Source organism: Arvicanthis niloticus, chromosome 2 (assembly GCF_011762505.2).
Source record: "Arvicanthis niloticus isolate mArvNil1 chromosome 2, mArvNil1.pat.X, whole genome shotgun sequence".
Taxonomy (NCBI): Eukaryota; Metazoa; Chordata; class Mammalia; order Rodentia; family Muridae; genus Arvicanthis; species Arvicanthis niloticus.
Window position 1 is genome coordinate 87,517,802 of NC_047659.1, and position 72,089 is coordinate 87,589,890.

The 72,089-nt window shown below is 38.9% G+C and overlaps 1 long non-coding RNA gene across 1 annotated transcript in view; it reads left to right on the forward strand.

Annotated features, from left to right (window-relative positions):
* The window catches only part of LOC143441399 (uncharacterized), a 30,041-nt gene extending 28,219 nt beyond the window's left edge, over positions 1-1,822 (forward strand). Inside the window, exon 3 of the long non-coding RNA XR_013108753.1 lies at positions 1-1,822. This exon is cut by the window's left edge and continues 8,148 nt beyond it. This is a non-coding gene — a long non-coding RNA (uncharacterized LOC143441399).
* Positions 1,823-72,089: the final 70,267 nt, after the last annotated feature.

Below are 72,089 nucleotides of genomic sequence, written 5' to 3' on the forward strand. Positions count from 1 at the left end.
CAAAGAAATGCATCTTTAAATCAATAGAAATTTGATTGTGTATGTACTTGTAAATTGTGGCTACAATGTTTGTGACATGGGAGAAAAAAATACTGTGTATCTCTGATGAAGGGGGAGGACACATAAATATTCCCTCTGTATATTATATTTTTGCAATTCATCATGTGCCTGGAGCCAAGCCAGGTAGAAAGTGGTTGGACATTGTACTTTCTGCCCAAGAAAGAGTTTCCTTGTGCAGAAATCAAGTTTCAGGCCTCTGCCTGGAGAGTCTTCATTTGCTCTGCTAAAAAGACTTAACTGTACAACCATTTGTTCAGTTGAATCCTTAGGCAGAGGTACCATACCTAGCATCGGAGAATGACAGCTTTAAATCCTTCATGAGAAAAAGCTCCCACCAGAGAGCACCTATCTTAGAGAATACATTACTACTCAGAAGGGCAAAGAAGAAATACAAGCACTGAGAACAGTTTGTAAGAATCTCTTGATAACAAAGCAAGAGCATTGGATAACAATGACAAAAAATATGTTGAAATAATCGGAATTGCAAAATGTAGGCAACTCAGCAGTTCAAATGGAAATGTTTTTGTTTTGCTCAGCAGTGACTACTCACTTGCAGGACCTTGATAGAGGATAGAGAACATTTAGCCTGTGATTGGAGTGATATTTGAGACAGTATGACTTAGAAACCAAAGCCATATTTAGAGACTGTATTAAAGCAGGGACACTTCTCAGTTAAGTAATTTCTCTTAGAACCTTAACTTGGATGATCTGTAAGATGTGGAGAATTTCTCTCCTCAGTAAATGTCTTTTTCATGGTCTGTCTCGTTTTCTTGGATGATGGGTAAAGTGGGTGACACACATGAGAATCACGGTGCACATTGTATTAATTTGGAAAAGGCTGCTGAATGTGGCCAGCTTAGAAAATTCACCTCTATACCTTTGCTAGGCCATCCTTTAAGGCAGATGTTTAAATTCAGGAGGTACAATCCAGCTGAGACAGAACTTGAGAGAGAGATACTCAGCATTGTCTCCAGTTTGCTGCCTTGTAGGGAAGGAAGCTAACATGGCTTGCACGGTAGCCATAATCAAGGACGGCCACGAGTTCTGAAACCAATAAAAACAATCATCTCTGGAGAGAAGATTCAGTGGGTAATAGTGCTTGTATGGAACCATGAAAACTTGAATTTAAATCTCTAGCACCATGTGAGAAGTTAGGAATGGCTGTGTAACCTATAATGATTGTAACCATTGTAATCATGGCCTGTAACCTCAGCATTGGGAGACAGAGGTAGATGGAGCTCAAATCCCAGGAAGTTCTCTGGGTAGCTACTCTAGCCAAAATGGTCACTTTCTGGTTCATCGAGAGACCCTTAAAGGAATAAGGCAGAGAGCAATAGAGGAAGACACTTAATGTCCTTCTTTGAATGTCTTCCTCTGGCCTCCATATGCTTGCCTGTAGATTCACCTGTCTGTACCATTTACATACACAACATACACATAAGTATACCCGTCAAAATAGAAATTAAATAAAAGGTTAACAATTAATGAAATAGCTTTCAAAAGGTCACTATATAGCCAAGGATGGCCTTCCACAAGTGCCTTTCTTCTCTACCTATCAAGTGCTAGGATTATAGGTCAGCCCTACATAGCCAGTACATGCAGTGCTGGAGACTGAACTTTGGACGTCCCACATACTGAGCAAGCACTATACGGTTGAGCTACATCTCCAACCCCTTTAATATCTTTATTGAAGTCTGAAATTATAATGTCCTAGCACCAACTCAGATATGTTTATATTGTCTTTGTAGGTCATTACATGTCAGATTTGTTATATGACAAGAAGTCTCTTATCTTTTCAAATATATTAACTCATTAACTTTGGAAAAGAAAATGCCTTTGATACCTTCTTCATAAAATGTTTTGTCCTAATATTGGTACCTATCAACATAAATAACAGACTATCTTTAACTTTGGTTAGCCTCAATATTTGACCTAAGAGTTTTCAGCATCAGGAGCAAATATCTTGTACTTGTCCCTTCTAACAGCCTTTATTTTCATTAAGTCATAGGCCCCAACTTTTTTGGTAAGGGTGATTTTTAATTCTAGATCTCTTTTAAATCTCTTTATGCCTAAACTAACACATATCATTTTGTGTTGGTCAGAGAGTGAAGATATTGTCTTCCTCACAGGGTTTTAGAGGAGGGGAAGTTTATTTTCATTTTTTCTGCCTTTGATTAGCTATTGCTTGTTTCTGCTGTGTTGTGGATTGAGCCCATGGTCTTGGGCATGTTAAGCAAGTTCTCCAGCAATGAGATGCACCCTTAGCTCTCAGTTGCTTTTATAGTGAGACTGTTTCTGACCTTGTAGCTTAGCCTGGCCAGAAACACCTTCTGCCTCTCCTCACAGGCAACCACAACATCTAAGATTTTCTTTTTAAGCTGGGAGAGACTATCCCTTGGACTTTGATCTCTACAGCCTGTGTGTCTGGTCAGTTGATGCTAGCTCTGAGAAGGTGCACTGAGAAGGTGCACCCCCTCCTAACTCCCTTGTCAGAAGCAAGAAGTTAGAAGATCCAAGAGCTGTCATTTCTGGTAATTCAAGATCAAAATGAATAAAAGTTAGAATAGAATAAAATACTTAGCATTGATTCTGAATTATTTAACAATAAATTACTGAATTCTATTAAAGTCTTTTCTTATCATAAGAAAAGAAACAGTCTCTTTCCTAAATGTCACCTTGGGGGACCCTTGGACCTCATGTTCATTTTGCTATGCAAATAGAATTAAGTTTATCTTGAAAGAACAGGGGAGTGACAGTTAAGGCTCTTTCATTTCCTATTCTGCCACCAACTCCTGTGATAAACTTTGCAGAAGGAACTTCAAATTCTTTGGATCTTTATTTTTCCCAACTATGAAAGAGAAGGTTGGTTTACAGACGAAGGTTTTTGAAGTGTGGCTCAGCCCGTGGGGATGAGAGGAAGCAGCAGGCTAGTATATGTAAAAGTTTCTAACAGTTTGTCAATTCTGATCTGTGTATCTGCTTTGTCCCATAATTATTCTACTGGATAGTGAAGCAACGGTCATGCTCTTGGCTCCTCCTTACAGGTTGAGGCTGTAAAAAGAATCCCTAAAACCTTATTTAAAAAAGGGTCAAGAAACGAGAATATAAAAATTAAGTAAGTAAGGTAGTTAAGTCCTTAAGAGTGTTTGCCACGTTTGCAGAAGACAGAAGTTGCTTTTACTGCAATCCTATCTGGAGACTCACTACTTACTACCTGTAACTCTAGCTCCAGCGTTCTTATGCCCTCTTCTGACCTCCTTAGGCACTGCACCCAGGAGCACATACTTCCCCTTCCCCATAAACATACAAATAAAAATAAAATAAATCTGACCCCTCCCCCCAAACTGGGAATATTTTGAGATACATGAAATGAAAGGTATATAAGTGATAATATGACAGATATTTTATTCAATGTCTCTATATGCTAATATTAATTTTGATTTTTTTTGAAAATTATGTAGAATATTGAACACTAATCCCAATCTCTTGTCACACTTATTGCACATGGCATTTGGTGATCTGTCTATCAACGGTCTCATTCACAATCTTACAATTGCTGTCTTAAGTACCCCACTTTCCTGTTTTGGGGTTCAAGATTAGAATTTTTTTTCAGTAACTTTGAAGAAATGTTTTGTTTACTTTTAAAAATTGTGTACTTGTATGTGTATGTATGGGTGTGGGTATGTGCTTCTGGGTATAAGTATACGAGGCAAGCAGGAGAGGTCACTGGAGGCTCTGGAGCTGGAGTTACAGGTTGCTGTGATCCACCTGATGTGGCAGATGGGAGCTCTGGTCCTCTGGAAGAGTAGTGTGTGCTCTTAATTGCCAAGCCATCTCTCTAGCCCCTTCTTAGCAACTTTAAACCACATTTTAAAACTAATATTAATAGCAAGTATGAATTTAGGAGAGTCTAACTATAGTATGGAACTGAGTTTTAGCTAAAGGCCACTCCTGGGCCTGGTTGGTGAAGTTTCACAGAGACATTTGTCCATGTTAAATGACCGCCCACGTCCTGAGTTACAGAAAATCACCTCCAGGCCAAGATGCAAAGACTGAATGTGTCCATGTATCATAGAAAGAACTTCTGAAAGAAAAACAAACCAGAAGTGTGTGTATTCTTATGGTAACTTGGCTACTGAGTAACCTCAAAACTGTCCTCCTGGGTTTTGGGTGGTGACTGGTCTGTAACCCCTACTGACAAGAGGTAAGTGAGGGTTTGGGACATCAGGATGCCACTGGGAGCCTCTGCTTTCATTCTCATTTCCCAGACCATCTTGACAGAGGACCATAGGTCATATGCTCCCTTCCCTTCTGGGGTGTGCTCATCTTCAGATCTCTGAGAGAGGGCCAGTAAACTGCAGAATCTTACCCTTAATAATGTACCTAGAAATTTACTAATCAATTATCTGGATCCTGACCTTAACTTTGGGACCATATAAGCTTTACAGATTAAAACCAAAACCTTTCAGAAAAGAAATATAACACCCATCCTTAGAAATACTTTCTGGAGCCAGGGATGCTAGCCGTACTGTAATCCCAGCACTTTGGAGGCTGAGGCAGGACGGCTGCTGTGAGTTCATGGACAGCCTGGGTTCCGGAGTGAGATGCTGTCTAATGACAGCAGGTGGGAGGGGGAGACAGGGAGGAGGAAGACGATAAGGACAAAGAGGAGTACTTCTCAGAATCCTACACTTGTATGCTGTACAAACCCACCATCTTTCTGAAGTACTAGAATGTGCAGAGTACCATGTAGAATCTGACAGATCCCTACAGGTGACAGAATTCTCACTTTCCATGAGCTTTTGATACATCTGTTAATTGGATTGTAGAAATGATAATACAGTCTTTTAACCAATCAAAATTACTTGAGTGTTTTAATTTTTAAAAAAAGTTGTATTACATTTTCCTTAACAAATGGTCCATATTCAAACCTCCCAGGTGGAGACACAGTTCTTCGTCGGTACGAGACATGATGAATACTCATCTTGATATATTTTGTAACTACTGTCACTATATCTATGCCACAGATTTTACTCTGCAGTCATCTTATATGTAATAAAACAATTTAAAGGAAAGAATTACAATACATACAGCAACCATGGTAATGAAATCATGAAGTCAAAAGAAGCAGATCTGTGGAATGAAGCAACTGACAGTTTTCCACTATGTATTGGGATTTCTGTTCTAAACTATTAAATAGAATAGTGCAGGAAATGAAAATTAGTAAAATAAACAAATTACCACCACCACCACCACCAACACTAACACTAGCACTAACACTAACAATAACAAAAAGAAATGAAGGAAGGAAAGAAGAAGAAGAGAGGAGAGGAGAGGAGAGGAGAGGAGAGGAGAGGAGAGGAGAGGAGAGGAGAGGAGAGGAGAGGAGAGGAGAGGAGAGGAGAGGAGAGGAGAGGAGAGGAGAGGAGGACAAAGAAAGGCCAAAGTCAGAAGCCCAATCCTGGGGAATTGCAGCCCCACTGGCTTCGGGCCTGAGTGGCCACTAACAGGCCGGCTGGTGCCTGCTTTGCATAGGAGGAGTCCGCAGCCTGAGGCCTGGTGCACATAGCATGGCTCTGTTTAGGGTTCAAATCAAAATAAAGAATCTCAGTCTTCTGATACTAAGCAGTTGACTTCAATTTCACGACAGATTTTGTGACATTTTTTCCTTTCATAAAAGCAACAGATCAATATTTACTTGAAGATAAAGTTGAGTACAAGCTCAGGTGTGGGATGTGGGATCAGATCTCTCCTCTCAGATTTAGGTGATGTAAGTCCTGGTTCAACACTGTCAATCCTGGCTTTTCTTTTGGCAACTCCCTTTCCTTAGAATGGTTGAAAACAAAACCCTGGGCTTTTTCCTGAAGTGGGTCTCTAACTCTGAATTAAAAGCAAACCAGGTGTCCTGATCCACTAAAGGAAGGAGCCTAAAGGTGACGCCTCCATTACTTCAACCCTGAAGTCCCTTTGTTTTAGTCCGGTATACACAGGAATGGTAGCAGAGCTGCCCAGTTAACATGTCAAGAAATCTCTACCTCAGATAAGAATCTCGTCAGGTCTGCTCTGTGCCAAACTATTTAAAACCCAAAGCAACCATTTAAATGTTGTTTATTTTGATGGGCCAGGTAGATTTCTTTGTTTTGTAAAATGCTGCATGCCCGGTTTTCCCTTCAATGGGTGATTTTTTTTTTTTTTTTGTTTCCGTATCCTATCATTATTTGCTCCAAAAACTTTATATCTTTTATTTAAACCATCTAAAAATAAAAGTAGTTGTTTAATTTTCTCATGAGCCTAATTTGTCAATTATCAGATCACATGTAGCAATACGAACGACTGAATCAAATGTGACCCAGACGGGAGCACTTTAGAAAAGCTTCTGTGGCCTTTTTAAAATTATTTCATTGTACAATATTTACAAGCAAAAGCCTTGATCAGATCAATAAAAGACAAAAATGCACTGTTCCCTGTCATTTCAAAGTCATCCATTACAACAACTCAAATATAAAACCCGACTGCACTGGAATACAAATAGAGCTGCATAATGAGGCGTATGTTTAGGAACGAAAAAAGCGCTTTTGAAAGTATTTTAGGAAGTATTAGTCTAATTCCAGCTATTAATTTTTGATTTTCATTCTTGAACGTGTGGATGCTACAAAAATAATATTAAACTGTATAATGCTTTTCTTCCCTCCCTCTTTCCCTCCCTCCTTCATCTCCTTTTCCCTCTCCTCCGTCCTCCTTTCTTTCCTTCCCTCTCTCTTTTCGTTTTGATGCAGACTTCCCTTGCTACAGAGTAGACCACCTCAGAGAACTAGATTTCTCCTCTTCCTACTTCAGGCAAGGGAAGCTGACATGGAATTTGAAATCATATAGATGACTCAGGAAGACAAACATCAAAAGAGTCTTAGTCGAGTAAATCTTACTTTTCAGTAGATTCTTTAGATTCTTAGCACGGAGCGCATTATTAATGATAGCTTCTTCTCTTGAAAACAGTATTAATTTTTTTTTTACCAATTCATTTTATGCTGTGGCTTAGAATAATGCTAAAAACAACAACAAACAAGCAAGCACATACACAAAAAACCCCACAGAGCAGGCACTAGTAGTGTTGTATTACATGATATACCTAATGACCTATGCTACTTAAAGATGTGGAAGACAGAAAACTAACTGAACTTTGCTTTAACTATTCCTTAAGGTTCCAAACACAAGAAAAGGCCATCGAAAGCTTAGCAGTGGTTGCATATGTCTGGAACCAATGCTAATTTTTGCCACCACAAGGAACTCTTCTAAAGCTTGGTATCATATCCCATGTACAGAAAGTGACATCTACTGGAGAAAGCAGAACTGAATATTTACTTTCCAAATCTTTTTTTTTTTTTTCCTGCCAAACTTCCAGACAAGTTGCAATATCCTCAGGCTTATTCAAAGTTTGTAAAACAAAGAATTTTATTTGGCTTAATGTGGTAAAGCCTGCTTGTCCGTGTCATTCATTGTCTTCTTAGGGATGTCCATTGAGAAACAATGGTTATTGGGCTCCCACAATTGTGTCCTGAGAAGTCCTACTAAAGTCAAGGAAAACATAGCTCTCAAACAGCCCCTTCAGGGGACACCGAGGTTTTAAATAACCCATTGAGTACTAGAGTTGAGTGAGCCTTTTCTAACGATCTCAAAACATGTTTAGAAAATGCCTAACTTCTCTAAGTAGTCTGAAAATTGTAAAACCAAGTTTGGGATTTAACTATATAATTATTTTCTGTGATGGACATCTCCTTTTATACTAATTAGATTTGTGTCTAACCCTGGTCCTACTTTCACATCTTGTCCCTGAGAGCTGGAGGATACTACCCAGGTGTTTTTCCTTTTTGTCAGGTCTACAGAGAGACTTAGACAATGAGAGACATAGATTATGTCACATTCACTACTCCATTTTAGTAATTCCTTCTCTTACTGTGGCCCAAAGTCCTTCTGATCTTAATAGAAGTCGTTGGTACAGTTATCCTCCAGGCTCAGAGATGTCAAGCCAGCTGCATCCTGAAGTCAAAGAGTGTGGTAGACTTTAGCAGTGACCTGCAGTGCCCTTTCCTCTGCTGTGGCCTTGTATCTGAAGTATGTTTTTAAGGATGCCCCTATCCTGAGGTTACACCTCTGCAGTTCAACACCAGATTTCCTAACTCTACTTGGTATTGAGTTTTAAAAACTTGATTTTCATTTGTTGTTGTTTGTTTGTTTTTGTAACAGGGCTCTCACACTCCCTCTGCTGGTCTTGTTAATTAACAGAATCAGTCTTTAAGAAATGTAGTGAAAGAGTGAAGCTGGAGGACACCTGAAGAGGACTTCCAAGGAGGACTATCAAAGAGAACTCCCAAGGAGGATCCCTGAGGAGGTTGACTACTGAGGAGGAGGACTGAAAGATGTCCAGTGCTCTGTCAGAAATTCATGTATTTGTCCTCCAGATGGAGCAAAGTCAGCCAAACAAAATTTGTTTCTAGGTGGTAAAAACAAATACAGTCCATGATTATTTTTATATCTGGAAGAAAGAACATCACAAAATGGTCAGTTTCATACTTCTTAAAAAAATACACCCCCTCCCCACAACAGTAGAGCTGGTTACTTATGTTCCATTCAAATGTGTATATAATTAATAAGAGGCATAAATATATGGTGCACCACATTTTGTATCTGAGTGTTTACACCCTGGGAGCTTAGATGGTGTAAGTTGTTTGGCTTTAATGGTGGAATTCTAAACTCTGGTTAGAGACACAGCTGCCCAGTGGCTAAACTCCTACATCTTAGACCTCCCTTCTGGAGTTGCAAAAGAGTGACAGCTCTTGGCAAAGCCCAGGCCTAATCATAGCGCAGAGAAATGACTTTTGGAAGGTACATTACCAAGCAATTAGGAGCCATTTAATAAATTACCCCTTAGGAAACACTTTGAACCCTAGTGGTCTGAAGAGGTTAATGCACCTCTCACAACTGAGCGTTACAGCTCGCTTTCCCGGGGGTAACACCAAGGCCACAGCTCAAGCAACCCCCTTCTCCTCAATGGCCTCTTAATCTTGAACCACTTCCCTAGTTGGTATCCAAAGCCCACGCACTTGCCCTCCCCCTCTGCAGGTCATATGCGACATTTTCTTACTGCGGCGGCATCCATTGGTCTCGCGGCTCATGGGGACAGAAGACTTTGCGCTGTGGTTAACACAGCTCTGCGGCCTTCCATCTGCTTATTTGTAAAGAGGCCTATTTTTCACATTTACAGGGAATTTGACTTCTGAGTTCCCTGTAAGTATTACATCTGATGCAATTTCCTCTCCTCTGAAATCGTTGAGTAGCAACTACACTTTACACTATTTTTTTTTTTTCTGATCCAGTATTCAGAATTAATTTTTAGGATATTAAATTTGGAAAACATCCATGGTAGGTATATACTTATAAGCTAAAAATTTACTATGGATGGACACACACACACACGCACACACACACACTCCAAAAAGGAGGTGTGGAAGGAAATTCTACTGGATACTAAAACAAAATTTGAATAGTGATAGGTTTTTGATTTAATTTAAATCCAAAGTGAGAATTTTGGAACAGAAATGTTTATGGAATATCAATCTTCTTTATTTTAAAAGATATTCAAAGAATGGAATTAAAAGAGAGAGAAATTCCAGAATACCCGCATGCCTTCATGAAGATGACGCTGTGCTAGCCCCCTGGGTGTCCTGGGGAAGGATGGTTCTATAACTGTGATCTGCATTGTCACGAGGCATTGAATGTTTATTCTTTTCAAAGCTCTGCCAAGAGCGACAGGAGATGAGTAAGACATGGTCTAGGCTTTGAGAAGCTTATGGTTGTGTTGGAGAGTTAGGATTTATGTGTGTGGGAAAATAGGAGCAATGAGTGGAAACAGCTGAAGGCAGAGGAAGGCTTGGTGGAGACATGGCATTTCCTCAAGCCCTAGCTTAGGATCTGATAAGAAAGCAGGAAAAAAAATCAAAAAAAAAATCCAAAAAAAAAAAAAGCTAAGTGGAATATTACAACACTGACGGAATCAATGTTACGTTTCTCTTAAAGAAAAATCTGAAACAACATCTCATTCTATATCCCAGACTGGCCTCAAACGCTTGACCCTTCTACTTCAGTCTCCATGCCCTGCAGAGTACTAGGATTACAGGTGTGCATCCTCCTGCTCCAGGACTTCCAGTTGTTTCTTTTTAGGGAAGGGGACTCAAGCTAGCCAAGTGCCTGCCTCTGAGCTCCGATCTTGCCAATGGTATCTTTTTTCCCCTTTTGAGAGTTTTGCATTTTATGCGATGTGTTTTGATCACTGTGTCCTATCATTGTGCTGTGTCCAAGAGCTACTTCCTCCTAGTGATTTACTTCCTCTGCCCTTATGCTCTTTCTGCTCATTCTCATGCCACGAACAATCCCTGAGGCTTTGGAGGTGGGACGGAGTATGTATGTGTGTGTGTGTATATTAGGACTGAATATTCTTTCTTTCTTTCTTTCTTTCTTTCTTTCTTTCTTTCTTTCTTTCTTTCTTTTTTTTTCTTGAAAGTAGATTCTTCTCTCATACAAAATAACCCAACCACAGTTTCTTCTCCCTCCACTTCTCCCAGGTCCCCCCATCTGACCTCTCCTGACCCCTGGATCCACTCCCCCTCCATCTCCCTTCAGAAAAGAGCAGGACCCCAAGAGACAACAACCAAACACAACAACAACAACAACAATAACAACAATAACAAAAATGCAGCAAGGCAAAGCAAAAGCTCTCACACAGAGGCTGGATAAGGCCATTTAAAAGGAGGAAAAGAGTTCCAAGAGCAGACAAAAAAGTCAAAGACACATTTGCTCCCACATTCCGGAGCCCCACAACACCACCAAGCTAACAACCACAATATACACGCAGAGGACCTCGTGCAGACCTTCACAGGCTCTGAACATCAGTCTTCCTGAGTCCATATGCACCCTGCTTCGTTGGTTCATGTTCTTCTGAGTCCTCTATACCCGCTGACTCCTAGAATCCTTCAGCCCCTTGTTCCTGGGACCAGGTGGGAACTTCTAATTTACATTTTTTCCCACATAGTGTCTGGTTGTAGGTCTCTGCATCTGTTCCCATTTACTTCAGGAGGAAGCCTCTCTGAGGACAGCTGGACAACACACAGATCTAAGAGTATAGCAAAATATCATTAAGAGGTTTTTTGTTTTTTGTTTTTTTTTTCCAGTCATATTTGGTTTTACCCTAGGTCTCTGAGCTATCCAGTCTCTGGTTTCCTGGACATCCAAACAGTATCATGCATGGGCTCCCTCTTGTGGAGTGGACCTCGGGTTAAATCTGGTTTTGGTTTGCCCCTCCCATGAGTTCTATGTCACCATTGCCCTAGTGTATCTTGTAGGCAAGACAGATTGTTGGTTGAGGGTTTTTTGGCTGGGTTGATATTCATGTTTCTCTTTCAATAGCCCGCAGAGTATCTTCCCTCACCAAAGAGACTAGAACTCAGTGTGAGGGCTCTGCGCAGGCATTGGCTGGACCTCTCCACATTCAGTGAGCTGTGTGGATGTTGTCCTGGGCAATGGGGCCCTGCTGTCCTTTTGTGGAGAACAATTCTCTGTTCTAGAATCAGCCTGTGATGTGTGAGGATTTCCAATGAACATTCTTTTATTCTTTCTACACTTGAGCCAGTGTGGGTCTTCATGTTAATAACTGTATGTGCAAGTAGAACTTTCTCAGAAGTGGGAAAGGTACACTGACCTAAGAAGGTCACTGTTTTCTTTTGTTGTGACTGTGGACATTATGTGAGCTATGTTTGGAAGGCAAGTTTTCTTTCTTTTTCCCTCCTTTTTTCTTTTCTTTTCTTAGAAAGGGTGAACTCACTCTATAGATCAGGCTAGTCTCAAACTCAAAGACCTGTCTGCCTCTTTTCTCCCAAGTGCTGGGATTAAAGATATATGCCAGCCACCACCATTGGGCTGGAGGTAGATTTTCTTATTTATGTATTTCATTATTTATGTGTGTGCACACATGTATAAGTGTATGTAAACACAGGTGCCAACAGAACCAAAAGAAGGCATGAGATCTCATAGAGCTGGAGGTACAGATCGTTATGAGCTGTTTGATGTAGGTGCCAGAAATTGACCTTCAGTTTTCTACAAGAGCAGTATATGCTCTTAACCAGTCCCAGGAGATGGTGTTTCAATACTGAACTGACATTTCTGGATTTTGAAGAACTCTGCTTTGTCTTTGATACACACAGGAAAAGATGTAAAGGCCAAAGATACTTTTGGTCAAATGTAACAAAATATAGGAAGATTTCTTGTTGTCAAGTTTATGATCAGGATGCATTGATAAGTTTCTTTTGAAAAGCAAGTATAACCATCAAATGTTAAGATACCCCATTTTCCCCAAGAAAAGTTAGTGCTTCTCCAGATGAGTCCCACCTTGTTATTTCAACTTCTTTCAGGTTTCTTGAGCAAGGAAACCCCTATTTGGAACCTAAGTTGTACCAGAATCTCCAGGCCTGACTTCTGTGTGCACTGTGAAGTCTGGGTCTTTTACATCGGTGTTGTGTGGCTTGACAATTCTTACCTAGAAATTAAAAAAAAACATTCAGGTTAGAAATGTGATATTTTTCTTTTACCAAGTTGCATTTTTGAAGGTTCAGGAAAAACCTTGAGTATTTTCTAGTACCTGGGCATGGTAGGTGGTTGTGTGTGGCACCCTTTGTTGTGAATTAAAAGGAACCTCTACTTCCACAGCAGTTGCAAGTCAAAAGTATTTCATGCGAGGCATAATGGTGCTTCTCTTTAATCCTGGCATTGAAAAGGCAGAGGCAAGAGGATCTCTGTGAGTTCCTGGCCAACCTGGTCTATATAGCAGGTCCCAGGCCAGCTACAGTGAGAAGCTGTCTCAGGAAAAAAACAAATAAAAAAATATTCTAGCTTTGAGCCAGAGAGATGGCTCAGTGGTTAAAGGCATGTGCTAGTCTTGTTGAAGATCCAAGTTCAATTCCCAGCACCTACAACTGGGAGCCCACATCTGCCTGTAATCTTAGCTCCAGAGGGATCTGAAATCTCTGGCCTCTTTATACCTATATCAACACATATACACCCATGCATACACATAAACATCAGTAAAAAATAAAATAAAGATAGTTTATATATATATACATATATACATATATATGTGTGTATACACACATATATACACACATATATATACACACATATATGTATATATACACACATATATATGTAGACATATATATGTGTGTATATATATCTATATATCTATATCTATATCTATATCTATCTATATATATACATATATATGATTGTGAGCCTAGTCTTTAATAACTGAGTCATCTCTCCAGCCCATGGATCTTTTTTAAGTGTCTCATTAATTTTTGAGTACTGCTATGTAAATGTTTTAAAAATTGAATCTGTACTTTGAGGTATGGTGCTGAGGTTGCATTACTGTCCACCTTACTTGGAAGTCCTTTAGTCTCTTCTCCTTTCCCTTTCACTTCCTCTCCCCATCTCTTATTTTTGCCACTTGTGTCACTCATACATTTGCCAGAGCGGAATTACTAATGCTAGCCACACTTGGCATTATTCCACATGCTCTGCGAGTTTACATCCTGGAATAAACAACACTCTCTGAGGGATGAGTGTGGTGCAACCAGAAGCCACACGGTTGTGAGCGTGTTTTCTATCTAGGATTACTAAGTACACTGAAATCATCCGCCAGGAAATGTTTACCGAGATGAGATACAGCATCTCAGAGATACAGAACTCTTCTTTAGAGAGCTTAGAGACTAGCTATGGGAGGTCTGCAGTTCAGGAAAAATAAGTAAATGTAATTGCATTCTATTTTTATGCTGAGTAGCATGGCACAAATTATTCATGCCATTGAAGATACGTTCAGGGAAACATGGGGCCTCCTACACATGTGGCTACTGAACATGTGGAAGCCTATTACTGTGAACTGGAAGTCTTGCATGTGTAAAATATACACAGGAGTCTGAAAACAACATGACAAAGAAAATGCAAAATATGGTATTAATGGTTAAAAATACTGGTCCAAGTGTGAAGCTTAGTGATAATGTCTGTGCTTAGCATGCTCAAGATTCCCAGATCAATCTTCAAATTACATAAGGCCCTAAATAAAAATATTGGTTACATGATGCAACTATATTTTAGATGCAGAGGGTTAAGTTTTTAGTTTCTACCTACCTTTATTCGATTTAAAGGGCAAGGATGGTGCATATAGTTTCTTTGGTCAGTGCTGCTACAGATGGAGCCAGTGAGTAAAGTAACAGTCAGGAAGAGAAAAAGAACAGGGCAGGTGCAGCTCAGCCCAGAAAAATATACTGCCTAGAAGGAAACTACAAGACTGCCTGTTCTCTCAAACAGGAGATAAGGGTAAAGGAACATGCACCAGAAACTCATTGTTTTTTGTTTTTTTGTTTTAGATTATAATGCAGGCATTTGGGTCTTAAAAAAATCTAAATATTTAATCCAAATTTAATCCTGTAAACATTGTTACCAATTGTTGAGCGCTCAGTATCTAAATTTTATGTGCATAAAATTCCAATTAGACTCAATACACAAGGCAAGTTTCATCGTATCTGTTTTATAGGTGTGGTTTGCCTTGATTCAGACAGTATAATATAACTAGGAAGGGCTTGGATTCGTCATGTCGTCATGTTCCTGACCCCAGAGTTGGTGTCTTACAGCTGCACCATGGACTAAATGCTGTTGCCCTACCAGGGCCCATGCCTGAGTGTGTGTTTTCTATAGACAGCCCTCCCTTATTCACATGGTGAGTTAAATGTTTGTCAAATTAAACCCTTTAAGACTATTCTGATTCCATTCTGATTTCTCTCTAACAGTAGGCAATATTGGACAGGCTTTTTTTTTTTTCCTTGCTAGAGGGAATGTTCTTATGGCTACAAACTTATTTTGTATTTAGTGACTTATATTTGTGTTTGGTTACTGAGGGTATTACTGGGATCTGTCAGGAAATCCTGCTGTTTAGGTTGAAGTCTGACATTACTGGACAGTGTAGAATGGCAGACTCCCTTTGCAGTGGGGCTTTCTCTTCTCGGGGGGAATTCCAGACTTCACACATAAGAAATGTCCCGTTGTAGTAATAGTCCTGCACCTGAGAGTCCTGGAATGCTTCTCCATGCGAATGAGGCATCTCAGTACCTTAAGCCTTCAATGATCTTTGCCCATCCTGGATATTCTCATCCCTTTCCCCAAAACTATATAACCCTTGGTTCACCACAAATAAAGTGTATGCATTCAAGCCCAGCCTGAATAAAGGAATGTGCACAAGCTAAGATCCTCTCAGAGAGCTGTTTCATTGAAGATTGTTGGAGAAGGCCTTTGCCTCAAAGCTGTAACACTAAGATCCCTGGAGAAGGCCTTCTCCCCTCGCATCCTGGTATTCGCTCCCAGTGGACTGGGATTCTGCCCATTCTGAACACTGCTTTATCCTTCCAGCCTAGTGTCCCTCTGAGAGGGAGAAAGCAGTGGACGAGGAACCACAATAATCCACCCCAACAGCTCACGTGGGACCTTATACAATTACAAAGAAAAATATTTTGGTTTTTTTTTTCCTTTTGATATGATTCATGTAGAAGGTAAGAACTTCCAAATACAAACCTACAACAGGACCAGAGGAACATGGTATGACCATATAGAGTCATCTCTTCCTTTATGTTACTTTTAGTTTGCTTGCTTAGATTTTTTTAAATGTGTCTGAGCATTGATGTGTACATATGTGGTGTGTACATGTGTGCATGTGTGTGGTGGGAATTTACACATGGGGGCCCAAAGTCTATCAGGTGCCTTTCTTGATATCTCTCTGTCTTTATTTTGAGATGAGGATGTCTCACCAGACCTGAAGATCATTTAATTGGCTAGGTTGGCTGGACAATAAGATTCAGGAACCTGCTTGTCTTAGCCTTGCTAACCTGAGTTTCTAGGGAGGTGCTGGGATGCCTGGCATTTTATTTGGGTTCTGGGGATCTGAATTTAGGTTCTTACTCATTGTGGAAGGCAATTAACCTACTGAACCATTTCCCCAGTCCCCTAAAGTCTTTTTTTTTTTTGACTAATAATATAAGGTTTCTGTTTTAACCACCAAACACCTCATCCTGATAAAGTTCATTGGTATAACATCAGACTCACCATTGAGTAACATCAGAATCACCATTGAGCAAGAAACATGAGAAGAAACTTACTCAAGTTATAAATATTAATAGTAAAACATAATTTTAATCTGAACATCTGACTACCTTTTGATGCAAGTACGTCACTTCTGGATATATGGAAATCAAAGGCAGCATATAATTAAGACAGCAGCATGTTCATATACATGTATATACATCATAGCATATTCACAATAGGTGTGATGTCCTGTCAGCCTAGGTGCCCATCAACTGATGAATGAGTAAAGAAAACACAGTATATATACACAATGGGATTTTATTCACTTAGAAAGAAAAACAAACTCCTGTCATTTGTAGGGGAATGGATGTAACTGGACATCATCATGTTAAGTAAAATAAGCCAGATCCAGACAAGTGTTTGCTGTTTTCTTTCATATGTGGAATCTAGTTTAAAAAAAAGGACAAGAAAATAAAGGGGACTCTTTGAAAAGAGAAAGGAAGACAGTGAGGTTAGGGCTTTGGGAAGGGGAACAGGAGAAGGTACTAGTGGATAAATATGACACATACATGTATGATGTTATGACACTCATTATTTTATACAATGAATACATGCTAGTTTCCAAAATACAAGTAACTTTCATTAAACATGTTACACAAAAGAATTAGGTCTCTTTCTCTATTATGATAAAATTATTTTTGTATAAGGGAGTATGCAGTAAGATGTATTTTAGAGGGGTATCAAATAATGAATTGAAACATTATTTTTCTACATTTTGAGTTATTTGTGGCACTTACAGTCTCTTAACCCTCATTATTGTTAAGAATTATTTCTTATTCTAAAGAAATAATATAGGCTTAATTTTAAAAAAATATTTATTTTTATTCCATTGTATTCATATTTTGCTTGTAAGTAAGTATGTCTGCCACATGAGTGTCTTGTTCCTATGGAGCCAGAAAAGGGCTTCATATGCACTGGGACTGAAATAAGGAACAGTTGTGAGCAGTTATATGGGTGCCGGGAACCAGACTATGGCCCTCTGGAATAGCAGTGAATGCTCTTAACCACTGATTCATCCCTCAAGCCACCCCCAGAAAATCCCCTTCTCATTTTTAGTAAACAGCTTTCAAATCGTATAGGCCACAGACCTTATAATCTCTGTATTCAAAGTTTACGCCATAACTTCCTAGTATCTATGGTGGGTGATGGGAAGTCAAATGAGCTATTGTTGAAAAGGCCAAAAAAGCCAGAAAAAGATGTTATGAGCTGCCTGGTGTTGGTGATGGGAACTAAGTCCCATTACTGTTTTTTAAAGAAGAAAGTAATTTTGTCGTGTTGTGGTTTAGAGCCTTCGCTCCTGGAACTTCCTGTGCAGACTGTCCTTAACCATGAAGGGATCCATTGACTCCCGACTTCCAAATGAAGACAGAGGCACCACACCTCATTTTTAAAGACCTATTTTGCAAGAGTATTTTCTTCAAGTTAACTTTTGTAAAAATTTTAGGGCTGCCTACATACAGTACCAATGGATTTAATCAACGATAAGTTTTCTAGGTAAAAAAGTTTAAATGTTTGAAAGCTTGGACATGCAAGAGCATTGCTTAGGAATGATTATCAAGAAACTTCAGGTACCTACAACTTGCCTGAACTTGACCAGCTGAAGCTTTCTGGTAGATGCTTCACTGTAGTGGATGGAAGTCTCCCAAAATAATGTTATGTCTGCCCCAAGTTCACCATCATGAAATTAAAGTTATTTATTGCCAGGGAAAACCAGAGAGATTAGATGATACAGTTTTTTTTTTTTTTTTTTTTTTTTCACTACCATACAAGGGGAGCTAAATTTGGGTTTACAAAATTATTTTCTACAGTTTTTCATAAGAATTTCTTTCTTCAACTCAATTTTCTTTGGTAAATAGTTATTTGTCATTAACTTAGATATAAGCAAATTATATAGGATATATACATATCCTATATAATATATATGTATATCTATACTATATATGTGTGTGTGTATCCACATAAATATATAGAATAAATATTTTGTATTTTTCATTTTTGTGTATATGCACTTTGTGCATTTGTAGCATATGAACATGTTCATTTGGGTATGTGTTCATATGTGTTCCAATGCACCTGTGTCCATGTATGTGGAGGGCAGAGGTCAGCATCAGGTGTCTTCTTCTACCCTTCTTTACCTTACTTTTGGAGATAAGGTCTCTTTCTGAACCTGGAGCTTGCTCACCAGTTAAACTTGACTATAGGAATTCACTTCTCTCCTCTCCAGTTCTGGGTTTATATATGCCTGGATCTAATGTGGGTCCTGAGGATATAAACTCTGGATTTTATGTTTGCCTAGCAAGTACATTACTGACTAAGCCATCTCCCAAACCCTTGAATTTTTCTTTATGTCAGTTTTGTATCAACTTTATACAAATGCAGTTAGAAATGATTCTACCATTTTTAGACAGCATGTGGATTATTTCAGGCTTTCTGACTGGTGGTACCTGCTCCCTCTTCTGTATGTCTACTGCAGTCCCAACTCAGTGACATGGCTTTTCTCCATCCTTGCGAGTTTATAGTTAGCCACAACCTTGGCAGTTCTTACTAAATCTTTATGCAATTCATTGAAAGGAGAAAAAAATCTAAAAAAAAATGATGGAAATAAACCTCTTGCCATACATGGTTATAAGACCCTCTAGACCAACTGAGTAACAAAATAGCCTAAATAGAGCAAATATATTATTATTATTATTAACTATATACTAACACTTTATAAATTCACTGCTGGTTTTAGGTCCTATTAAATTTGCAGAATATTCTTAAGTTTGTAATAACTTCATTTATTGCTGGTTCATTTTTTAAAAAAAAGATATATATATATATATATATATATATATATATATATATATATATATGAATACACTATAGCTGTCCTAGACACACCAGAAGAGGGCATTCAATCCCATTACAGATGGTTGTGAACCACCATGTGGTTGCTGGGAATTGAACTCAGGACAGCAGAAAGAGCCAGTTGGTGTTCTTAACCACTGAGCCATCTCCTCCACCCTCATTGCTGTTTTTTAGGTAATGTTCTATTTTATAGCTTGTTTTTATTCTAAGTAAAAATTAGGCCATACTTACATGGTAATAAGTAAATAGATATACCTATCTATCTATCTATCTATCTATCTATCTAAATGGGGTTTTTGGCATGTGTTGTCATTGCATGCTATTCAAAGTTCACCTTCACCTTTTATCAAAATTGCTAAATTATCAGAGTATGTGATCTCAGTGTCAAGCAGTTATTGAGTATTATTTGTGACCTGTACCTATTGGATGCTTTCAAAATAGAACTAAGTAATATCATCTATTTCCACCTTTACAGTCTTGCCTCTGCTGTTTACTTGAGAATGGCACTGCCAGAGCCAAATGCAGATTCTAGTTTATTGCTCCTTGTTGCCCATTTGAAGAGGAGAGGCTTGTTTGGATTTGAGAGAGAGTTGCGGTCATCAACCTCCGTAGCCGAAGCCCAGGCATCACATGACTCAAGGCAGAAACACTGCTCAGGTGATCACAGGTCACCCTGCAGACACCAGGTAGATATTTGTTTTTAGCACGCTGGTGACTATGAGACAATAGAAACTCAAAAAAAAAAAAAAAAAAATCTCCCTATCGATTTGTGCATCTGTGCTCAGCAGGCATCAGCTACTGTCCTCAATCCTGGTTCAGCTTTGCTATTACTTGACTGGTATTGTTTTCTCATGAGGAAATGATCATAGATTTATCTAAATTAAATCTCCTTCTGTGATGCTCCAACGTTCGGTAGTATAGGGGCTTTTCAGGTGTTCAGAGGTCTCTATAAATTGGCTAAGTTTTAGAAGCTATGCTTTGTGCTTCCCACAATTATAGTTAACTCAGTCATTCTGGATTTCTGACGGGGTTGAAAACTTATAGCTATTTACCGTAAGAGAAAAGATTTGAGTGGATGGTCGTCAGCTGACATTCATCCTAAAGCCAGGTTCAGAACTAAATGTTTTAGTTAGGATAGATGACAGAGGTGCTGGTTAGTCAACAAAATGATGGACTGGGTATTAGGACTATCTTGTACCTCACTGGTACAAATTGGCATAATTATGCTCTAATTGTATTTTGAGAGAAAAGTTTCATTTTAACAGGAAGGGTGATGTGTAGGAGGAGCTAAGGTAGGAGGAGTACTGAGAGGAAGAAAAGGAGTAAGAAGAGGAGGAGAAGAAGGATAGGAGAAGGTAGGTGATGAAAGAGAGAAAGAGGGGGGAGACAGGGAGGCAGATATTCATGTATCTCCACCAGTCAAAGACAGTTGTTATATCTAGGTTGGTCAGTGGGTTACACCTCTGATTGAACAATTCCAAACTTATAACGCTTATGATTAACATTATTTAAAAAAAAAGTATAAATGCAAAAAGGAAAAGGGGGCATGGGATAGGGGTTTTCTAAGGGGGGGGAATGGGGAAAGGGGATGCCATCTGAAGTGTAAATAAAATATCTAATAAAAAAATAAAAAGAAAAAAAAAAGAAAAAAAATCTCCTTCTGTTTGAATTTCCCACCTATGATCTTTGATTGTGTTGACTTCTTGCTCATCTAGAAGGCTGACAGCTACTTATGTTCTCTATTAGGGCATGAGTTTGGGTGTTTTCATTTTGCCCTATTCCTAGTCCGTAGTCTATAGACCCTTACTGTCTCCAATTTAACAATGCATTAGTAATAGATGCTAATTTTTTCTAGTCCACCAGTCAACATGACTATAGCACCTTATGTGACATAATCTTACCAATGTCTCTTTTTTTATTTGCCTGCAACAGTAATCCTAGGAACTGGAGGGAGTTGCTTGTAACAATTTTTATTAAACAGTTTTTATGGTATATTTGTAAAAAGATGGCACACTCTGTGCTATTGTACTTTATTGAGGGTAAAGTTATGATGCTTATAGTGTAATCCTTAATATAAAACAAAAACAAGGACAAAGAATAAACACTAAGGGTTGGAGAAGTGGCTCTGTGCTTGTTAATGCTTTGTACTCATTGCAGAGGGCCCTGGCTGTTCTGGATTTCACTCATTAGATCAGGCTGGCCTTGAATTCATAGCAATCCACCTGCCTCAGCTGAATGCTGCTATTAAATATGTGCACCACCGTGTCAATCCCAAACTAAAAATTGTGTATAGCTGATATGGAGACATTGTTATTCATTTCTACAAGATTTTATATTGTTTCTAGTGTTAACCATTCCTACAAATCCCCTGTGGCTTTTATGGACAGAGTGCAGTGAGGAAAATGCCACAGCTTTTGTTAAGACTGGGCTGACAGTACCAAGGGATGCTGCCCTCAAGTTTCTAGCTGGAGCAGAGGTGGTATTTATGCAAGATAGATGGGTACAGCTGCTCAAAAATGAATACCTCAAAACCTATGGAACCTGGAGTCCATATAGTATAAAGATTCATACATTCATTCACAAGCAGAAAAATGTTAGTCTTGATATTAGTTGCAACACCAACAAATGAACTGTTTTTTTTTTTGTTTTTTTTTTTTTTTTTTCTGAAATCTAAGATCTAGACCAGAAACGGGAGGTTCGCAGCCTTGAGAGATACTTAGAGGAGATGACAATGACAGCCAGGTTCTTTTAATTTGCCTTTCTCATCTCAAGAAAATAGAAACTATTCCTTCTCCTTCAGTATGAGTACATGAGAACACCATCAAGTAAGAGCTTTAAATTACTCAACGCTGTGGAAACTATTCATTGTATAATGTATGTTTCTCTTACAATTTGTCAGCAAATGAGAAAGAGAGCAAGGAATGCTAACCTTTATTAAATTTAAAGAATGGAATAAATTTCTAAGTATAATGAACATGCATGTAACAGGAATTTCAAAACAGAGTACCATGGACATTTAGAGATAGATTCTCATATGCTATGGAAGGTGGCCAGATAACCACAGGGAAAGGAACACACTTATGGGAATCTTTAGCTTTTTGAAGGCTACAGTGAAATCTGCCAACTAATGAGAGACTAAGAGGTCACACTGTGAAATTAATAGCCAGTAAATTTAGAACAAATAAAACAGAAATGCTTTAGCACAGCACTTAAGCAGCCCGTGGCACTGACAGCTGCAGGGGGTCAGGGAGTTAATGCCGTTGAGCTAGAATCAAAGAAAAGCAGGGTTACATTGTCATTGGCACCATCATCGTCTGCAGCCAGTCAGATGATGGTGTGGGTGACTTCATCCATTGCCTTAGAATTTAATTATGATTGCCCTTTGTTGAAAGCTAATAAGAATATAAGACAAACAGCAAGAGTAGAAGTAGATAAGGGCCCCTCTGTGTGAGCCTACACTTCATCTTCAAGACAAGAAAAGCATTACATGATATTGGCAATGGTGGAGTTTCAAATTCTCTCCAGATATGCCAGCAAACTGAGCATGGAGAGTAGTGTCATGCTCATTCAAATACCCCATCTTTAGGAGACACAATGTGTACAATCACAACTGCCTCTGTCAGCATTCCTTTGTGGGAACTGATACCTGGAATAATTAGTTCATAGAGAAGAAAGCCTTTGGCTCCCAGTTTGGGAAGTGGTGGGCAGCACCTACGGTGGGAGCATATGACAAAACACAGCTGGGAACCAAAAAGACTGGGAGAAACTGAGGTCCAATCTTCCTCTTGAAATATATGCATTCAATGACAGGAAGATCTCCCACTAGGCTCCACCCCTGAAAGAGTTTACCAGCTTTCAAGAGTGCAACAGGCAGTGGACCAGTTCTTCTACACGATGGCTTTGGGGGAAATTCTAGATGCAAACCTTGGCATTTACAAGACCAGGATTCCTTTTACTTAACGAGACATATTTGCAGGAGAATTTTGTTATTCCCTTCATCCCAATTCCACAGCGAATAGGTTCCTATTTTCTTACGATCTGTTAATGCTAGCTGCGCTCTCACAGACACCATCCCAAGCAAATTGAGTTCATTGGTCAACAATTACACCTGACCATTTTTTGTTAGTATAGAAGCAGTTGCTTCTTGGGTGGATAAAAGATGTTTCTTGTGGGATCATTATGGCAACCCAAACCTAGTTCCTGTTTTTCTTTTTTTTTTTTAAGCAGCTTTGTAAAATGAATCTTCACAAAACCTTTTTGTTTGTTTTTTTTTTTTTCATTGACGATAATCTCGTAGCCACCTCTGGTTGTCACTCTTCCTTTCAGGCCTAGGTGAAGGAAGAGGGTCTGTGTGTCCCCCTGTCTGTGTGTCCCCCTTCTTACTTCTGCATGCACAGCATATTGTTGTCAGGTTGGGTTAATGTTTGACGAGGAATTAAATGGTGTGATGGGAAGGTAAAATGATAGGAACATTTAATTCTTCATTAATCTCTTCCTTGGCATAATTAGCAAAGGTGTAAATATTAACACCTCTACTTTTAGACACAAGTCGAAACTATCTTGTGTAAACTCACTGCCATGGAAATCACTTTCCTCAAAAACAATGACTCTCCTTCATTAGCCCCACAATCTTTATTTGTTCATATTTTGGCTGCTAAGTGTTCTGGTTTCTGGGGCATAAACAATAGTGCTCTGTTAGTGTGTTACTTTATTTTATTTTGCTTTAAAATTTAAAAAAAAATCACCATTAGCATTGACTATGTGTGTGTGTGTGTGAAAATAACACTATGTATGTTTATACATATACATTTATATATGCATATATACATATATATGTATATATACACATACACATATATACATATAGTTACTATTTCAACAGTTAAGTTACATCACCCTTTTTTTGGTCATTGTTTTTCTTTGTTTTTATTGTTAAATGCAGTTACTTCTCCTCCACAATAAATTGTTTTTATTTCAGAATTTTCATTGTAATCATAGTGATAATTGACAGCTTTGGAGTACCAGGGGGCACAGTTGAGGTCTCTTTCTCCTTTCAAACCTCTTTCCGATTCACAGCAATGGCTGTTTTTCTTTGTGTCTTTGCTGTCTGAGGAGAGGCAGAGGATCAGAGAGAGTTCCTGGCTGTGGAGAATATTACATTCCATTGTGAGTAGCGGTTTACATAGACAGTGCTCCTGAGGAGTCGGTGAAAACAATTGAAAATGACTTTTCCTTTTCCTGTGCAAACCTAATGTTTTCATAAATCTTGGGGGGAAATCTTACAGCTTTGAAAATCTGAAATATTTGTATCCTTTTTAATTGTTGATGTGCCGATGTCAAACCACCATGCTGGATATTTTTAGTTCCTAGCCCCATGACTGACGATGTGTGTAGGAATCAGAAGTCAAGGTATCACTCCTGGCAGAACTGGAGTGAATTAGAAATTCTGTTTTCCAGACATTTAAAATATTCACTTTTTAACCTTCTTTAAAAGACACCTCTTGCTGTATTTTGCAAGGGTGGGGATTTAATGCATGGCGCCTACACATGTGTACATAATATTCTCTACCTTTTGTCTTTAATGTTCCTTGGTTTTTAATTATTAAAGATAAGTATTTGAATTATAAATATTCTAGTTATACAGGAATAGGCAAAGCAGGCATATACCCTCAGGCAGAATTCTTCCGTTACCCATAATCCTACTGCCTCCTGCCTCCACTTCTCTGCTTCCCATCTTTATATCACCTCAAAAAAAAAAAAAAAAAAAAAAAAAACCCACACAGAGACATTCTTTTCAACCAAGTTCTTCTCCCCACTTAAACCACAGAAATCCCTTCTCAATATGTATAGGGGCCTCTCCCTTGAAGTGGGATGTCATACTTGTCCTAAATATAATAAAGTGCTGTCTTCAAGGCGTTTCTGCATCCAAGACACTCCCCAGAAACCTGCCGAACCCTCCCATCTAACCAGCCTGAATGTCACGAATCATAGCCCAGATACCGCTTTAAAGTGAATCATTAGCATTGTCAGGAGTGACTCTGCAGAGGAAGGAGGCTTTCCATTAGAGGACCGAGGGAGGGTATACAAATGACAGCTTCACCATCCCATCTCACCCCATTGTTTTAGAAAGCCCAGCCCTGATTAGGAAGAGTTCATTGCAGAGAGGTAGGACTGCATTTCCATGCAGGACATGTAGCAGTAGGTATTGCTACTGATTTTCTCCATTACATTTTAGGTTTCATGATTTATTTCAAGTAAGTTTTGTTTTCAAATTATACTCGCAAGGCTGAGAGAAGTTTCTTGGGATGAATAAAAGTGTCACAAAAGACACAGATATGTGAAAGTGGCCTACTTGATTATTTGTAGGTGAAAAGTCATTTTCCTTTTTAAAGCTACTTCTCTAGGATTTCAGGTTTCCTGATTTACTCACCCAGCACGGGTGGCTGAAGAGGAAGTGCAGTGCATTAAGGATGAACAGGAATGGGTTTTGAGGAGTGCTCTGTCTTTGACTACAGGTCTTGCTTTCTGAAAGAGAGACATTTGGGGTCTGGAATCACTCACTGCTTACAATGACTTGAGCTTATCTTAAGTCAAGAAGAGATAACAAAGACTCACTTCTTTACCATTTATTTGTCCAGTTGACCCTCTCCTTACCCTGATGCTTATAGTAGATAGGGTGGCATGCCACCCAGATTCTCACTGGGGTGGAAGCTCTCCTTTCCCCAGGAGTTGGTATGTATCTCCCAATACCTGACTGTCATTTCCTCCTACAGGTTTGTCTAAGATAAGATATCTTGCTCAAAGTTAAGAGTTCTTTCTCAGGGTCAGTGTGGATGTACTGAGTGAACCATGTCTTAGTGAGATGTTTCTGGTGGAGTTTCTAGGCTTCAGAGTTCTGCAGCAAGCTGAGGCCTCTGTTGTGCCTTTGTAATAAGTCAAAATTCTCCTCACAAGCCCTGGTTCTTTTGCTCCTTACACATGTTGTATCTTGAAATATTCTCTAATAAGCCACCAATTTACCAATTTTAGGACCAGTTTATTTTATAGGAAAGCAAACTTAAGACAGTTGATCATGGTGACATGGTCCTAGGTAAACTGGAACAGGCTAGTAACAATTTCTGCTGATTCTGAGGACCCATCCCTGGTTATGAGTAGGGTGTTAATGCCTAGTAATGCAATTGTCAACATTTTCACTGACTGTTGGTTTGTGGAGGGTTATCTACAGAGAGCCATATCTTCCAAGATATATCTCAGCTGTTTTAAGACTCTAGCAGTAAGTGAAAATTAAAGACTACAGAATCAGAGGTCTATGTAGCAGACTATCCAGGAGCTGGAGGTGAACAGGAGAAGATCAGGATGATGAGTCATGAAGTAGGGGTGAAGTAAAAACCCAGAGAGTACCAGTGACAGCAGAGAATGAAAACGCCATACCTACAACTAGAGAGTGGAAGAACAAAGGACGTGATCCAGGGCTTATTATTGAGGGCAGTATCTCTGTAGAGATTTTATTTTTAACTTCAAATACTGACTACCAAGATTTAGGCTCAGAGTGGGAAGGAATGGGACTCTGGGTCAACAAGCTCCAAAAGCTCAAATCTCTGATTTTCCTGAACTACCTGTGTGTATACAGAAATGTCTGCATCTTCTCTTTTATTTTTTATTATTTGAGAATTTTGTATATGTATCCAATGAAATAGGATTAGATCAATTTCCATTTTTCCCTTCTAGTCACTTCTGGATCTTTCAGCAATTGTCTGCCTCCCAACTACCAACTTTCTATAGCTCCTCCATAAGAGAAAGGTCCTGATGAGATCCTTTCCATCCATGATGGAATTTTGTCTGGCTTGATATTGTGCAGGTAACCACAGCTGCTGTGAACTTATTGGTACAACAGCTGTATCATGTACAGTACTCTTTCCCCATCCTGTGGCTCTTATTTTCTTTCCAAGTCCTCTTTTAGGTTGTTCCCTGAGCCTGGATGGTTGTGATTGACAAACATGTCTGATTTAGTATTTTTCTCTTGTAGAAGTCAATGTTTATTTTTATCTTTTAACTTTTTTTTCTTACTTGAAGAAATAAAGAGGCCCCTTGCTTTCTCCTCAAAATATACTACCAACTTGCCTCCTGGATATTAAACCCATAATTCCTCATAGGATTAATCCATAATATATTTCAGCTGGGAGATGAAGCATCTAGCCAGTATGTCCATGTGAAGTTTAAGTGAATGTGTAAGAAAACTGGACCCTGAAGGCGCTGAATCAAGGGGAAGAACACAAACTAGAGAAAATGTAGTCACATGGAAACTCTATCGTGTGATGAGTATGTAATGTTCTACCAAGTGGAACCCCAGTGGAAGTACCTAATAGCTATCAGGTCACTATGAAGGCTATGTGAAAGATGAAGAAAATGATAGGTGCTGGTGGACATTCCTATAATTTCAATGCTCAGAGTCTGAGGCAGGAAGATTCCAAGTTTGAGACTGGTTTGAGCCAGATAGCAAATTCAATGTCAATGTCAGCCTAACTTGACAACAAGCTCTTGACGAAAAAAAAAAAAAAGAGATAAAAAGATTGAGAGAGAGGGAAGGAAGAAGAACAATTGATATCCATATGCATGTGGGATAATGGGGGAAGGAAATTTAGTCAAGTGGTTGTCTTATAACTCATTATGGAGACCAGGCTGGCCTTAAACTCATAGAGATCCATCTGTTTTTGCCTCCTGTGTGCTGGGATTAAAAGTGTGGGCAACACCACATCCAGAAGCCCTAAGATAATATAGAATCCAGTAATTAAATGTGTAAATCGTAAAAAATTTGGCAATAGTAAAAAGGTCTGAATGCATCAAAAGCATTAGCTCAAAATCAAACACACAATGAACCTAAGTAGTTTCTGGTGGAGCTTGCAGGTGACTTCGCTGCAGCCTTAGTTCTGAACACACACTGTGTACCTGGTAATGCCTATCTGTGCTTTCTTGGCCACTGAACACTGAATAAGCATCTCTACTGAGATCTGAGATTGCTGTATGCTATACATTGCACTTTTACTTTCCACATATACAGTCTTCTGCAGTTATGGGACATAAAGATTAATTACAGAAAATAAAAACTTATTATTTCCCTATCATCATTGTTCAGCATGTAAGTCTGTCTTTGAACTGTATTAAATAAGAATGTTGGCTTTTAAAAATTGCTTCTTCCATTGCTGACTTGAATTTTATACAAAATTGTTCAACGGATTATGATTCAGGATTGGGACAGAATTCTGAACAGTTTCAGAAATGCTTCCTAGATAACCTTTGCTGTCTTATACTGTACATATGCCAAATGATGGCCTCAGTATTGATGACTGCAAATTCTAAATATTGACTAATGGTTGAAGAATACTGAAGATGCTCCATGTCATGTAGTAAAAAAATATTCAACCAAAATTTAGTTTATTTTTGAGACAGGGTCTCATGATTTATCCTGGCTGTCCTGGAACTTATTGTGTAATCTGGCCTGGCTCCTAACTCGGAGATCAGCCTGCCTCTGCCACACATGCTGTTATTAAAGGTCGTACCATCTCACTTAGTCAAGACTTGATTATTTATATAAAACAAACAGGTACATCTGTCCATACATATGGAAATTTGCTTTCATCCTTTTCTTTTTAAGATTTTTTTATATGTTTGAGTGTTTGGCCTCCACACATACCTGTGCACTGCATAGGTGCTGGGAATTATGTTCAGGTCCTCTGAAAGAGCAGCCAGTGCTCTTAACAACTGAACTACCTCTCCAACCTCTCAACTTTAAAGTTACATATATACCAAAGCTTGTTTTAAAATGAATTTCTTTATAATTTTTTAATTGTAAGTATTTGATTTTTGATATCTCATTATAGTTCACATAAGAAACTCTTATGTGAAAACGAGTAATGACTGGAACACATTCAAGGATGCAGTGAACATACAAACAGACAGAAAGCCATATGCCCAGATATATCCAAATAGAAAACTGAAGGTAAACTTTATCAACACTGCAGGAAATAGGTTGGATTGAAATGCATCATGGTTTCCCAGTATTGTAAGCTGTCCTCTGATCAACATACTCATGTCATGACATGTCCCTACACATAAGCATCCATCCATCTACTCCCCACCAGACACAAATAAAACAATTAAATAATCACTGAACATTTAAAATAGCCCTTGCTTGGTCCTTGTGGCTGGGGCAGACACCTAGCTGGTCTGCTCCTGTGAAGACACCATATCCTGAGACATCCTAAAGGAGCCACTGCACTCAGCAGCTGGATCTTAGGATTACAGGATCACAGAGACATTTGGACCCTGACACAAGCAAGATAACTGGAAAGACAGGCTCCAGTCAGACCCTGACATTTGAATTCTGACACAAGCAAGATAACTGGAAAGACAGGCTCCAGTCAGAGACAGTGAGTGCAGGTAGTACTAGAGATAGCCAGATGGCGAAAGGTAAGTAAGTGCAAGAACATAAGCAACAGAAACCAAAGTTACTTGGCATCATCAGAATCCAGTTCTCCCACCATAGCAAGCCCTGGACACCCCATCACACCGGAAAAGCAGAATTCAGAATTAAAACCACTTCTCATGATGATGATAGAGAACTTTAAGAAGGATATAAATAACACCCTTAAAGAAGTACAGGAGAACACAGGTAAACAGGTAGAAGCCCTTAAAGAGGAAACACAAAAATCCCTTAAAGAATTGCAAGAAAACACAACCAAACAGGTGAAGGAATTAAACAAAACCATCCAGGTAGGTTCTAAAACAAATGCAAGTAGAAACAATAAAGAAATCTCAAAGGGAGACTACCCTGGAGATAGAAAACCTAGGAAAGAGATCAGGAGTCATAGATGCATCACCCCCAGAATACAAGAGATAGAAGAGAGAATTTCATGTGCAGAAGATACCATGGAAAACATTGACACAACTGTCAAAGAAAATGCAAAAGGCAAAAAGCTTCTAACTCAAAACATCCAATAAATCCAGGACACAAGAGAAGACCAAACCTAAGGATAATAGGTATAGATGAGTGTGAAGATTCCCAACTTAAGGGCCAGTAAATATCTTCAACAAAATTATAGAGGAAAACTTCCCTAACCTAAAGAAAGAGATGTCCATGAATATGCAAGAAGCCTATAGAACTCCAAATAGTTTATACCAGAAAGAAATACCTCCAGTCACATAATAATCAAAACATCAAATGTACAAAACAAAGAAAAAATACTAAAAGCAGTAAGGAAAAAAGGTAAAGTAACATATAAAGGCAGACCTATAAGAATTACACCAGACTTCTCACCAGAGACTATAAAAGCCAGAGAAGATCCTAGACTGGAGTAGCAATTCTAATATTAAATAAAATCGATTTTCAACCAAAAGTAATCAAAAAAGATAAGGAAGGACACTTCATACACATCAAAGAAAAAATCTACCAAGATGAACTCTCAGTTCTGAACATCCATGCCCCAAATGCAACGGCACCCACATACATAAAAGAAACTTTACTAAAGCTTAAATCATACATTGCACCTCACACAATAATAGGTGGGGGATTTCAACACCCCACTCTCAGCAATGGACAGATTATGGAAACAGAAACTAAACAGAGACACAATGAAACTAACAGAAGTTATGAAAAAAATTGGATATATATATATATATATATATATATATATATATATATATATATAAAACATTTCATCCTAAAGAAAAAGAATGTACCTTTTTCTCAGCACCTCATGGTACCTTCTCCAAAACAGATCATATAATTGGTCACAAAACAGGCCTCAACAGATACAAAAAGATTGAAATAATCTCCTGCAGCCTATCAGATCACCATGGACTAAGGCTGGTCTTTAATAATGACGAAAATGTTGGAAAGCCCACATACACGTGGAAACTGAACAATGCTCTACTCAATGATGACTTGGTCAAGGAAGAAATAAAGAAAGAAATTAAAGACTTTTTGGAATTTAATGAAAATGGGGACACATCATATCAAAACTTGTGGGACTCCATGAAAGCAGCACTAAGAGGAAAACTCATAGCTCTAAGTGCCTACAAAAAGAAACTGGAGAGAGCATACACTAGCAACTTGACAGCACACCTGAAAGCTTTAGAACACAAAGAAGCAAATACACCCAAGAGGAATAGACAGCAGGAAATAACCAAACTCAGGGCTGAAATCAACCAAGTAGAAACAGAAAGAACTATACAAAATATCAACAAAACCAGGAGCTGGTTCGAGAAAGGGCACAGAGACAGTATCCAAATTAATAAAATCAGAACTGAAAAGGGAGACATAAGAACAGAAACTGAGGAAATTAAAAAAAATCATCAGATCCTACTACAAAGGCCTATACTCAACGAAATTGGAAATCTGGATGAAATGGACAATTTTCTAGACAGATACCAGGTACCAAAATTAAATCAGGAGCAGATAAACCATCTAAACAGTCCCATAACTCCTAAAGAAATAGAAGCAGTCATTAAAAGTCTCCCCACAAAAAAAAGTCCAGGACCATTTGGTTTTAGTGCAGAATTCTATCAGACCTTCAAGGAAGACGTAATACCACTTCTCTTTAAACTATTTCACAGAATAGAAACAGAAGGAACACTACCCAATTCGTTCTATGAAGCTACAATCATGCTCATACCTAAACCTCACAAAGACCCAACAAAGAAAGAGAACTTCAAACCAATCTCTCTTATGAATATCGATGCAAAAATACTCAATAAATTCTTGCAAGCTGAATCCAAGAACACATGAAAACAATCATCCATCATGATCAAGTAGGCTTTATCCCAGGAATGCAGGGATGGTTCAATATTAGGAAATCCATCAATGTAATCCCCTATATAAACAAACTCAAAAAAAAAAAAAAACACATGATCATCTCACTAGATGCTGAGAAAGCATTTGACAAAATTCAACATCCCTTCTTGGTAAAAGTCTTGGAAAGATCAGTAATTCAAGGCCCATACATAAACATAGTAAAAGCAATATACAGCAACCAGTAGCCAACATCAAACTAAATGGAGAGAAACTTGAAGCAATCCCACTAAGATCAGGGACTAGACAAGGCTGCCCACTCTCACTCTACCAATTCAATATAGTACTGGAAGTCCTAGCCAGAGCAATTAGATAACAAAAGGAAGTCAAAGGGATACAAATAGGAAAGAAAGAAGTCAAAATTTCACTGTTTGCAGATGATATGATAGTATACTTAAGTGACCCTAAAACATCCACCAGAGAACTCCTAAACCTGATAAACAACTTCAGCAAAGTGGCTGGATATAAAATCAACTCAAACAAATCAGTAGCCTTCCTCTACTCAAACGATAAACAGGCTGAGAAAGAAATTAGGGAAATGATACCCTTCACAATAGTCACAAATAATATAAAATATCTTGGAGTGACTCTAACTAAGCAAGTAAAGGATCTGTATGACAAGAACTTCAAATCGCTGAAGAAAGAAATCGAAGATCTCAGAAGATGTAAAGATTTCCCATGCTCCTGGATTGGCAGGATTAATTTAGTAAAAATGGCTATCTTGACAAAAGCAATCTACAGATTCCATGCAATCCCTATCAAAATTCCAAATAAATTCTTCATGGAGATAGAAAGAGAGATTTGCAAATTCATTTGGAATAACGAAAAACCCAGGATAGGGAGAACTATTCTCAACAATAAAAGAACTTCTGGGGTAATTAGCATCCCTGATCTCAAACTGTACTACAGAGCAATATGATAAAAAACTGCATGGTATTGGTACACAGACAGGCAGGACGATCAATGGAATAGAACTGAAGATCCAGAAATGAACCCACACATCTATGGTCACTTGATCTTTGACAAAGGAGCTAAAACCATCCAGTGGAAAAAGGACAGCATTTTCAACAAATGGTGCTGGCTCAACTGGAGATCAGCATGTAGAAGAATGCAAATCAATGCATTCCTATCCCCTTGTACAAAGCTCAAGTCCAAGTGGATAAAGGACCTTCACATAAAACAAGATACACTGAAACCAGTAGAAGAGAAGGTGGGGAAGACCCTTGAATACCTAGGCACAGGGGAAAAGTTCCTTAACAGAACACCAATGGTTTATGCTCTAAGATCAAGAATTGACAAATGGCACCTCATAAAATTGCAAAGCTTCTGTAAGGCAAAGGACACTGTCAATAGGACAAAACGGTAACCAACAGATTGGGAAAAGATCATTACAAATCCTAGATCCGATAGAGGGCTAATATCCAATATATACAAAGAACTCAAGAAATTAGACTCCAGACAACCAAATAACCCTATTAAAATGGGGTACAGAGCTAAACAAAGAATTCTCAACTGAGGAAACTTGAATGGCCGAGAAGCACCTTAAGAAATGCTCAACTCAGCCGGGTGGTGGTGGCTCACGCCTTTAATCCCAGCACCTGGGAGGCAGAGGCAGGTAGATTTCTGAGTTCGAGGCCAGCCTGGTCTACAGAGTGAGTTCCAGGACAGCCAGGGCTACACAGAGAAACCCTGTCTCGAAAAACTAACCCCCCCAACCCCCCAAAAGTGCTCACCATCCTTGGTCATCAGGGAAATGCAAATTAAAACAACCCTGAGATACCACCTCTCACCAGTCAGAATGGCCAAGATAGAAAACTCAGGTGATAGTAGATGCTTGTGAGGATATGGAGAAAGAGGAACACCCCTCCATTATTGGTGGCATTGCAAGCTGGTACAACCACTCCGGAAATCAGTCTGGTGGTTCTTCAGAAAATTGGACATAGCATTACCTGAGGACCCAGCTATACCACTCTTGGGCGTATACCCAGAAGATGCTCCAATATATAACAGGGACATATGCTCCACTATGTTCATAGCAGCCTTATTTATAATAGCCAGAAGCTGGAAAGAACCCAGATGTCCTTCAACAGAGGAATGGATACAGAAAATGTGGTACATTTACACAATGGAGTATTATTCGGCTATTAAAAATAATGAATTTGAGAAATTCTTAGATAAATGGATGGAACTAGAAAATATCATCCTAAGTAAGACAACCCAATCACAAAAGAACACACACGGTATTTGCTCGCTGATAAGTGGATATTAGCCCAAAAGCCTGAAATAGCCAAGATTCAACTCACAGACCACATGAAGCTCATGAAGAAGGAAGACCAAGAGTGGGTGCCTCGGTCCTACAAAATACTCAAGGGAGCAAATATGGACACAAAGTGTGGGACAGAAACTGAAGAAGAGGCCATCTGGAGACCATTCCACCTGGGTATCCATCCCATGTACAGTCACCAAAGGTAGACGCTGATATGGATGTCAGGAAGTGCATGCTGACAAGAGCCTGATATAGCTGTCTCCTTAGAGGTCTGCCAGAGTCTGACATATTCATGTGAGGTGGATGCTCACAGCTAACCATTGATCTGATCAATGGGTTCCCAATGGAAAAGTTAGAGAGAAGACTGAAGGAGCTGAAAGGCTTTGTGGCCCCATGAGGAGAGCAACAATACCAACCAACCAGAGCTCCCCAGGGTCTAAACCACCAGCCTGGGAGCACATAGTGAGGGATCCATGACTCCAGTTGTATATGTAGGGGAGGATAGCCTTGTCTGGTATAGGTGGGAGAGATCCTTGTTTCCATAAAGGCTAGACACCGAATGGGGAGGAATTTGAGAATGAGGAGGTGGGGGTGGGGGGTAGATGGGGGCACATCCTCATAGAAGCAGGAGGAGGAGGGATGGGATAGGGGGTTCCTGGGTGGGGGAATGGGGTAAGGGGATAAAATCTGAAATGTAAATATAATATCCAATAACAAAAGAAAAAAAGAAAAAAACATTTAAAATAAAGAGCTCTTTGTTCTTGTTTTGTTTTTTTCTTTGTGTGTGTGTGTGTGTGTGTGTGTGCCTATGTTTGTGTGTGTGTTTTCCTTTCGAGTCAATAGGGTTTCTCCATATAGTCCTGGCTGTTCTGGGACTTGATTTGTAGACCAAGCTGGCCTTGAATTCAGAGATCCACCTGCCTCTGCTTCTTGAGTGCTCAGATTAAAGACTGACTGAACAAGATTTTTTTTTTAAAGATTGATTTATTTTATGTATGTGAGTACACTGTAGCTGTCTTCAGACATACCAGAAGAGAACATTGGATCCCATTACAGATGGTTGTGAGCCACCATGTGGTTGCTGGGAATTGAACTCATGACCTCTCTGAGAGCAGTCTTAACCACTGAGCCATCTTTCCAGCCCCCTGAAAGAGATTCTTAATAGTGATGATAAGGATGATTAAGACATGGAAATCACAGGGATTGGGGAATAGTCCTTCCGTCATTGAAGCTCTGGGAACACCATGAGATACATAATTATGATGAGTGACAAGGTTAGAGTAGCCCAACTCCTCACCTGTAGAGTGCTATGAGGATGGTGTCTAGGACCCAAGACACTAGGGACAAGATAGATGAGCAGTTGACAATGACTCATCTCTGCAAAACAAAGGAGTTTATGAATGTATAATGCTGAGAGCAACTTTGCTAATAAAAAATGTTGACCCCTTGCCCAGATTTTGGACTTGAGCCAGTTTTCAGACTCAAAATTCCCAAGAGAGGACTCTCTTGCACCATAAAGAGTACACCCGCCAGTGATTCTCTAACCCTGTTCCCAAAGAGACCCCTGGCTCATTTACTGTGATTACTGTTCACTGGGAAAGGGGCATGGCCAGATATTTTGAGGACTGCTGACTTGGAGACCTGAAACTTCCATGACTCTTTAACATGAGGGTATCTAAGGCCTGAAAATAAATATCTGGCTCACATCCCAGTTCAGAATGGGTCCACTGGGTCCATGAACCAATTCTGGGGTCATTTTCCCAGCATTAGAATGCATACTTAGAAAGAATAGTTCTTAGAAATTTTGGTAGAACCCCTATATTTTTCCTTGGTATGTAGGATTAGACCCATTATAGTGGGGCATACCTCTGAAACTGAAAACAAGAAGCAATATTGTGTATGATGGTGAATAAGTAAACTTGTGTCATCCATAAGACATACAAATTTCAAGGATGGAGGTCTTTGTACAGTCTTTATCTATCTATCTATCTATCTATCTATCTATCTATCTATCTATCTTTGGTTTTTCAAGATAAAATTTCTCTGTATAGTCCTGGCTGTTCTGTAACTCACATTGTAGATCAGGCTGGCTTCAAACACAGAGACCTACATGCCTCTGTTTCCTAAGTGCTGAGATTAAAGGTATATGCTACCACCACTTGGTGTCTTGTACAGTTCTTATAATATTTATTTTTAAAAATTAATTTTATTTATATGACTGTGTGTCTTTGTGAGTGAGTGTCCCATGTGTGTGAGTACCTGAGGAAGCCACAAGAGAGTCTCATATCCCTAGAATCTGGAATTATAGGTGGTTGTGAACTGCCTGATATGGGCCCTGGGAAACACACTTTGGAGAAGCATGTTCTTATCTTAATACCTGAGCCATCTCTATCCTGCCCCTCTTATTGCAGACTTATTTGACTTAACACTCTGACCATTACAAACACCAAGCTAATTATGGAGAAAGACAATGGACCAATGAAAATACCTACAAAAAGTTATAGCAGGGCTGCCCCAAATATAGTAGCTTTATTAGGTCTGATGTATACAGGTGAAAGCCAGTGCACAAAGTTAGAGATTGAGCTCATAATTTTTTCTCACATATCAGGACGACGAATAGAAACAGTTTTAACTCATTTGGGATGGACCATAACACATATCTATGCGCCCCTTTCCAGGGTCATGTTAACTTTTCTATTCTTATAATAAAGGCCAAGGGTTGACCACCAAAGTCATCCACAATAAACTACCTAAGCAGAAACTGGCAAACACATCATAAACCCTGATAAGTCACATGTACTTTGCAGGGGTGACAGTTACTCAGTGGAGGTTCAGTGGTCTAGCAACTGGGTGCCTGTCAGGATCTTCTCTCAAACAAATGCAAAAGCTTCACTTGTATATCTCAGAATGATAGGTGAGCCCTTGAATCTTGAGGTGGCATATATATATATATATATATATATATATATATATATATTATATTATATATGAAATCCGAGACTGTTGTTCCAACCCACTTATAAAGTTATATAGAAAACTTCAAGATATTAGTGGGATACCAAGCATTAAAGCACTCTGTGGTAAGTCTAATCTGAGGTGTAACAAGACCTTTTATTTCAAACATGTGACATGACAAATTTTGTGCATTGGAATTTCCTGTGGATAAAAGAATGTTGTATTGTTTATGATAAACTGCAATAAGGGACCCATGACAATAACATACATGTTCTAAAACAAAGTCATGTGATCTATAGTAGAATTATTAACAATTGAAAGTCTTTTTTGGAATTCTCTTGGGAATTGTTTTGACTATGGAATACCATGTAAGTAAGATGTCAACAGTGCTCATCATGAATTTGGAACTATCATATTCCCCAAGGCCCAGAGGCAACTCACTGTAACATGGAAGTGGCTGATTAGTGGAGAGGATCTGGCTGGTTCAGAAGCCATGATCAAGCTCATTGAGAAGATAGAACATGTATGTCCCTATGAGTCCACCACGGCACTAGAATCTCCCTTTAAGCCCATGACTAAAGCCACATGGAGACTAGGTGATTGACAAAGAAGTTGCTACAAATAATGATAAATGTCTACTGTTCTAAACCACTCTTCTTGGGTTGCCCTGTAAGCAAGGGGTGAGGAAAATCTTAGTGGATGAGCTGTGTAGACTTTTCACTTTGTGTGGAAACAAGAGTCCCATTTTAGGATACACGTGGACTCAAAAAGTGGTGAAAGGTTTGATTATTGGTCCTAAAAAGAAGAAAAAAATGGGAAGTTTAAAATGTGAAGTTTTGGCTTAATGAAACTCAGGAAGTATATGGTCATAAAGTGTGAAGACTTCTGTTCTCATATTAATGCCAGAGAGTATCCACCACAAAATATACACCAATTGACCAAACAAAAAAGTACCCCATGTTATCAGCCATCCAAACCATGACACCACGTGTTATGTGGTCAGAACATCCAGGGTGTCAGGGGCGGCAGCTATGCACAAGTCTAGAAGCATGGGCTATCATTCATTAAGTCCTCAAGTATGCACCAGTACTCAAGATATGTATTTGACTTTGTTGCACACAGGACCTGTTTGGATTTTCTATACTGAATTGCAAATGCCACAAGTTTAGCAATTTTTAATATCACATACTTATTAATCTCAAAGTGTTTGAGGTAAAAAAAATCTAAGCATGGACCACCTTGATTTTAGGATTTAATGCCTCATCAAACTGGACTGTAACTGTTAGTCAGCACTGTGATGTCATCAGAGACTTAACCGAGGAAGCAAATATTGACAACCAACTCTGCTATCTGAAAGCTTGTACAGTGTAATTATCTGGCACAAGCTCTCTATCACACATTATCAGACCATGATTTAAGTGTAGTGGGCACTTCTCCTCTCATCCTGTGTTGAGGACCACACTGTCTCACACTTTGGGGCTACTATGTTGCTGTCCACACTGCCCCACGCTTTGGGGCTAAGTGCTCTGGTCAAGAGAGAGAGTGGGGATGCAGGGGCAAGAGACTCGAAGAATCGAGACAAGACAGGGTGTGTGGTCAAGTCTCATTTACTGTCTCCCATTCACTCATATTGACGTCACCTCTTATTGACACCCTATTGACTCTATTATAAGGAAATCCTGGGTATTTATAAGCACAAGCAGGAGAACACAGGTGAAGACATTTTACCATGTGCACCATGCAGCTGGGGTCACTAAACAGTAAAACAAGCTATGTGGGATAAACAAAATGTTTGTCAGAGTGTGCTTCAGCTGTTGTAGGCTGTTGAAAAACAAGTCTCTATCAGGGTATATGGTTCGAGATGGCTGCAAAGTTGATAGCTGCTTTCTAGCCGCTTTCTGCTAAAAGTCAGCTCCCAACAATCCTGTATTAGGTAGAAGACTCTGGCCTCATGAAGTAATGAATCAGCTAGTGACATTGGATATGGTAATCTGAGAGGCCCAAGCTCCTCAGAATGCAGTATATATGCCAACTGATAACCATTTTATGATACTATATACTCAAAGTATCCAAAGTTAGAAAACATTTCCCTAAAATCTAATGGCAAAAATATAAGCCAACTTAAGAAAAAAATTCAGTCTCAAGAACTAATTTAACTCATGAGTCTGTGCTTCTTGTCTGCCAATATCTGCATATTTCAAAGTTAAGAAAAAAGGGGATTATTGTCGTTGGGGTCTGCAGTAAATCTCAGTGTAATAGTTTGGATGAAAGTGTTCCCCCATAGACTCAGGAATTTGTACACTTTGTCTTCAGCTGGTGATGCATTTTGGAGAGGTTGTACAGCCTTGCTGGAGGAAATGTATAACTGAGGGCAGGTCTTGAAATTTAATAGCCTGGGTTGGAGAGATGGCTTAGCAGTTAAGAGCACTGACTGCACTTTCAGAGGTCCTGAGTTCAATTCCCAGCAACCACATGGTGGCTCACAACCATCTGTAATGGGGATCTGATGCCCTCTTCTGGTGTGTCTGAAGACAGCTACAGTGTACTCACATTAAATAAATAAATAAATAAATAAATAAATAAATAAATAAATCAAAAAATAAAAACTAAAGGAAAACAACAACAAAACCCTTTAAGAAAAAGAAAGTTAACAGCCTTACCTATTCTCCCTCTGTGCTTTGTGTCTGTGGATGAATATGTGATGTCTCAGCTTCCTGTTCCTGTCTTCATGCCTGCCACTTGCTGCCATGCTTCCTGCCTCGTATGATGGACTCAACCTTCTGAAACCATAAGCCAAAACCGACTTTCTTTCATAAGTTGTTTTTGCCCCAATGTTTTATAGCAACAGTAATGAATATACCTACTAAACTTAGGATATGGTTGCTTGTTGCCTTCATATTCCCTAGGCCAGGAGGTTAGTATGTATCTAGGCACAGTGGCTTTATTTGAAGCAAGTGAATCTGAGTGGTACTGGAGGTAGACTAGTGGAGACTGTGCCAGCTCCTTAGACCTTGTTTGGGATGGAGACATGAATTCTCCAGCAGCCAGGAGAACTGCAGACTGATGACTCACAGCTAAGTTCAGGCCAGAGCTTATGCTCTGAAAAGACAGATCTCTGTTTTCTCTGCCTGGGGTGCAATTCCCTGGTCCTCTGAACTCAGCCTGGGCAACTCTGAAGGGTCATTCATGTTCAGAGAAGCCATGGACTCACGTAAGCTTTTCTTGACATCTCTCTCTTACTCAAATTCCCTCTTCTGCCTTCCCTCCTTGACTGCTGTCATACCGAAGAGTAATTCCCTACAAACCTCTTTGTGTAAATATCTGCTGCCAAGCAACCTGACACTGGACTCCAAAAGTCTCTCTCTCTCTCTCTCTCTCTCTCTCTCTCTCTCTCTCTCTCTCTCTCTCTCTCTGTCTGTCTCTCTCCCTATCTATCTATCTATTTATCTATCTATCTATCTCATTTATTTTTGAGACAGGGTCTTTTTGTAGCTCAGGCTGGTCTTTAAATTAAGATCCTCCCATTTCAGTCTTCTTGTACTGAATAAACTTGTTAACATCACATTACACCAAATGACCATTTTTTGATTAAATGAATTGGATGATTCAGGGCAAAAAAGAAGCCCAGTCATTTGCTTCTACTTACCAATTTGACTAGTTATTGTTCTGAGAGCTCAGGGATACATTCTGGGCATATGCACGTTCTGATGATACTGGCACAATCACCCAAGACATTTTAGGGAATACTTTTTAACAGAATATTATTAATGTTTTCCTTCTCATTTTATGGCTGTGCCAACATATGTTAACTCAGAAAATGTTACACTTCTCTGCATTTTAAGTATAGTAAAGGAATCTGGTTTGATCAATATGTTTTCTGCAAACATGCATATTATGTATATGCTGTAAATGAAATTTATCACCTCCATAAAAGGCAATTGCAGCACATTTTGCACATCTAGCTATATACAAAGATAGAAACATATTGAACTACAAGTAGTTAAATACAATAAAGGAGTACTCTCCTGTTTGACATCCAGCTAGGCAGAGGCAGACACAACTAATTTTATTTGACACCACCAAGCCCTGTTTCACCTGCTTGATTTTGGCAGAATTTCCCCTGAAGTTCAGTGTGCTTTGCTGGAACAAGGACCACAGGGTGAGTTCACACCCCCTGTGGACATACATGTGAGTCAGATGCCATTTCTGGGGTTTGTCTCCTATATGAGTGTAAGCTTTTCATATGAAATTTTATATGGCTGGAGGCAGAGCCTGGAAGGATGCAAGAGGATTAAGAAAGCACCAGAGTGTACTGCAGTCTCTTGTTAACAGAGTGGGCTGCATTAGCATAATTTGGTATGATTCTCAAAGGTTGTAATAAGGGGGAACATCATAGATTCTGAAAACAACCACTAAGGTTCAGTGAACCTACAGAAGACTTTAGAGCTGGGCCTTTACCACTCTCATTTTGCATCAAAGAGTGAAGTGATTCACTCATTCTGGTAATTTCAAAAATATTAGCAGTATTGAACAAGCAGTTGTGTTCTTTGCTCTAGTTTGCTTTTCTGCTACAGTGATAAGAAGTTCTGACCAAAAGCATCCTGGGGAGGATTTATTTAAGGTTATACTTCTATATCATATTATTGAAGGGACTCACGGAAGAAATTCAAACAGTAACTGAAACATAAACCTTGTAGGAAAGGAACACTGTTTGGTGAATTTTTCTCATGTTCATGTTCATCTAGCTTTCTTATATAGCCAAGGGCAAAATGTGTAGGGACTGTACCACCCACAGTGGGCTGGGTCTCCTACATTTATTAGCAGTCAAGAAAATGCTTTCACAGACATGTTTACAGACTAATATGATCCAGGAAATTCTTCAGTTGATGTTTCCCCTTGCTAGGTGACTCTAGGTTGTGTGAAGATGACAAAACAATCAGGACAGTTCCTTATGTAGTCTTGAACATAAAGAGGGTTGGTGGTCTTCAGTTTTCATTCAGTGAGCCATTTCAGCATTTGGGACTATATATTTTATCAGTTAAACTTCTAGGAAGGAGGGCAGGGTATTACAAAATAATAACCATTGACAGAAGGCAAAGGGAACTATTCTAAGTACAAAGAGACACACATACTATACATGTAAGAGAACAAGAGGTTTATTTCTAAGACTGTCAGCAAGGTGAACCTGGTATGGACATACAGAACTCAATGTGTACTAAAAATTTCAGGACAGTGATGGCAGAGAATAGACCAAGAGAAAGTCCCCTACCATGAGCTCATGTGGGATTGCTCATGTGGCCACAGATTTATGAGGTTAGCTTTGATAATCAACAGCTAGATAGTTGGTTTCCAAAACTTTTCTCTCTTCACCAAATAAGCATTAACAGATATTTTGTTTTATTAACTCTTTAGTTAAAAAAGATCTATGAATATTTCATAAATTTAAGATTTGTGACCTTAAAGTAAAATTATCAATCTTATACTCTCTGCCTGCAATTCTATAATTCCAACATGAACCTTAGACTGTGGGATTAGAAGAGAATAAACTGGAAAGATTTGTGTCCTGGCTTTCTCTTTCTCTCTTTATCTCTCTTTAAAAAACAACCTATCAAGTCATTTTTATGCTTCCTATAGTGTTATGAATGTGAGGTTATCCATTAGAGCATGATTGATCTATCAGGGAACACACCATTAAAGAAGACTGATTCTCCAGCCTCCAGAAACCAATTGCTCCTGGTTAGGAAGAGGGGGTCAGAAGTCCCTCTCCTTTCCATGCTAGGAATTTGATTGGCTTGGTCTTGGCATGGAACCATACCTACTGTGATATTATGAGCTCAGCTGTCCTGAAAAGTGCAGAAGATGCGATTTCATTTATGATACCTGCTGACCCCAACCTCTGGCTCTTAAAGTGTTGCCAGTTCCTCTTCTAAGATGGTCTTGGATCCTGGGGTTAGGAGCTTATGTAGATGTCCTATTTATGGCTATATACTCCACTATAGCATGCACTTGGAGCAGTTCTGAGCTTATGTGTTAACCATGGTCTACTGCACAAAGATGTTTCTCTGATGAGGTCAGAGCTGCACCAATCTATGAGCATAGAGATAAAAGTTTAGAGACCAGTTTGATATACTAGAGTAATACTATCACCCTTGTGGTCTGTAAGTTCCCAACCATGGATTCTTCACCAGATTTACAGTACCAGGTATATATTTTCTCTTGTGGAGTGGGTCTTAAAAATCCAACCAGAAAGCAAATGGTTACCCCCATGGCATTCTCACCACTATTGCACACATGGGCATAGATTGCCACTTGGTCATTGTTGTAGTTCAGTGTTTACAGCTGTATAAGAGTATGGATCCCCAGCCACCCCCCAAACATCCTTCATTGCATTTTTCAATATTATAAATGCTATCCAGTAAGGAGAAAGTTTTCAGACTACCTTGATTTCTCCATGTCTTTTGACCAAAGTATGTGTTGTCTTTAGCTGTAGGGTCTTATCATCAAGTTCTTGTGACCTCAAGAGCAATGGCAATAGGCTGTATTGTTTTTGAGGGTCTCTGGGACATCTCTGATGGACCACTCAAGGAAATGTATGTCATTCCTGGCACTGGGTATCTTATTTGGCAATTTATGGCTTTTGGGAGGACCATTATCCCCTGTGTAGAGTAACTCCAATTCAAACTATTTTATATTAAGAAAATGGGAGGTAAATACAGTAGCTTTCCATATAGATTTCCATCATGCCTTGTACTCCCATTTCTTTCTCCAGGTAATATAAACTTATGATCTAATTATCCAATAGAAAAAAAATTATCCATACAAAAAACCTCTCTTCTGGGCACTGTGCTGCTGGAGCTGAGTGACGCTCAACCATCAGTACCACTGGGGTTGCAGTGGATCTAAATGGCTGTTCAAAGTATAAGTTACCTGGCATTTGAAACCCTACTTATATGTTTATATTTATTTATCATAAACCCTTCATTTATATTTGGAAATATAAATATATTCATAAACATATTTTAATTTTATATTAAATATATATGTATACAAATACATTTTAATATATTGACAAAGAGAAATATGTTTATTAGTAATACATATTTATTTATAATAAGTAATTTGTATTTATTTATATTTGTAGAATTACTCTAAAGGAGGCTTATTAACTAAATAAGGACTCTCCTCTCCTCTTTCTCCTGTAAGAAACCTTTATAAACACTCTGTAGCAAACACACCCAGAGCCCAGAAATCACTGTCAGAGTGAACAGTGGTACCTGCACTAGTCTGGCTAAAGGTACCACTTTAAAAGTCTGGATTAAAACTGCTTGTCACACTAGGCTATTTTAGCAGTATTCTAATGAAAGGAAACTTATTCAGAGATGTACAGATTGCTATCCTGGCCCAGGAGCAGCTGCAGTGCAGTACACTCTTGGAGGCCAGGATGTCTTTGTACTACTTACTTATTCTATGTGCCCGATGGAAGGCTAATTTCTAAGGGCTGGAGTGGTGTGGTAGAAAAGTCTCTTCCCTTTCTTGTTCCCTTCTTTCCCATATTTCTGTGTTTCTGCCTCTCTACAGAAGAGCAGTCACTCAGGTGAATTAAAGCACCTGAAGCCTAAAGGCCCAGAGTGGAACCATGGGAGGAGCCTGAGCATAGAAATAACGCTTCTTCATCTCAACAGGCAGGCTTTGGAGAAGGGAGGAAGTTTGTCATTCTGTAGAATTGTAGAAATTGGACCCTTTCTTGTCAGGTCAAAGAGGGGAGGACACTATCTTACAGTAGTCAAATTGAAAGAACCCCGCAAGGGGACCCTCACCCAAGTCCGGACCTGCACGCCCCAAGGACACACGAGAGACCTTCTTGACGCAATTGCAGAGGAGATTTAATGATGAGGGCCCTCAGGCCAGAACATATCTCATGCAGGAGATAGAGGTTCCGACCCAGAACCCAGGAAAATTGGGATATTTATGGGTAGGGGTTGGGGAGAGCTGGAAAATTTGGCGCAGTTACATATGATTGGATATTTCAAATATCAGCAACTTGCAGAAGCGGCTACATGTGAGCTGGCAGGATGACTAGTTACTTTTGACCATGAAACCTTGGATTTCTTGAAAAGGGGGAGAGAAAAGTAAACACCAGATAGCCCACTACTCACTTGGGCTTGTTTGGACTTGTCTGGGTACATCCTTGCATGCCTTTTCATTTTTGGTCACCCCGCCCCTGGAGGGACTTAATATTTTATTATGACTATATTTAACAAATTGTTGGTGGTCTTTGCTGACCATGAATTTTTGTTATTGTTATATGCTGCTTTCAAATTTTGTTCTCACAAAATCATAAGGTTGGTGTGAGTCCAGTTTCTGAGGCATCTCCTTTGTAGGAAGTAGCCTCATGGACAAAGGTCAGATATTTATCATAGCACTCTACTAGACGATAAAGAAATAGACTAAACAGTGCAGCAAAAAAAAAAAATAATTATTTTAACTTTAAAAATATATTACTAATAATCACACACAGTGATTAAAATATTTCATTTCAATTTCCATTTGATCTGTCTATCTGTCTGTCTGTCTGTCTGTCTGTCTGTCTGTCTATCTAGAGGCAAAGTGTCTCATTAAGTGGCTCTGGCTGTCCTGAAACTCACTAAGTAGACCAGGCTGGCCTCAAACTCATAGAGATCTACTTGCTTCTGCCTCCCAAGTGCATGTGCCACCACTGTCTGGCAAAATTGCTATATTTTACCAGGTTGAATCAACCACACTTGTATCTACAGCCTGCAGACTAGTCACTGCACCACATGGTCTGCGGACTAGTCACTGCATCACACAATCTGCTACCTCACAAGTTGTAAGAAAGTTCCAGGGAAGGAAGCCTCTGTGGATTGAACTAGAAACCTGTTCAGTGTAAGCCCTTCACATGCTTTCATTTTTGATGTATGGGGCATGTTTTATGCAGGACGCAGGATGACACAGAGAAGTGAGGACAAACACTGGGGTAGTTGTGTAGAGTCCCATGAGATATGGCCTGTGTGCTTCCTGAAATGTTGATTTTGTTGAGGTTGGGAAATATGTCATCCATTTTTCACTTGTAGAAGATACTCTATACAATTTTAAATAATTTTAATGTCACTAGTAAAAATTTGTTATGCCTACCTCCACAGAATACTGTAAAAACTAAGTTAAATAATTAATTATTATTAACTAATTAACTTACTAGTTGAAAAACTTTCAATATGAGCTATACTTGTATAAATGCTTATGTGTGCTTCTCAAAGTGAAGTGAAGGACACAGTTGAACTCCATTGGTGCTGTTCTCATTGCTTAGTCTAGTTCTCTTAAATAGTATAACTGATATGTTAACTTTAATGTAAGAACTTTCCACTTTTAATTATAAAACTCTATATGGTTATGATATAAATAAACTGTTTTGATGTGAGTGGTGAAAAGTGTCTTGTTGTAAGAAACATAATCTCCACAGTTGCCACCATTTTGGATTTGTAAATATCACAACCAACATCAGGGACTTTACATGTTTATATCTATCTGTCTGTCTGTCTGTCTGTCTATCTTTATTTATTTATCTATGTATTTGTGTGGGCATATGTCCTTGGAGGCCAGAAGAGGATGTCAGACTCCCTAGAGCTGAAGTTAAAGGTGTGAGTGGCCTTGTGTAGGTTTTGGGAACTGAACTCCAATCCTCTGGAAGAACAGCAAGTGTTCTTAACCACTGAGCCATCTCTCCAGCCCAGGGTTATTTTTTTATTCACCTCTTTACCTTTAGGACCACATCAGTGTCTGGCATATAATACTTGTTCAATAAATGCTTAGTTAACAAGTAGAAGACTAAACACTTAAAAGTCAGTTACAAACATGTTCAGTCTGTAGCACTAAAGCTAATACTCCAATCTAATTTTAAATTGAAAATTTTTATTTGTTGAAATATTGACAGCAGTGTGAAAACAATCTATCATCTATGTATCTACCTGTTTTTAACAGAGGATTCTCTATGAAAATTAAAAGTCACAAATACTTAAGTAATTTTTTTTTCATTGTGCTGGATACATGTATTATAGAAACAAAGCATGCCTTTTGGATGCCCATCACAGTCCACACACCACATGAGGTGTTTTTAAGTCTGTTTTGACAAAGGCACTTGGACTTGTTAAAAATTACATTCCACTGCATCTACGTAAACATGCATGCCACACATGTTGGGGCAAGCCACCAACGACCCATTTAAAACAAATCTTCTCATTTGATTTTCAGAGCAAAAATGGAAGCTGTCTGTTCTGATTTAAATCTGTCTCGGAGCAGTTTCCACAGTTAACACAGCTAAATTGTAACTGTAGGAGCTCACAAGTGAGTAGCCCGGTGGAGTTCAACAATCCAAGCTTGCTTGGTTTCCAGTGGGGAAATCCCTCTCCACATGATAATTAGGTTACAATGGAAAGAAACCTGGGACAATGGCAAAGGAGAGAAGCTAATATCCTAACAAGAGGAAAAAGCCAGGACAGTCTATTTAATAGCCTCATGACCATTGCTCACATCAGAGTGACATGGTGGAACTCCTGTGTCCTCTGGCTCTTCCGCACTGCCTCCCACACTTCTTTACTGTGCCAGGACGACTTAGCTTCTGCTTCCAGCCCTCACACACATTAAGTCGACAAGGGACTGAGGAAGCCTGCCATCCCTGCATAGGAAAGCAGGAGAGAGATGAAGAATTGGGTCAGATTGGTCAGGGGGGATAAAGTTAAGCCTTGACTAGACATATACTGGACAAGGCATTTAAGTGATAGATGATTCAGACCATTTAGAGTGTAGTTTATGGACAAACAGCAAAGCTTGTTGTAGTTCTTGTTCATTTTGAGCCCCCCCCCCCCCCAGCTTCAAGCTAAAATAACGTTACTGTAGTGGTGTTAATATCCCTGTACTCCAGGCTCATTATCATAGCCAGTACAATTTCCATAAAAACAGGAGAAATAAATAAAGCTAGAAAAGGCAATTGAGATCATCACCTTATGGATTTTAAGATACACCTTTTGGGAGGTGTGCAGGCATGTTGAGGAATGTTGAAGGGTCCCAGGGCAGAGTGCTTGGCATCTTCTACAAAGATGTATAATTCTGGCTCATTAAGTTCTGAAAAAGATCAGAGATCAGTCAAGTGCATGCCAAAGGGGTTCAAGAGTAATGCAAAAATGCATCCATTTGGCCAAATAGAAAATGGAAGTGAACACTCTGATATTCAAAAATGAATTTTGCTTCTTTTCATGGTAAAATGCCCCCTTCACACAACAAATGCAAGTGGTAAATGCCAAAAAATAAATGAAGTAGTTCCTGGGCATAGAAAACACTCATTTGACTGGATCCAAAGAAAGTGTTCACAATTAAGGAAACACCTGTAGAGGAGCCAGATTCTATCTGCTTTGATTCTATTCTTTACTGATAAAGTTAGGCTTGTTTTAGGGATGGCCTGTTGATTTTAAGCACAGAGCCCACAGTCTGAATGGGAAGTATTAGCTTAGTGTAGGAGATAGTTTTACTGGGCTATAGTTGGGGTGGAGCACTATCAAGCAAGGAAGGACTTAGGGGGTCAGGATTTGGTGAAAACAGAACCAATAAGAAATAGGTCTACTCACTGTCAACAAGACAAAACGGCAACCAACAGATTGGGAAAAGATCATTACCAATCCTACATCTGATAGGGGGCTAATATCTAATATTTACAAAGAACTCAAGAAATTAGATGCCAAACAACAAAATAACCCCATTAAAAAATGGGGTACAGAGCTAAACAAAGAATTCTCAACTGAGGAAACTCGAATGGCCGAGAAGCACCTTAAGAAATGCTCAACATCCTTAGTCATCAGGGAAATGCAAATCAAAACAACACTGAGATACCACCTCACACCAGTCAGAATGGCTAAGATCAAAAACTCAGGTGATAGTAGATGTTGGCGAGGATGTGAAGAAAGAGGATCACTCCTGCATTGTTGGTGGGGTTGCAAGCTGGTACAACCACTTTGGAAGTCAGTCTGGCGGTTCCTCAGAAAATTGGACATAGCACTACCTGAGGACCCAGCTATACCACTCCTGGGTATATACCCAGAAAATGCCTCAACAAATAACAAAGACATATGCTCCACTATGTTCATAGCAGCCCTATTTATAATAGCCAGAAGCTGGAAAGAACCCAGATGCCCTTCAACAGAGGAATGGATACAAAAAATGTGGTACATTTATACAATGGAATATTACTCAGCTATTAAAAATAATGAATTCGAGAAATTCTTAGGTAAATGGATGGATCTAGAAAATATCATCCTGAGTGAGGTAACCCAATCACAAAAGAACACACATGGTATTTACTCACTGATAAGCGGAGATTAGCCCAAAAGTTTGAAACAACAAAGATTCAACTACCAGACGACATGAAGCTCATGAAGAAGAAAGAACAAGTGAGGATGCCTAGGTCTTTCTTAGAAGGAGTAACTAAATAACCAAGGGAGCAAATATGGAGACAAAGTGTGGGTCAGAATCTGAAGGGGGGGTTGTAGGGAGACCATTGTGTCTGGGTATTCATTCCATAGGCAGTCATCAAAAATAGACGCTGATAGGGATGTCAGGATGGGAAAGCTGACAGCAGCCTGAAAAGGCTGTCTCCTTAGAGGTCTCTCAGAGTCGGACATACCCAGAGACAGGTACCCACAGCTATCCATTAATATGATCAAAGTTCCCAATGGAGGAGTCAGAGAGTAAATTGAAGGAACCGTGAACCATAAGGGCTGGTGGCCCTGTGAGGAGAGCAAGAATACCAACCAGCCAGAGCTCCCCAGGGTCTAAACCACCAGCCCAGGAGCACATAGGGAGAGACACATGACTCCAGCTGTATATGTAGGGAAGGATGGCCCTGTTGGGCATAGGTGGGAGACAAGATCATTGGTACCCTGAAGGCTGAGCACTGAGGGGGGGGGAATCTGAGGGTGGGGAGGGAGGCTGGGGGTAGGTGGGTAAACACCTTCATAGAGGCAGGAGGAGGGAGGATGGGATAAGGGGTTCCTGGGTGGTGGGGGAAATATGGTAAGGGGATAAAATTTGAAATGTAAATATTATATCCAATAAAAGGGGAAAAATAGAAAAGCGGTTAGAACCAACATTCTTAATAAAATGTCAGCCTTCTTTTAAAAAAAAAAAACCTATCTTGATACTAAAATTTGTTTTGAGAATTGTATATTGCAGAATGATCAACCTTGGTGTATCTACTCAACAAGCAAGCTGGGCAGACCTGCTCAAACCTCTGAGGTCCGTGAATTCTATCTGGAGGCAGCGAAGACACAGCATCAGAGGATTGTCAACTTGCACTCCCCCCCACCCCTCTTCTAATATCTCAACGCCCATAATCAGCTTGAAGAAGCTAATGATGAGTCAGCGCCCCTATTCCCTGGGCATGGGGATTAAGGTGGTAAATGTTGGGCTGTCTCCCTAGGAAAAAGTAGTGGTTTTGTCGGAATAGAGACGATTAGCTAGGGTTTATTGCATAGCCATAACCTATTAGCAGAAATCTGTATAATTAATATCAAGATGAAGATATAAATTCTTAAATGGCACCAATTTACTTTGTTTACAAATTTTAAGGTTTTCAGTGGCATGAGCTTTTTAGTGATATAAGAGTGAGATGAATATTGTTACTCTCATAGGCATTGTACCAGTATAACACACTTAGGAATACAAAGCTTAGACCCAGTCCTTCTTTAACTTTTTTAACTGATTTGAGATGGTCAGCCTGTGAGTTAAAGGACTATAGCAAATTCATGACTTGGAGTTTATTATAAGGGTGTTCTCTATGTTTTATTTAGAAATAGCTGAGTGGAGTTAACAGGCAACACTCCAGATTACCTTACATGGATAGCTGGTTTTCAAAACATCAGAAATCCTTAGAATTGACATGACAAACATTTCAGTATTAATGTTCATTTTCATTAGAGACCTGTCTGCTCCGGACAGCTTCCTATGTTAAACTCTAAGAAGAAATTGAGCATCCTTGGAGTTACTCCAGTTGTGGTGAGACAGCCACTAGGCAAGAATTGCCACTTTCCTTCTACAGACAAATTACTGTCCAGAAAAGGACACACTTGCAGAATAGTCGACTGATTATATCTGCCTAGACAGAGTAATCAGCCCTTAATAATTCTGCAGCACTAAGGTCTGTCAGATGATCCTGGGCCAGAAGGCAGAAGAACAGATGCTCCAACGTTTCGAAGTAGAGCGAGTGTCCAGGTGTTCAGAGGTCTCTATAAATTGGCTAAGTTTTAGAAGCTATGCTTGGTGCTTCCCACAATTATAGTCAACTCAGTCATTCTGGATTTCTGATGGGGTTGAAAACTTATAGCTATTCACTTTGAGAGAAAAGATCTGAGTGTATGGTCATCAGCTGACATTCATCCTAAAGCCAAGGAAAAAGCCAGGTTCAGAACTAAGTGTTTTAATTAGGATAGATGACAGAGGTGCTGGTTAGTCAACAAAAGGATGGACTGGGTATTAGGACTATCTTGTACCTCACTGGTACAAATAGGCATAATTATGCTCTAATTGTATTTTGAGAGAAAAGTTTCCTTTTAACAGGAAGTGTGATGTGTAGGAGGAGCTAAGGTGGGAGGAGTACTGAGAGGAAGAAAAGGAGTAAGAAGAGGAGAAGAAGAAGGAGAGGAGAAGCTAGGTGATGAAAGAGAGATAGAGGGGGGAAACAGGGAAGCAGATGTTTGTGTATCTCCACCAGTCAAAGATAGTTGATATATCTAGGTTGGGTAGTGGGTTACACCTCTGATTGAACAATACCAAACTTATAAAGCCTATGATTAACATTTCTTAAAAAAATGTATAAATGCAAAAAGGAAAGGGGGCATGGGATAGGGGTTTTCTAAGGGGGGGGGGAATGGGGAAACGGGATGGTATCTGAAGTGTAAATGAAAGATCTAATAAAAATAAAAAATAAAAAAAAAAAAAAAGAAATAGGTCTACTAATTTATGTAAAATTTACAGACAGTTGTAACTTTAAAAAGTGTAACTTTTTAATTGTACATGAAAGCAAATGTCAAAAGGCTAGGAAACCCAGCAGAAACAGCTAAGAGGAAAGCAGCCAAGAAAAGCTCTGGGAGTTTCAAGATATTGGCGAGATACAGTATGGTTGGGGGGCATCTATGAAATCTCAAGGGCTTCAGTTGAGACCCCATGAAAGTCTATGTTGTATCGTGAACAAGTCAATATTGGTGGGCCAATATCATACTCTACCTATTGGAATAATAGTAGATGTCTGACCTTCAGATGTCCAGAAAGCAGCTGTATATGATACAAAATAAACCATAAAATTATAAAGCTAGAATCAGAAAAATAGAACATGAACATGTTAGAAGGATCAGGTTAATATTGAAGGAACTATAATTTTATTTATTTATTTATATCATTATTTTTAATTGTCATGTTAGAATGACCAGATTAATATTGAAGGAACTATAATTATATTTATTTATTTTATCATTATTTTTTAGTTGGATATTTTATTTATTTACATTTTAGATGTCATCTCCTTTCCCAATTTCACCTCCCTAGAAACCCCCATTCCATCCCCCCTTCTCCTTTTTGCTTTTATATCATTTTAACTATGTGCAAGTATTAAGGTCAGTTCTAGGTTGAGGAACTAGCAGTATAATAGATGCAAATAGTCAAGGAAAAAGCAAGACAATAAACACAAATAGTCAAAGAGCAAGCAAGGCAATAAATAAACTCCCATGAACATTCCTGAGATCACTGTTTCTAAGGGCTTATCAGGATGATCAAAATATCTGAGCTTTTCCCCCTGTCCTAGCCTAAAGTCATTTTCATGTCCAAAGCCTACTTCCTTGTTTTAGCCTACAATTTAGATTCCTGTCTGAAATAACTTATTTGTTCTAGCCTAAGATTTAGATTCCTGTCTGAAATTACTTCTTTGTTCTAGCCTAATGTCAGATTCCTGCCTGAAAGCCACTTCCTTGTCCTTGGCCAATGTCATATTCCTGCCAAGCAGCCCAATTCCTTGTCCTTGGCCCATTTCAGATTCTTGCCAAGCAGCCCCAAAGGCTCTTCCCCTCTCCCCCTTTTTTATTTCATTAACAAGACTGAGCCTGTCTTAGATCATTCTGACAAGAGTGCCTTTCTTATCCATCATGGAATATGCATTATCCAAAAAAATGCATTTCTGTCTTAGGTTGGTAAGGCTCTGTGCAGAATCTTACCCATCGTTAACTTGTCAGGCTGTTAATTTAATAACTCTGTCTGGAGGTTCATTTTCAGTGTCAAGCCATGTACTTTGGCTGCCAACATGTTGATGTTGTTAAAGACAAGCTTTCACACTATGGGCAGGAATAAAAGTATTCCCAGGACAAAAAGGGCTAGCATGATCAAGCTACATATGCCATTTTTGAAGCTTGACCAAAATAGAAATACTGACCTCAGGCTATGGGTAATTTTACCAGCAGTATCTGTAGCATCAACGCTCAGCAAAGCCGAATTGTTTAAATTCATAGTCTCACTATGCAAAGTTAAAACATCCATAGAGTTGTTAGAGTTATGTCAAATACACTGCAAGTGTCTTTAAACTTTTTTTCTAATTATAATGATTACCACTGTAAATTTTAGAACTAACATGAATTCAGTGGTATTTGGCATGACACTAGAGACGGCTCCTTACTCTTAAACTCTGAACCTTCTTCCAATAATTTGAATAGGATAAAGAGCATCAGTCTGTTGTTCCAAATGCCTATCTAAATCCTCTTGTATATTCAACACATTAGTAACATTTTTGCCTAAATGATTAACAAAAGTAGCTGTCTTAATTTCTTGTGTCAAAGCAATTGCAGAAGCAGTGGTGCTAGCAATTAATGTAATTAAAGCTGTTATACCAGCAATAATCAAGCCCACTACCTTCTTGCTTCTGCTTAGAGCCTGACTCACTTCTTCCAGTACTTGCAAGCTTTTTTCAGAATACCAAGGTTCTGTGATACTCAGGGCACTAAAACAAAAGCTGGTTGATAGACCTTCATAACAGACATGCTGAATTTTAACACACTAACACAATTAGAAGGAACTACAATTTTTAAGTTCAAGGACATAAATGAAAAGATGCAAAATTTAGTGGAATAAAACTGAAGAAGTTCTAGAATTAAGTAATAGTATAGTTAAAATTAGAAATCTGAAAAAACATGTTAAATAGACTAGAGAGAAGGATAAAAAAGAAAATGCAAGCAGAAAATATTTGGGTGAAAGTGTGAAATTCAAAATAGCTTAATATAGATAAAAACATGTGAGATTTGATAAATATAATATGTCTGCATGTTTATGTGCATGTATGTGTATATGTTTAGGAATATTTATATGTGTGTGTGTGTGTTTATATGTGTGTATGTCTGTGTATTTATCTGTGTTTATGGTAGTTATGAGTATCTGTGCATGCATAAGTGTATGGGAATGTGTGCATGTGTATGTGTGTCCATACATGTGTATGTTTATGTATATATGTACGTGTATATGTGTTTATATAAATATATCTGCACATGCATGTGTATATATGCATGTGTTTTTGTAACTAAAGCTACAAAACAAGACTGAGAAGAAGATGGGGCTGGAGGCCTGGAGGTATAACTTATTGGTGACAACACACCAGGCCCAGGGTTCAATCTCTAGCACTGTTCCCCACACAAAAAGGGGCCAAAATACTTGAAAATATATTAGATCAAATTTTCTTTTTATATTGATTTTTAAACAGCAGATGAAGTAAGGGCTGCGACACAATATTTTTAGACACATAATGGTGGTTCCTCAAAGCCTCAAGGTAGACATCTATGACTCAGCCACATCACTCCAAGTGCAGCCGTGGGCCTCAAACTTAGATTTTTTAAATTAAATTATTTTATTTATGTATATTTCAAAATGTTAGCTTCTTCCTGGTCCCCTCCTCCCAGATATTTTCACCTTATCCTCCTCCCCTTGACCTCCGAGACAGTGCTTCCCCCTACCTCATTTCCCTTTTTTTGGAACATTCTCTACAGGATTAGGCACATTCTTTCCCACTGAGGCCAGACAAGGCTGTCCTCTGCTACATATATGCTGGGGGCCATGGACCAGCCCATGCATGCTCTTTGATTGGTGGCATAGTCTCTGGGAGCTCCTAGGGTTCTGGGGTAGTTGATACTGTTGGTCTTCCTATGGGGTTGTCATCCCCTTCAGCTCCTTCATTTTTTCCGTAACTCATCATCTGTAGGAGTCCCCATCCTCAGTCCAATGGTTGTTGTATGTCTGCATCTGTCTCAGTTAGCTGCTGGTAGAGTCTCCCAGAGGACAGCCATGCTAGCCTCCTGTCAGCAATCACAACATGGCATAAGTAATAGTGCCAGGGTTTGGTGTCTTCCCATAAGATGGATCACAAGTTGTGCCAGTCTTAAGTCTATGCTCCATTTCATCCCTGATTTTTTTTTTTAGACAAGGACAACATTCAGGCACGCATGTGGAAAAAGAGAAACACTTTTTCATTGCTGGTGGGATTGCAAACTGGAACAAGCACTCTGGAAATCAATCTGGAGGTTCTTCAGAAAATTGTAAATAGTTCTACCTGAAGACCTACCTATATGTGGAGTGTGTGGGGGTATATCCTGAGCATATATCCAAAAGATGTTCTACCATCCCACAAGGATGTGTGCTTCACTATGTTCATAGCAGCCTCATTCATAATAGCCAGAAGCTGGAAACAACCAGAAGAATGGATACAGAAAATGTAGTTCATTTACACAACGGAATACTATTTAGCCATTAAAAATAAGAACATCATGAATGTTGCAGGCAAATGGATGGAGCTAAAAAAATTATCATCCCGAGTAAGGTAACCCAAACACAAAAAGATAAACATGGTATGCACTCACTGATAAGTGGATATTTGCCAAAAAGTACAGAATACCTATAATACATCCCACAGACCGTAAAAACCTTAACAAGAAGGAAGGTCCAAGTGAGGATGCTTCAATCCAACTTAGAAGGGAGAACAAAATAATCACAGGAGGGAGCCGGGTGGGAGATTGGAGGGAGAGGGGAAAATGTGGGCAGGATCAGGTATGCAGTGGAGACAAGAGAGAGGCCCAGAGGGTCAGGAGAATAAATGGAAATAGGAAGCAGCGTGGAGTGGATAGGAAACCTCTCACCTAGAGACCTGGGATGTGAGAAGCTTCTAGGACTGTATGGGAATGACCTTAGCTGAAGTGCTCAACAGTGGGGAGATGGACCCTGAAGAGATAAACTCCAGTAGATAAACAGGGCACCCAGTGGAGGGATGGAGACACCAACACACCTTCAAAATTTTTGACTCACACTTAGATTTTGACTTCTGCCTTTTTCTTTTCTTTTTTTTTTTTCTTGATGTGTCATACTCATAATCCAGGTTGGCCTGAAATTTTCTCTGTAGCTCAGGCTGGCTTTGAATTCATGGTGTTCCTCCTGCCCCAGTCTCTCAATTGGTGAGATTACAGGTGTGAAACTGTAATCACTGAACTTCACTCACCTTTTGCTATATGATGTTTGGAGGTTGTATTCTTTGTTAAATAAGTAAAAGCACATTATTATCACGTGAGTGTAATGTGTGTGGAGTGTGTGTGTAGACTACAGTACAGAGGTCAGAGAACAACTTCATGAAGTCAATTCTTTCTTTACACCTTTATATGTGTTCTGATGTTTGAACCCAGGCCACCATGCTGCAGTGGCCCCTCCTTAAAAAAAAATTATGTGCTTGAGTGCACTGTAGCTGTATTTAGACACAGCAGAAGAGGACACTGGATCCCATTACAGATAGTTGTGAGCCACCATGTGGTTGCTGGGAATTGAATTCAGGACCTCTGGAAGAGCAGTCAGTGCTTTTAACTGCTGAGCCATCTCTCCAGCCCTAGTTTCTTGCTTTTAAGATCAATTATTTATTATTGGTGTTTGTGTGTGTGTTTGTGTGTGTGTAAAATGTCAGTGCAAGCACATGCCTCAGTGTGTGAGGTCATATGTTTGAATGTGTACAAATCTAAAATGATTGTTTTCCAATGGACAAGATTATTTTATAATGATAAAATTCCCCTCTTTATTTCTAGTGAATATGCACACTTTTCATAGAGACAATTTTAATTTATTACTATGGAAAATTAAAACAAACCTAAGTGAGTGAAAAATTATATCATGTTTTGGATTAGAAAATTTAACACTGAAAAGATGCTAATTCTCCCCAAATTGTGTCTATATGCCTAAAAATGCAGTCCTGTCTTAAAGCTCAGGGGTTCACAGCTCTTACTGCTCTTCAATAAGACTTGTGTATACCTCCCAGCATCCCTATCAAGTGGCTCACAGTCACCTGTCACCCCAGTTCCCTCTTCTGTCCTCTGTGGGCACCGACAAACACACAAATACATAAATGACATAATAAAAATAAAAATGCAACCCCAATACAAATTCCAATAGAGGGGTGTGTGTGTGTGTGTGTGTGTGTGTGTGTGTGTGTGTGTGTGAAAATGAAAAGACTTATATTTATATAGAAATGTGGAAGGCCAAGGACAGCAACTAAATTTATGAAAAGGAAGATCAAAGTTGCTGTACTCACCTATTCTTATGATCACTGGATTTATGAAAAAGCTAATGGTACAGTGTATAGTAGGGAAAAAAATCTTATCAACAATTGACACTGGAGTAATCAAATATATGCTTGTATATAAATACTTATTATTTATCAATTATCTATCTAATCTATCATCTATTATATATCTAATCTATGTATTATCTAAAATCTATGATCTATTCTATTATCTATCTAATCTATCACCTATCTATCTATCATTTATCTATCTTCTATGTGTCTTTTCTTAAGACTAAATTAAAAACATCAGTTTTCACACAGACTTGAGTGTAGTCATGTAAGATTAAACAATACAACTTACCATGTGATTTTGGATAGGGTTGTGCTATGTATCCCTAGCTGGCCTGAAGCTAACTTCTAGCCAATTTATGACCTTGCCTTTTAATTGCTAGGTTGCAGGCATGCACCACCATAGCCATAGAGCCATGATTTCAGCCTTGGGAAGATATCTCCAATTGAGTGCAAAAATTTGTAAACCTTAAAAAAGAAAACTATTTTTTCTTCATTTGGAAGACGTTATTGAGGGAGTGTGGGAGAAAATATTTGTAATATGATGTACACTTTAAAAAACTCCCACTGATCCCCACCTAGCTTTTCTTTGAAAGAGAACAGGACTGCTCTGCCTCATTGCCCCTGGGGTTGATCCAATGGCATGTGTACTGGCTGGTTTCTTGCGTCAACTTGACACAAGCTAGAGTTATCACAGAGAAAGGAGCTTCAGTTGAGGAAATGACTCCATGAGATCCAGCTATAAGGCATTTTATCAATTAGTGATTAAGGGGGGAGGGCCCGTTGCGGGTGAAGACATCCCTGGGCTGGTAGTTCTGGGTTCTATAAGAAAGCAAGCTGAGCAAACCAGGGGAAGCTAGCCAGTAAGAAACGTCCCTTCATGGCCTCAGCATCAGCTCTTGATTCCTGACTAGCTTGAGTTCTGGTCCTGATGTTCTCTGGTGATGAACAACAGTGTGGAAGTGTAATCTGAATAAACCTTTTCCTCCCCAACTTGTTTCTTGGTTGTGATGTTTGTGCAGGAATAGAAACTGTAAGACAGCATGTTAGGAGATAGGCCATTTTTCATGACTGAATCAATTCTGGGAAAAGACTTGCTAGTTTGCTGTGACTTTCAGTTGTGAGACCAGAGTATTTCAGGTCTTGGCTTCCATCTTAAGCCATCTCCCTAGAATGAGAAGGCACATGAAGTCATGCTGAAGAAAGAAAAACCAAGCCCAGATTAGCCTAGTAGAGTCCAGATTGCAAGTTACTTGCCACAAAAATGGAAACTAAACATGAAATATATATATATATATATATATATATATATATATATATATATATAATTATTATTATTAAATGCCACTGAGCTTTTTTATAAGTAGAATGGCATGTGAAGGATAATTATAAATAAACAAAAATCCAGAAAATGAATTCTACAGTGTAATGTGGCAAACAAGAAATGGTCAAGGGAAAATGTGTGCAGGGATTGAGCATCCTCCCCAGAGGCTCTTACAAAGCTAGTGATTGACGTATCTCCACCAGTCAAAGATAGTTGATATATCTAGGTTGGGTAGTGGGTTACACCTCTGATTGAGCAATACCAAACTTATAAAGACTTTGATTAACATTTAAAAAATGTATAAGTGCAAAAAGGAAAAGGGGGCATGGGATAGGGGTTTTCTAAGGTGGGGGGAATGGGGCAAGGGGATGGCATCTGAAGTGTAAATAAAATATCCAATAAAAAATGAAAAAAAAAACAAAGCTAGTGACTGAACAAGTTGCTCAAAATGCAACTTAAGCAGAAATTAAAACTAAAAAAGATATAAATATATACTCACAAGAATGGTTATGATATAAGAAAAACCCAACAATGTTAATGGATAGGAACAATGTGTGATGTCACTAAGGTCTGATGCTGGTCAGAGAACCAATGGGTGAAAACAGCATTCTTAGAAATTAGTTAGCTGTATTTACCTCAATTTATACATCGTCCTGTCACAACAATTCTACTTCTGGGCATTTACCCAACAGAAATGAGCAAAAGATAAATGTAAGATACAAGATTATTTACTACATCATTTCCAATAGACCAAATTGGAAAAGATTAAACTACCCCACCAACATCAAGCTGTACATATAAAATATGATATATTTATTTAAAGACATAGCATATAACATAAAGAGAAGAAACTATCTTACCATGTCTCAAAATAGATAAAAACTCAGGGCAGAAATTTTGAGCAATAGTCTCCAGACATAAGAGTATATCCTGTATTTTATTCTAAGTGGCAGCATGCATTAAAATAATCCTTGAACCATACATCCCCTCACATGTAAGATTTCTCATTTATGTTATGCTTAGAAAAACTATCTGAAAACATAGATTGGGACATCAACTGAGCATATCTATTGAATGCACACATGTACACATGTGTGTACTCACATTTTGGCACATACCCCCACACATTTCCTCACCTACACATATACATATTGACATTCATATGTGCACACACATCCACACATATGTTTACACATATCTATGTACACACATGCAGGTACATATACCCACATATACACACATACAAACATGCCCCTAGGAGGAGCTCAAATGAAATAAAGCAAAACAGAAAAACATTTTGAGAGGTAAAATCACCTTCATGTTTTCTGCTGAAGGGATTTTGCTTCATCTTGTACCAACTAAAAATTGAGGGTAATTTTTTCATTCATGTGAATATTATATTAGGCATGAAAGTAAGATAATATATAAATAATTTATAATGTCTTCTATTTTTACATTCAAATCTTACATTGTAAGAAAAAAAATCAACATTAATAGGTCCCTAGTGATACTAACAATTGAATGTGAACAATGTGTTATTTCAGAACTATATTTTCATTAAATATAGAGTTAGATATAAGATCTCCTTTAAAACACAGAGGGCAGAGATGGAAGATTCATAGAAACTGGTGCTGTGTTCTGTCTTATTCACTGTTATTGTCCAAATTCCTAGGAACTTGTCATATTTGTGGCAATACTAAATATATGTTTGAGTAAATATAAAATGAGATGACTATTATTTGGCATAAATAATTGAAGTTGTATCTTTCTATCTCTAAGCACCTTAAACAGCCAGTTAGAAGAATGATAGATAAGACTCTGATTCTTGCTATTAGAGACATTGTCATATTAGAGTCATACTGTTATCTTTCTGTACTTTTCATTTTTCTTATCCTTTGATTTCTTAGGAACTTAGTTTAGATCCACCCTATAAGATATTGCTTCAGCTTTGTAATTTCCTCCTTCCATGTTAGCATGTCTGTTGTTGTATCGTTCAGGTCTTGTTTAGGCAACCATATTGTTGAGGTAGCATGGTTGAAGCTTCCCTGACATTTCTAGGAGACACCTGCTTACAGAAGATTTAACAGTGCTTGGTGTCTTCAGCAATAAGAACAGACCTTTAAACTCTGAGTGGAAATGCAGAGCCAAAGCAGTAACCTATATTGTTTTGTGAGTCTCATGGACCTCTCTGGCCAAAAACTCAAAATAGGAGTTTCTCACATTTGATACTGAGGTTTTTTTGTTTGATAGTCCATGGCTCTTTGAGGGGAGCATTGTCAGTCAAAGTGGTCTAACTTCATTTCAATTATATATGTGTTTTAGACAGGTTCACTCTACACAGCTCTGGCTATCCTGGATCTCACTATGTAGACCAGACTGACCTAGAACTCACAGAGACCCACCTGCCTCTGTCTCCCTAGTGCTGTCTTTAAAAAATTCCATTAGAGTTTTTTTTAACCCTCCTCCTTCCCTCTCCTTCTGTATTTCCCTCCCACTCCCTGCCCAATTAAAACACTCATCCTCATGTTTTGCAGTTATTTATTTAAATTAAAAATTTAAATTTGGGCCTTATTTATATCAGTTAGGCAGTACTAATTGGCCTTATCTGGTTATTTAAAAAGAAGAGAATATAGAATTTTGTAGGGCCTGTGTCGATAGAGATTTGAGTGGAGATGAAAGAGTGATGAAGTAGACAAGATTTATTTTATTCTACAAACATGAAATTCTCAAGAATAAATGAAAGTTAATAATTATTAAAATCAATTTTAAATGGGATCTTTTTCTTTAAAAAGTCAAACTTAAATTTTTACTTTTTATTATTTAAAATTTTTTTTTACTCATCTTCTACTTTTGCTTAAACAGCTACAAGGCAATTATAGTAACATTGTAAGATACTTTGTTGGTTAGTGTTTGTCAACTTGAAACAAGCCTAGTTGCAACTGGAAGAGAAACTCTCATTTGAGAAGTTGCTTCTATCAATTGTCCTGTGGGCATGTCTGTAGAGCATTTTCTTGGTTGATGGTAGATGTAGGAGTCCACATTCCACCGTCTGCATTGGCATCGTTGTGTAGGTAGGCCTGGGTTGTATGACAAAGCAAGGTGAGATGCTACCGAGAGCAAGACAGTAAGCAGTGGTTCTCCATGGTTCCTATCTCTGCTCCTCAAGTTTCTGCACTGACCTCTCTCAATGTTTGTGTTAGGACATGAAAACAAGTCAACCCTTTCCTCCCCAGATGCTAATATGTGGGAGAGCATACAACCCCACAGTTACACTACTTACTTTGTATTTTGGTGTATGTCCCTCCAGTCATTTCTGTGCATATTTAATTTGCTATTTCTCATAGCGGTCAATGTCCACTTTAATTTGAAGGCGGTCTTTGAAAATTAACAGTCTTTTTAGTGCTTTGTTGGCTTATATCATTTTTTCGGCTTGCATAGTTTTAATTTTTAAATATTTATTTACATTCCAAATGCTGCCCTCTTCCTGTTCCTCCTCACAGAGACCATCCCCAATCCTTTCCCCTTCTCCTCTGAGAGGGTGGCACCCACCCCTGGGTTATGTCAACCCTGACAATCAAATCTCTGCCAGAACAGACACATCCGCTCCCATTGAGGCCAGACAAGGCAGCCCTGTTGGGGAACGGATACCACAGTCAGTCTGCATCTTTAGGGATAGCCCATCCTTCAGTTGTTGTGGGGGCTCACATGGAGACTGAACTGCTCTCCTGCTGCATATGTCCCAGGGGCCTCGTTAAACCCATGTGTGTTTTTTTAGTTGGTGGCTTAGTCTCTAGGAGACCCCAGAGGTCCAAGTTAATTGACTCTGCTGGTCTTTGTGTAGGCTTCCCATACTCTTCTGGGTTATACAAGAAAACAAGCTGAGCAAGCCAGGTGTATTAGTTAAGGTTTTACTGCTGTGAACAAGCACCATGACCAAGGCAACTCTTATAAGGACAACATTTAATTGGGGATGGCTTACAGGTTCAGAGGTTCTTTCCATTATCACCAAGGCAGGTGAATGATAGCATCCAGGTAGGCATAGTGCAGGAGGAGCTGAAAATTCTACATCTTCATTTGAAGGCTGCTAGAAGATTGGTTTACAGGCAGCTAGGAGGAGGATCTTAAAGCCCATGTCCTTTGTCCAATAAGACCACATCTATGCCAATAAGGTCACACCTCGAAATAGTGCTACTCCCTGAGTCAAGCATATTTAAACCACCATCAAGCCAGTGGTCAGCCTTCCTCTATGACCTCTGCTTCAATTTCTGCCTCCTGGTTCCTGTCTGGAGTTTTGTGCATGGTGGTAAGAGTTAGGATCGAGTTTCATCTTCCTACATGTTGAAACCCCAGCATCACTTGTTTAAGATGCTATTTTCTTCAGTGTATTACTTTGGAGCCTTTATTAAAACAATCAGGTAGCTGTATTTTTATGGACTAATATCTGGATCCCTTATTCCATGTCACTGACACACATGCCTATTTTAAGTCAGTACCATGCTGTTTTAACACCATGGCTTTGTAGTGTAATTTGAAATCAAGGAACTGGGAAAAGGAGAAGGGTTTTATTCTAGATTCCTTTCTTGTTGCTGACAAATGCCATTACTAAAGACAACTTAGGAGAGAAAATAATTTCTTTGGTTCATAATTTCAGGTCACACTTATTGACAGTTCATGCAAAGTCTCAAGCAGGAAATTGGAACAGAAACTAGGATGCTGTTTGCTGGCTCCATCATAGGCTCTGGCTGAGAGAGATTTATTATACAGCTTGGGAACAACTGTCTAGGGACAGCGCTGTCCATAGTGAGCTTGTCATCCCTATATCAATTAACAGTCAAGACAATCCAGAATAGACATGTACACATACCAGTTTGATACAGGTAATTTCTCAATTAGGCTGTTCTTTCAGATAATTCTAGATTATTTCAAGTTGGTAATTAAATCTAACCAGGACAAGAAGAAAGGATAGAACATGGTGGAGAATAAGATATGATCAACACATACTATGTATGCATGTATGGTCATATTGCTGGAATTGTGTTCATGTGTTCAAGTAACATAATAAAAAGAGCCTTATCTTCATTCACTTCTAGCTATTTACCTTACCTTTCAGATTTTATTTTTATCTTTCCACCAGTTTGCATATGTAATTGGATTAAAATTATCATTATTTTCTCTTGTTTTATGAGTCTCTTAGGTTTTTTTTTTCTCTTGATGTATTTCATGATAGTCTGACAATTGGCTATTTTCCTTCACTCTGGGTTTATGATCACCCAAACTTGAGGCTGTTTGATTGCTCTCAGGAACTTTGTTTTTTTTTTTTTTTGTTGTGGTTTGGTTTCTCTCCTTTAGGAGTTGATGCTTTTGCTTGTGAAGTAACTATATTCCTAGCTTCAGGATTCTTGGTTCTCCTGTTAATTGTGATGTTCACCTATGGGCTTGAAGAACACATTTTTCTTTACTCCATCATGTTTTTCTTCCAGTAATTCTTTTAGAATTTTTATATTGGTTGAAATTCTCCATTTCTGGAAACTTTTCTCTAACTTTCAAGCCATGAAAATGTTAAAAAAAATATTACTTTAATTATTCAGTAGTCTCTACATCTGGTTTGTAGTTCTGGCTCCATTCTTGCTAGCTGTTTGATGGCTGCTTTTGAAAGTTAATGTTAACTGTAGAATTGTAGAGACTGAGGGAAATAGGACTGTTGTGCAGAAATGTGCAACCCTCATCTGCTAGGGTGTGAGTATTAGAGTTTGCATGAGTAGCCTTAGGATCTGTGTTGTTTGTATTCTGTCATTCACCCCATGGTTTGTTCTGTGCACAAGCACATGATTTCTGGAGCATTTGCTAATGTAGTCTCATCTGCTGGTTTGCCAGAAGGTTTTGATGATACTTTTTATCTGCATTCATCCTCTTAGTGCCTATGTTCAAGAGGGGCTTTATGTCTCCATCTTTTTGACCTTCTTGCAGTGGAAGACTACCAATGATGTTGTTCAGGGATTAGGAGGGTTGGGGGCAGGAGTATCCCAGTCTAGGCTTTGTGTAGGCATGCCCAATCCTTGGGTTTCAGCAGTGAACTTTCTCAGAGATCAATGGGTTCTACAGAGGAAGAGATTGCAATCATGTGACTCTCAGCTTTGCTTGTGGGTTTGATAAGAATAGAATCACCAGGCAGGTAAGTCTCAATGAGGGATTATCTAGATGAAATTGTCCTATGGGCTTGTCTGTAGAGGGTTATCATGACCACATTAATGAGAAGGAAGATCCATCTACTATTGGTGGCATCATTCCCTAGTCAGAGTATCCTGGGACTTATGAGAAAGGGTAAAGTGAGCTGAGCACTAATTAGATGCATATCTTAATCCATTGCTCTCTGCTGTTGACTGTGCATGTAATATGGCTAGCTGCTTCAAGCTCCTGCCACTGTTTCCTCATAGTGACGGAGTATAACCTGCGATTGCAGGCTAAAACAAATCGTTTCTTTCCTAAATTGTGTTTTTTTTTCCGAGTATTTTATTTATTACAGCAGTAGCAGAAATGAAACCAAGATACCCATTGAATCATTTCATTGGCTCCAGATTTTAAAGTCTTATGCTAGTATACACTGAAAACTTAGAAATTTGATAAAGTTTGAACTGATACCACTATTTATTTCTATGATCCTTGCATCTGCTCATTACATGTCTTCCATTTTCCACAATTGCAGCAGGGACCACTCCCTTTCTTTTCAGAGAGCTGTTTTCCATAGATGTCAGGCTACTTTCTTGCTTTGTGATGCATATCTTGTATTATATTAGCTTTTTATTATTGCTAAGCTGAAAGAGATAGTCTCTCAAAGTCAGTGTATATGTATGTATGTGTATATATATATATATACTTATATTTTACTGTTTCTTTAAAGATAAAGTATTTGGTATGCGTAGTCCCATGTCTTGGTTCTCCCAGCTGCTCTGCAACCTCATTATGGAAAGGGAGTCTATGATACTTCACTTTTTTTTTTTTTTTTTTTTTTTTTTTTTTTTTTTTTTTTTTTTGGTTTTTCGAGACAGGGTTTCTCTGTGTAGCCCGGGCTGTCCTGGAACTCACTCTGTAGACCAGGCTGGCCTCGAACTCAGAAATCCGCCTGCCTCTGCCTCCCAAGTGCTGGGATTAAAGGCGTGCGCCACCACCGCCCGGCCGATACTTCACATTTATGGAATGAATGATTTGAGGCGAAGGGAATGGGAAAATTTTTTCCTAGTCACTATTCAGCTAGCTGTGGCAAGCTGGTAGCAGGTGGTAAATTACCACAATAGTTATATACAGGTATAGTAACTACAGACTTTTGGGGTCACTGGTAGTTTTTAAATTACATCTAAGCATTGAATTCTATTTTAAAAGATACAAGTTGTATTATTGGGACCGAAGTGGTGATGCAATATACATATGACCTTAAATTAACCTAGAAAACAAATAAAGGTGTTTAGTAAAGACTGTAAGTAGAAATAGCCTGTGCAAATATCTGGAGAAATTGTAGCAACCAACACCTCACTCCCAGGAAGCAACCATAGTATGTGTGGTGACACATGGTTTCATTTCTTTTATTTTTTTCTATTTTTATTGGGTATTTTATTTACACTTCAGATGCCATCCCCTTTCCCCATTCTCCCCCCTTAGAAAACTCCTATCCCATGCCCCCTTTTCCTTTTTGCACTTATACATTTTAAAAAAATGTTAATGAAAGGCTTTATAAGTTTGGTATTGCTCAATCAGAGGTGTAACCCACTACCCAACCTAGATATATCAACTATCTTTGACTGGTGGACCAATTTACTTTGATTACAAATTTTAAGGTTTTCATTGGTACGAGCTTCTTATTGATATAAGAGTGAGATGAATATTGTTACCCTCATAGGCATTGTACCAGTATAACACATTTAGGAATACAAGGCTTAGACCCAGTCCTTCTTTAACTTTTTTAACTGATTTGAGATGGTTAGCCTGTGAGTTAAGGGACTATAGCAAATTCATGGCTTGGAGTTTGTTAGGGTGTTTTCTGTTTTATTTAGAAATAGCTGAGTGGAGTTAACAGACAACAATCCAGAGTACCTTACATGGATAGTTGGTTTTCAAAACGTCAGAAGTCCACAGAATTGACGTGACAAACATTTCTGTATTAATGTTCATTTTGATTAGAGACCTGTCTGCTCCTGACAGCTTCCTGTATTGAATTCTAAGAAGAAACCGAGCATCTTTGGAGTTACTCAAGTTGTGGTGAGACAGCCACTAGGCAAGAATTGCCTCTTTCCATCTACAGACATGGTTTCATTTCAACGGGTGGGATTATAAGGAGTAGTTTAAATATGTTATTCCATTGATGGTAATGTCCTCTAAAATATCAGCAACTTCCTCTAAATTATTTAGCAACCATTATTGTGTTTAAAAACTACAAAAGACTAGAAAAACAAGGCATTATATGCATTGTCAGATTATCAGTTTAGTACAAATGCATGTTTATTCCACCTTTGTAGGAAATGAATGGATTATTCATTTTGACAGCTTCTAGTTCATTCATGTAAAAAAAGTAAAAATTTAATTTAAAAAAGAATTATTTATTTATTTTTATTTTGAGACAGGGTTCTACTAGGTGGCCTTTATGTTGGCCTGAAACTCACTTTGCCGACCAGGTTAACCTTGAGCCCATGAGAACCATTTCCCTGTCTCCTGAATACTGGGATTATAGACATATACAAGGATGCATGGTGTGTGTGTATGTGTGTGTGTGTGTGTGTGTGTGTGTGTGTGTGTGTATGTTGAGGAGGATATGTGGGGATATGTACATGAGTAAAGTTGCCTACAGAGGCCAGATGAAAGCATAGGATCTCCTGAAGATGGAGTTTCACCTGATTGACAGCTGTCTGACAAGGGTATAGGAAACCCAACTCAGGTCCTCTACAAGAGCTTTACACTCTATTAACATCTGAGCCATCTCTTTAGTTTCTATTCTTGCAGGAAACTTGAAAGATGACTCATTAATTGTAACATTGTTAAAACCATCTCTGAAAATGTATCACTGATATAGGGCAAAGAATACAGTGCAGATCACAAGGGGAACTAGAAAGAAAATCAGCCTAAAAATATGTGCTAGGTATTCCAAGACACTCTTGGTGTCAGAACTGCTCCTTTCTGTATTCTGTGGCTTTTAAACTTTGTGAAGCCAGAATGAGAGTTTTGGGGAGGCTGATACAGATATCTTATTTAGGCTAAGAACTCATCATCACTTACTCTTATTGCTTTGACTAGTTATATGTTTCTGAAGTAACTGTTGCCCATGTTTAATTGTGATGGATAAGATTGTTGGTGCTTTCCTCAGATAATTTTAAATAATTCTTTCTTGTTTTTTGTTCTCTTGGTATGTCTCTGTAATTTAACATAGATGGGTCCTTCTTGGTCCTGTCTGTGTTTCTAAATGTCTCATACATTAGATGTTCATATACTTATCTAAATCTGGGGAGATAGCTGGTATAAATTCATTGATCAGGTCATCCATGTCATTAGTCTCTATTAGCTCATTCTGTCACTCATGCAATCTTACATTTGATACTTGGTCATTGGTGGTCGTGATTGATATATATTCATGAATCTATATCCTTAAATTGATATCTTAATTTATTTCCTTGACTAGTCCCTCCAGTCCTTATATTCTTCTTCTTTTCTTAGAGATCTACTTATATAATACATTTATTATGTACACAGCATTCTGCCTACATATATGCCTGCAGGATAGAAGTAGGCACCAGATCTCATTATCGATGGTTGCGAGCCACTATGTGGTTACTGGGAATTAAACTCAGGACCTCTGGAAGAGCAGCCAGTGCTCTTAACCACTGAACCAGGTCCCCCAGCCCCTTTATGTTCCTTTTTTTTTTTTTTTTTTTTTTTTTTTTTTTTTTTTTTTTTTTTAGCTTGAGATAGTCCTTGGATGAGTTTAAAAATTAGATTTATTGACTTTTGTTTCAAATTTGATTTTTTTCCCCCACAATCTCAGTTTCTTTACTGAATTGTTTATGCACATCCCTGAGCTTCTTGTTCATGTTTTGAGTTGATGTCCTCACATCATTTATCAGTTTATTTGAATTCTTCTCAAGGTCACTGATAACTTTAAAACTATATTTTTGAATTTTGTGTTCAGAACTTTAATTATTCAATGCCTTCGGATAGAGTTATTGAGGGGTTTTGAAGCTTTGAAGAAGATGAATTACTGCCTCCGTCTTTCATGTTATTTACATCCCATGTTGAAACCATGGCTTTGTCGGAAAGGTACCTCTGCCAGTTTTATACCTGAAACTTCATCATGCTCAATCACTTCTCAGAGCATCAGGTCATCACCCTTCAGAAGAGAGAAAATAGGAACAGCAATAAAAGCATAACATGGCAGAAAAACAAACAAACAACCCCCCAAACAAAAAACAAACAAAACCCAGCAGATCTTTAAAATTTAGCTTTAAAACATTTCAGAAATATCAGTTACACTATAATAAGATAAGGGGACAGAACATTATAAGTTAAATGAGGAATTTCAAAATTGTTAAACATAAAATTATTGACACTTTGGAAATGAAGGAAAGGAAAGGAGAAAGACAGAAGAAGAAAGATAAGAGAAAGTCACTGCAGGGATGAAGGTCTAAGAGATATCAGTGATGTACAGCACAAGGCAGATAGGACCAGAGAGACAGAGAGAACAGGGCCCAAAGATTGACTTAGTGAGTGAGTCTGACAACCTGAGTTCTGTCCTCCTGAGTCACATAGTGGAAGGAAATAATTGACTCTGGCAAATTTTTACTTGGCATCCACATGCATGAAGTAGAATGTACTTTCCCCTTCTCCTACAAACACACACACACACACACACACACACACACACACACCCCACACACATATAGGCTGAAGAAGTGGCACAGTGGTTAAAAAACACTTTTAACTGTTGTTGAAGACCTGGGTTTAGTTCCCAACACCCACAGGTGGTTCACAACCATCCCTAATTCCATCTCTAAGGTATTCAACGTCTCTTCTGGTCTCCATGGACACCAGCCATGCATGTGGTTCACGTACTTACATGAATACAAAACACTCATACATATAAGATAAAGACACCCAAGCTAACTACAAGCCAAATGAAACAATAACAAACCTAGACTAACAAGACTAGACAACATTGCTTCCTTTTGAGGAGATGCAGGATGTAGAAATTTCACTGTTTTCTTAGACTTGTCATTTTGCTTGTTACTTAGCGTCCAGGTGTTGAAACACCTCTGTTGTAGTTTAAACAGGTTAGACCAGAAGGGGCTGTTTGCAAGCTGAGCTTGGGCTGTTTTTCTTTGTGTGTGACCAGTACTGGATGTTTTCTGCACCAGTGCTCTGCAAGGTGAGACTACAGTGTCCACTGTCAAACTTCTCCCAGGGAACTTAGTATCCTGCACATCTTCTCATAGTAGATAAGTTCTGTCAGTACAGGTTGAAGTGTGAGGAAGTCCAAGTAGGTTGCATTTCCACAAAGTTTTGCTGGGGCTCTGAGTGTGGAAATAGTAGTTAAATCAAAGCAGTGTAGGAAGAGGCAAATGGCACTGATTGTTCCTGCCAGCTCTAGCTACAGATATCTTGTCCTAGTACTGGCCCTGTCCTTTCCTCCTAGCCTCGTCACCTGCTTCCTCTGGGCTTTAAAATGTTGGACAAATAGAACTGAACTTTCCTCCACAGCCCAGCTCACACATCTCATGGAAATCAGTAAAGAAAATAAGACAATAAATTCATTTGTTTAGCTATTTTGAGGATTTCAGTAATTTTGTTCTTTAGGGTGGTATCATTTGTTTCTTTTAAATATCTATGTTAATTGTATTTATGGCAAATTAGACCCAAGGATGAGTTATGCATTCTTTTAGAGAAACTGTGCCTGTGAATCTGCCTTCAATTTACAGCCTGTTTAGGGGTCTATAAAGATTCTTGCAAGAACTGGTTGCTTACCCAGTGCGGAAGCGGAAGCCTTTAGAGCTTGACAATATAACAATGCCTTCGGTATCAGGACCAGCTACACTGTGCTGCCCAGGCAAGGTGAGGGGCTGACTCTACAGACAAGGTGAAGGGCTGACTCTCTGGAGTGCCACAACTGGTGAGGGGCAGGGATAGTTGTGAATCACCATGTAGGGTTTTGTCTTTTTCTTTTCTCTTTCTTTCTTTCTGTCTTTCTTTCTTTCTTCCTTCCTTCCTTCCTTCCTTCCTTCCTTCCTTCCTTCCTTCCTTTCTTCCTTTCTCTTTCTTTCTTTCTTTCTTTCTTTCTTTCTTTCTTTCTTTCTTTCTTTCTTTCTTTCTTTCTTTCTTTCCAAGAATAACAAGTGCTCTTAACCATTAAGCCATTTCTCAAGCTGTGTGTGTGTGCATGTGTGTGTGTGTGTTTGTAGGCCCAAGGGGAAGCACATGGAACTTCATGCTCTCCCGCTCTTCTGTCCCCAGGGCCAGCTCTCATGGCTACTGCAGATGACAAGAGTGGGAGGAGAAGGGCATCACCCTTGCACTCACTCTAGGAGGGGCAGAACCAACCCTCCCATGCTCTCACCCATGAGGCTAGTTCACCTGGTGCCTCTTCTACCAGGGCCAACCCTACTCTTCTACCTAAGCAAAGTGCAGCGTTCACTCTCCCTAGGACTGCAGTTGGCAAGGGGCATGGCCAGTTTACCAGCTCTCTTGATCCCAAGCCCAATTCTCCCAACTGTTGTGGGCAGGGGGTCATCACCCCCACACCCTTGCCATCTCTGGACCAGACAAGTGGTCCAGCTTGACAAGGGCCAGACATAATGTAATGCCTGGGCCAGATTCAGGGATGCTCTTTTGA